This window comes from Schistocerca americana, chromosome 1 (genome assembly GCF_021461395.2).
Source record: "Schistocerca americana isolate TAMUIC-IGC-003095 chromosome 1, iqSchAmer2.1, whole genome shotgun sequence".
NCBI lineage: Eukaryota > Metazoa > Arthropoda > Insecta > Orthoptera > Acrididae > Schistocerca > Schistocerca americana.
Genome location: NC_060119.1, coordinates 408,670,149 through 408,740,736, shown reverse-complemented (window position 1 = coordinate 408,740,736; position 70,588 = coordinate 408,670,149). Strand labels below are relative to the sequence as shown.

The 70,588-nt window shown below is 42.8% G+C and overlaps 1 protein-coding gene across 1 annotated transcript; it reads left to right on the top strand.

The window, feature by feature from the left end:
• Nucleotides 1–39,135: 39,135 nt before the first annotated feature.
• On the top strand, nucleotides 39,136–52,877 carry LOC124602003 (hydroxysteroid dehydrogenase-like protein 2). Its single transcript, XM_047136289.1, has 2 exons — nucleotides 39,136–39,189; nucleotides 52,003–52,877. The coding sequence occupies exon 2, from the start codon at nucleotides 52,007–52,009 to the stop codon at nucleotides 52,400–52,402; it is 396 nt and encodes a 131-aa protein (XP_046992245.1). The 5' UTR covers nucleotides 39,136–39,189; nucleotides 52,003–52,006; the 3' UTR covers nucleotides 52,403–52,877.
• The last annotated feature ends 17,711 nt before the right edge of the window (nucleotides 52,878–70,588 follow it).

Below are 70,588 nucleotides of genomic sequence, written 5' to 3'. Positions count from 1 at the left end.
TTTTAGATTGTGATTTTCATTTTTAGTTTGAAATATTGTATCAGGCCTTTGGCCGTGTATTAATTCAGTTCTTTTTAAATTTTACATAAAGGCCTTCAGCTGCGTTAAATTAAAATTTAGAAGATTGATTTTATTTTAAAAAAGAAAAAAAATTCCTTAAAATTGGTTCTATCTGAAACTGTTTGTAATCCAGGCCCTAAGCCGTTAGTTGTTTGATGTGTTATGTGTGGCCTTCAGCTGAGGATTTACGTGAACCCTTTTTTAATAAGGCCTTCAGCCGTGTGTATTCTTGGTTGGAAAAGTCGTTTATTAATGTGCTTTAATTACATTTGTCTTTTAGGCGTGTAGTGTAGGCCTTCAGCTGCTAATTGTTTTCAACTGCATTTTTTTTAAATTACCTTCTATTTTTCATTGCTTTTGATTTACAAGCTAGGCTTTCAGTCATTCTTGTTTTTGGTGTTTTGGGCCTTCAGCACAGAAAGTATCTCAACTTCTTTAACTAGGCCTTCAGCTGTATTGTTTAATTGTGATCTTTTAAGGCAATGTGTAAATGAGTGGTTGTTAGAAAAATAAAGTTGTGTGCTTGATTGTGCAACTCACAGTAGCTGTTTACGGCCCCATCCACAATCATAACCTTATCCTGTGCGCTCTCTGAGTACCTACCAACCAGGTTTCAATATTTTTCAAAACTCCTCATTTTCCATGAAACTGGACGAGTCGATCATTACAGATAGTACTGCTTTATTGATGGAATATGTACACTATTTTGATGAAAACAATACATTAGGAGAAGGAATATTATTTGCGATAAATCTAATTGCGAACACAAAAAAGATCATCTATATTCAGTATTATGAAATCATACATTCCAAAATTTGATATTCTTTCGAATAATATTGTTGCATGCGCTACTGATAGATCACCATTAATGGTAGGTCGCTATCGTGGATTTGTTGCTTATCTGAAGGAAGAAGAGCTAAATGTTTTATGCAGTGCTTGATTTGTGACGATACGCGCCTATACGTCGTACCGATACCTCATGCGAGAAAAAAAGCGGTAAAATAACTTTTGAAGACGACAAAATAATTTAAAAAAAACAGGAAGGTCACAGTAACGGAAACTCCTTTTTTACAAATTAAGCACTGGTTTTATGTATTCACTGTCTGATGCACAGAAAACATCGCACAGGAAAACATCTAAGTACACATCATCATTCATCAAGTGGTTCAAGTGGCTCTGAGCACTATGGGACTTAACTGCTGAGGTCATCAGTCCCCTAGAACTTAGAACTACTTAAACCTACTTAACCTAAGGACATCACACACATCCATGCCCGAGGCAGGATTCGAACCTGCGACCGTAGCGGTCGCGCGGTTCCAGACTGTAGCGCCTAGAACCGCTCGGCCACCATCATTCATCATTAACTATAACAATTCGAGTCATAATCAAGACCAAATTCAATTCAAAAAGTGACATAATATTTCAAAAGCTTTGCTAGAATGGTAATGAAGATTTTAGTGTCTTACTTGGCTACCAAAGGATGCCATCTTTGGCTCGTTTTTTATCACTGTATGAAAGTCTCATCTAACTTTCTACAAATAATAATGAGACAAATCTATGTAACCAGTCAAAAACGGTAAAGATTAGCTTTTATTTGGCAGATGTTTATACAAGTTAGGTAGACAAATTATTTAAGCACTGGCGTTAGTTTGTCATCTGGAACAATATACAAGTTAATGTAGACAAATTATTTAAGCACTAACATTAGCTGTATATGGTTGCAGATGAAAAACTGTGAAAGAAATCAGTCACTGTAAAAACGTAACACATCAGGAAAACTACATCACTGGCAAAAAGGTGTGAATTCATAATTTATGTGTTTCTTCGAAAGTCTGTAACTACGATTTAATAACTAATATTTACATGTATACAAACAGTAAAGAACATTCTTTATGTTTAATTGCCATTAAATAAAAGCCCACTGATGATGCAACTGCAGTGAAACATGCGGCTGGTCCGGCCGGAGGTTCGAGTCCTCCCTTGGGCATGGGTGTGTGTGTGTGTTTGTCCTTAGGATAATTTAGGTTAAGTAGTGTGTAAGCTTAGGGACTGATGACCTTAGCAATTAAGTCCCATAAGATTTCACACACAATTGAACATTTTTTTTTAAAACATGTTTGGAATACAAAACAAAATTGTATTGTTAAAGCACACACGGACAAAAGAGCTTCAACCCCAAGATGATTGTTGCCATATTAAATTGACAAAACTGTCAAACATGCTGACGAAAGGGTTTGCTGAGCTGAGGGTGAACACAATAAAACATTTCGAAAATATTAAAAATTATGTTTGTCATTGCTGGTTGTAGCTTTCAACAAATTTTTGTTACCTTTAATTTTTTGGTGAAAGTCGTTGCAGATTGCAAGTTTGGAATTATAACGAATGCATAACTCTGCTTTTACCATATCGACACTCAATTTGTTTCTAGCGTCAGACCATAAATAACTCTTATGACTGTCGACTCTTTCCACACAAGCATTGCTGCAAGGAAACGCCAATATACTTTTGATAGTCATTTTAAGTTATGCATGTACGTTGATTTTGCATTCAATAAATAAATTAGTGATGTGAATAGAATTCGAAAATTACCAAACCAGTTATACTTCGGTACCGAACGCCGAATACGGGGTTAAAATATCGAACAATTCGGCAAAAAACCGCCAAGTGGCAAGCCACATCGCTAGTGACTCGGCCTATCATGTGTCTGGATTTCCTCGGATTTGTAATAGTTTTTAAGACGTCCTGGGGCATATATATATATATATATATATATATATATATATATATATATACGTTCATTTTATATTAAAAAAACCAGCGGCATGCGCGCTTCTTTACTGAGAACAATGAGTAGCCACCGACCGTACCATGTAGACACTCAATTCGTTTCTGGCGTCAGATCATAAACGATTCGTACGACTGACTACTCTTTCTACACAGTCATTGCTGCATGGAAACGCCAGTATCCTTTCGATATTCTTTTTTACGTTACGCTTTATGTTGATTTTTCAAATCAATAAATAAATTAGTGAGATGAATGGAGTTCGTACGAACTGATCGCATGCCTCGCGCCGCCAATATATCGTCGACAGGCGGTGTGTGTCCGGGAAAATAATCCGGTTTTACCCAAATGGGCAGGGTTCCGAAGTCCTTGTCCGGGGTCGACAATTTGAGTGATGACTGACCTAGTAGTGACAAGTGAGGGAGTTTCATTTCAAAACGGTTATTGTATCGTTCCGAATTACGGCATGAGATTTGCAAATTATCGGAAGTGAGGGTATTGCTTCTGTGCAAGTAGCAACAAACAGCCGAGGCTTACCAAAGACGTTACATTTTTCAAGATCACTGGAGTGATGAAATGACCGACAACATCCAAAAAAAGACGAAGAAGGTATTCCAAAAACTACAAGTTTGATTGAGAGCGAGATGCAAAATCAATGGCCAGGTTAACACGAATTAAAAAGACTGATTGTTGTCCGTACTGCAAAGAGTGTGATTCCGATGTCAACATAGGAATACCGGGTACAAACATCTTACAAATGCACGCAGAAAGGATTTAGTTCCACTTCGCAATGCTAAAGCCATTACTTTCCAACAGAATATGGTTAGGTCTTTCAAATCCAACAATATCCCATATAAAGAGAATTTGTTTTTCCTGCCGATGAGGCCAGTGTTATGATGGGAAACCGGCAGTATTTTGTCCACTCTAGTGAAAGAGGATGTTCATCAGCTACTTGTAATGTGTATATGTCATTCTTTCAGTTCGTGTTCCCCATACAGTTGTGCGAAATTCCCTCGAGCTCCAGAACACTTGGTGTGGGGTATTTGTAGTTACTTCACGCTAGTGCTAAATAGGTAGAAGAACTATCCATGCCACACCAGGTGGTTATTGCTCAATGTCCTTGTACCCCGTGTTTCGGAATAACATGGCGCTCTTGCCGTTTCTTCGTTGGTGCAGTTGCAGAAGATGATTGCTGACTTCTACAATAAACTCTCTTTGGAATTTCTTGAATTTGTTTTGCCTGTTTTCAACAATCTCGTCAAACGAATGTACAGTGAAGTTCTCAGATACTTACCTTAACCACGAAAACAGCTGCATCTTTTAAGACTAATACTGAATGCTGCGTAAACGTCACTCACTTAAGAAATTCAGAAATGGAGATGGTGGATTACAGAAATCCTATTGTCTTGTTACCTCTCAAACAAATGAATTTGACGCAAAAGAAAATACTTCACTGCTGTCAATAAGGCTAACAGAACATGCCTCAATTGTTTTGAAAGTCTGGAATTTTACACTGAATCTTTCAGGCAAATTATTCGTCGATTTGATTTTCAAGAAAAAGTAATGAAAGATATCGAGACGATATGACCTATAAAAATAAAGTCATTTAAATCTATTGTCCTTCTTGTGCCTTGGCAGGTTCTGAGCAACTTTGACTGACACAGAGTGGCGTCTGTCACGCAACAGTGATGTTTCGTTTGAGAGTATCGCGTAGGACTTGGAATACGGTTATAAATACGAAGGACGAAGGCTCTTTCGTCTTTTACGTGGTTTGTGTGGAGTGTTTTAAGCCTCTCTCATTCTACTGCCACATTGGAACGTGTTTTTTCACAGATTACCTGAAAGCTAAATTAAGAAACAAAGAGGCAACAAAAATGCTACGTGAGCTATTACATGAAGCTGTTATCGAATGGCAGTTGCTATTCATTTCCTATAACCAGTACAATGAGAAAACAAGCAAAGCTTGATAGAAATGAAGAAAGTGAAGAAGAGAAGGAGGACGAGAATTAATTCTAGCAGCATGACTCATCATAAGGGGAGGATAATACAGTTGAGTCAGATTCAGATTTACTAGTTTTCAAGCCACATTAGTTTACTGTCCCGTCATTCATTGTTTTACTTCTTTTCCCCTCCATTAATCAATTTTGCGGCACACACCCCTTGTGCCATTTATAGTTAGGCTCATAATTGCGAAAAACTTTCCATACAGAATGGCTGTGGACTATGTTTTTAGCTGCTCTGTGGTAGTCTGGATAATTATTAAGTAAAGACTAAACTGGTTAGTAAGAAACTAGAACTCTCGCGAGTATGCTCACACCCATTTGCCACCAAACACTCCTGACAAGCATGTATTATTGCGATCCAGGGAGCTGGGTCGTGTTACGAACAGAAGGCCGAGCGCGGATGTGGGTGAGTGTTGCCGTTCACGCCCAGAAGCGGTAATGACACAGTGATATCTGCAATAACATTTATTTATCATGCAGAGTACGAGTATACAGAGTCATTAGTGTCTTCAGAGCGGCAGTCGGCGGCCGGCCGCAGATGCGTGCACCATGAAGAAGTTCTGTTGCTCTGTTGCCTCGTCAATGAGACGTGACGTCATGTCAGTGCCATGTACTGGTGGCAGCGGGAGGACATAGGAGCGTGAAATTCCCCAGCGCAGTCCAGCTTCAACCTCAGAGCGCTTGAAGACAGCCCGTCGTTCGCTCAGATGGAAACTACTGACGGTGGTCCAGGATGTCTGTTATCGTGAAGACTAGACCTTGGTCATCCACCAGGAATGGACCACGAGTTGGCTAGAAAGCCGTGCAAAAGCGCCATGCCTGGACGGCATGGCGATGGAAGCCTGCAGATCATCCGTCATAGCCCGCAGCATAGGAGAGCTAGCCGCACACCAGTCTTCTCGTACATGATGACCTAGCAGACAGCAACGGGAGACCATGGCTGTAGTATGCATCAGTATGGCTGCGTCTCGGTGTTGAAGTCAGCACGCATGTAACTGGCTGCCGCCACTGATAAGCGTCTCAAGGTTCCACTGAAACTCAGGTTTTAACTACATGGACTGAATGGCAACACGACTGAATCTGTCTATGAGCTCAGAGAGTTTCGTTATTTAAAGGATCTAGCACGTGGTGGCACTGGGTATATGAGCGTATTCCCCCCCCCCACCCCCCCCCCCCCCCCACCCCTCATAGTAGACCCATCAGCGTTCTTGCCTCACTTTGGTAATTCAATAATTCTTCTTGATCACCGAGCTCGGTTCTTTCTGCCTATGTTTGATTTTGTAGAGGCTCTCACATGTTGAAGTTACGCAGTGTTACCTCACACTGCTTTATAATGTTGCATGGCACCGTTTCGTTTCTATCTGCCTTGATTTGAGGTTGTGTAACAACGCTCGCCTCTTGGCCTGACATCTGTTAGAGTGTAAGTAGGCTTCTTCATATTCCCATTGGCACGCTAGCCTACAGCTAACCGTCTCCTTTCTCAGCTCTGCTGGTAGAACTTGGGAAAAATTTAAGGATGTAGAATAAATTTTTTCTGTTGCACAACGGTGTATAAACACTGTTCACCCTAGTCCTAATGTAACAAAAGTCGCAGAGTTTAGGTGGCGCCATCTTATTCATGAGGAATGATATTTTCCTGGAAAATATCAACGTTTTTGCACAGTGGCACATTTATTATTTTAATAATTATTTTATCTTTTTTCTTCTTTAAATTCAAAACATTTCGCAAAACGGACTACTTACTTTGTCAGGAGCGCGAATACAAACTTTGTGCGAAAAGAACGAGAGTAAAGGCTATTTATTTATTTGATTCCATGTATAGGAGGCAGTGTAGTGAGGACTACCGCTACACGATCATGGAATGGTTCCATTCACAAGGAATCACCACACATGTGAAGAGATATATCCGACTGGGAGTCGAGGCGATAATTCCTGTTTCTTAGAACGCAGTCGGCCGCTGATGGATCCACAACCACACCTATTCTTGCACTTCCTTGTCCGAATGAAACCGACGCCCACTCGTGTCTTTCTTCAGGTCGCCAAAGATGTGAAAAACATGCAATGAAAGATCCGAGATGTATGGAGGATGTTGTAGCGTTTCCCAACCGAGTCACCGAAGTGAAGCCTTCATCCGATTGCCAGTGTGGAGGTGAGAATCATCGTACAACAGAATGATTCCGTCTGACAGCATTCCTGGGCTTTCTGATTTTGTAGTGTGGCACAGTCTCTGCAAAGCGTCTTCATAGCACTGCACATTCATTGTGGTTCAATGCTCGCCGAACTCGATGTGCGAGGGCCCCTGCAGTCGAAAAAGGCGGTCTTAGTGGCCTTATGAGAACTTGCACGAATGACTTTGGATATCTTTGGCCATGGAGCTGAGGGATATATCCACTGTTGGCTTTTCCGTTTGCTCTCGGCCTGTCGGAATGCTGTGGGACGGAATCATCCTGTAGAACCGTAACGCCCCCCACAACATTGCCAATTGGACGAGGAAGATTTGGTTGGGAACCACTGCAACACCCTTTATACAGTCCGTCTCACTCACCATGTGTTTTTCCCATATTTGGCGACCTGAAGAAAAACATGCGTGGAAGTCAATTTCAGTCGGACGAGGAAGAACCAGAGTGAGTGGAGTTGTTGATTCGTCAGCAGCTGAATGCGCGCTACGATACAGGAGTTCATCTTCTTGACTCCTAATTGGATAAATGTCTTCATGCATATGGTGATTACTTCTGAATGGAACCATTCCACATTGTAGTGGGTGTTCGGTTTTTATCTGACTGTCCCTCATATGTTCAGCAAAAAGTCACGAAAATATTTTACGGGAAGTGCGATGATTTCTGTACCTGTAAGTAGGGAGACAACGCCGACGTCATGCTGCATTGTTGCCAAATTTAACCAAGAAGGCGGATCCAAGATGACAGCCGTAGATGTGGCAACATCGCAGTGACATCAACATGGGAAGTTCAAATTTTGGTAGAAAAATAGGTTAACTGAGATACCTCAACTAATATAACACCCTCCCCTCCCCACCCCTCCCCCATCAGGAAAGTAGCGCAAAAAGAACTCAGTTTGGGCTGGGCTGCCAGATAGGATGGATGTATCTTTATTTTGTAACTTTGTTTATTTAAACAATTTGAGTTGTCATAGACAGTAGCTTCATCCAGTGTGTTCATCATTAGGTCTGGAGTCCAACTGACCTAGTTCTCTACACCAGCATCAGAGGGCGCCATCAGCCTTCCCCCTGCACCTCTCCCATGATGTAATCCAAGATGGCGGTCTGGGAGAAAAATGGCAGGAAAAGGACTCTGGCTGTGTCTAGCTGCTGAACTGGGAGGAGAGATGTAATTATTTACTGTCTTCAGTGGATGAGATGTTTGTGCTGGCGAAGGAGGAGTTTAACAGGTATTTTAGCTGTAACTATGCAGCTGAGGACTGTGTCGATAGCAATGATATTTGGTGAAGATGAATATGCTTCATCAAATAATGCAGATGCAGCAGGATGGGGCTAAGTTACACTTTGGAACTCATGCTGATAAATGCGTGTGCTGAAACTGTAGATCACTTAATAAAAGTGCATCCAGTCTTCTGCAGTGCAAGAGGCAGGGCATTCACTCCAGTGCATGTGCTACCTGCCCCCAGAGACCACGCACCGGGCTCCTGCCTCAAGAGTCTCTGCACCTGCTAGCAGAGAACATGTGGTAGCTGCACGAGCGGTCGCGTAGTTCCTGTCATGCTGGAAATACCCACAGCCTTCGTCCTTCCCATGTCCGGAGCGCGGACACCCTTTGTCCCTGAACACAACCGGCTTCAGGAGCTATTACATCTGGTGTTTAAGCAATTTGCGGAATATTGTCACATATATAACTTGAAGATGTCACAGGAACTAAATGTACCACTGCATGAGAGAGGGGGAGAGAGAGCTTTGCAGATGATGCGAGAATATTTAAACAATTATATATTTTATTCAAGGGAGTACCACCACCACCACACTTCAGTACCGAAAAAAAATGAAGAAACAACGGGACACACTTATGAAATCTCCCCTGAGCACTTTTGTGGGAAGTAGCCTTTTCTTTGAGCACGAGCTAAATGCAACTGAATGTGTTTCTAAATACACTTTCAAAGGATCAATGCACAGTAGTTTACCCCAAGCTTTCGATGTATAGCGCCACACTTGAACACAGGTTCTAAAAATATCGAATAACGTTTGTGAAAGCATCCCTGAGAGACTTCGCACGCTTTCGTGGGGCATACCCTTGACTTTAAGCAAGATCTGCTTCAGGATTTACTGAATACAACTGAATATCATATACTGCCACACTTGAACACTGACTCTAAAAAGATCGCGGCACATTTCTGAAACCACACCTGAGACACTTAGCCCACTTTTGTGGGCATCAGATCCCGAAAGCGATATCAGCTGCAATATCTGATTTTACACGCCAAAACAGTGTTTGGAATATCCCTGTAACTCTAAACTGGATGGTTACAACCTTTTTCGAGTTTTACCTGCTTATTTGAAGGCACTGCCAGAGACAGAAGGTTTCTGAATCCTGTAACTGCTATGGTGATCATCACTTTACTGAAACGGTGAGTGGGCTTAATTTATATTTGCTGCTGCTGAAGTCAGGGACATTATTTTTCTCATTTCTCGAAGCACACACTGGTGTCCAAGCACAGATGGGAAAATCAGAACAATTCCACAAACAGAATTCGAAGGACTGTCTTTTTTTGTCATCAGTCTTCGGACTGGTTCGATGCGGCCCACCACGAATTTCTCTCCTGTGCTAACCTCTTTATCTCAGTGTAGCACTTTCGACCTATGTCCTCAATTATTTGCTGCATATATTCCAATCTCTGTCTTCCTCTAGTACCATGGAAGTCATTCCGTCATGTCTTAACAGGTCATCCTGTCCCTTCTTCTTATCAGTGTTTTCCACATGTTCCTTTCCTCTCTGATTCTACGCAGAACCTCCTCATTCCTTACCTTATCAGTCCACCTAACTTTCAACATTCGTATGTAGCACCATATGTCAAATGCTTCGATTCTCTTCTGTTCCGGTTTACCACAGTCCATGTTTCAGTACCATACAATGCTGTACTCCAGACGTACATTCTCAGAAATGTCTTCCTCAATTTAAGACCGATATTTGATGTTAGTAGACTCCTCTTGGCCAGGAATGCTCTTTTTGCCATTGCTAGTCTGCTTTTGATATCCTCCTTGCTCTGTCCGTCATTGGTTATTTTACTAGACAGGTAGCAGAATTCCTTAACTTAATCTACTTAGTGACCATCCATCCTGATGTTAACTTTCTCTCTGTTCTCATTTCTGCTACATCTCATTACCTTCATCTTCCTTCGATTTACTCTCAATCCATACTCTGTACTCATTAGACTGTTCATTCCGTTCAGCACATCATGTAACTCTTTTTCACTTTCACTCAAGATAGCAGTGTCATCGACGAATCGTATCATTGAAATCAATTCACCTTGAATTTTAATTCTACTCCTGAACCTTTTTTTTTTATTTCCGTCATTGTTTCCTCGATGTACAGATCGAACAGTAGGGTGAAAGGCCACATCCTTGTCTTACACCCTTTTCAGTACGAACACTTCATTCTTGGTCGTCCACTCTTATTATTCCCTCTTGGCTGTTGTACATATTGTATATGACCCGTCTCTCTCTACAGCTTACCCCTACTTTTTTCAGAGTTTCGAATATCTTACATCATTTGACATTGTCAAACGCTTTTTTCCAGGTCAACAAATGCTATGCACGTATCTTACAGACGAGAAAGATGGTTGGAATTTTCCGTAGACTTTCGATGTCCTAAAGATGGTCTGAAGTCACAATGACTGATGAGGGACAGCATCGCGCCAGCCTTAACCAGAAGAGGATGGTCTGCTTAGAAGTGTCTCTGAATACTCAAACGTAGAAGACATCACAGACTCTCAGACGTCACTGAAACTTTCTGTAGATTCTTTGCCCGCTCTTGTTCGCACCAGTCAGTAGAGACTCCTGTGCCCCACACAACAGATGTCTTGTGACTCTGTGACATCATGGAACTTCTTGTGAATGGAGCATTCTGATTGGTCGTTAACTGAGTTTACCCGCCAAACTGCTGTTGCTGTTGTTGTGGGAGCACTGCTCGCCATTTTCTGCAGACAGATAAATTACGATAGTTTCAGCGGCAAAACTATTTTGTACAGATCGAAAAAAAAACACATACAGCAATCATATTGCACTGATAGTTAAACCCTGCAAAAGTGGTATACATATCATAAAATACAGAAACTATCGCCAAAGACACTTCCTCAATTAGACTGCTCTGCTACTGTTCAGGAAAGCTTGAATTTTTCAGTGTGAATCCGATCTCCAGCCGGGATATATCACCAATACCATACCAATGTAGTAAAAACAATTTCTATCCTGCACCATACAAAATCATCACTTCCGCATCCTGCATGTAGCTATCGACCATCGGCCACCAGACACTCGTGCATATACTGCGAAGACAAGCAGATCCCCCCACCACCACAAAAAAGCACATGCACCTTTCGTAGTCCTCACAGCACTAAATATTTCCCGCGAGGTCGGTCGATCATTCACTGCCCCTGATGTGCGATCAGAGCGGCCTCAGTGGACTGTGGTCACTCTCTGAACTGGTGTGCAAAGGCTGGGGTGATTCCCCTCAGCACAAAGGCGTTACTGTTTCTGGCGGCGACCTGCTTGCTAGGTTGCTGCCATGCTCTATACAGCAACCTCCATACACAGGGATTCCAAGAACATATATATTTTCACATGGTTCGCCAGAATATCACACCATTTACATGATAGGTTTCGATATCAAGCACACAGCAGTATTGCTTGCGTAGTAGTATCGCTTGCACAGTATAATTCTGAAGATAAACAGTGGAAATGATGTCTCTAGAAACCCGCAACTTTAGCGAGGTACAGCAAGGTGGAACGTGCTGTGAACTACTGAGCAACTAGAAACTTATCTCGTCTGCAAAGATCTTTACGTGAAAGTTCAAATATAGAGGAAACTGGTAATTTGATTCGTATTTTTTTAACGAATACCGATGATATAAAAGATTCCAAAACATTGTTCTACTTCACAAAGTCAACTAAGGTGTTTCTTATGTTTAGAGAACCAGCAAACGTATCTTCCACCTGTCTTTCACAATTTAGATGCATACAACACACATCACAATCGATGTACTCTGAATCAAATAATGACAAGGAATGTGTAGAAGCGGTCAACTGAACAATCTGCAAGGGAGACAGAGGGAATAATTGTCCGGCGAAAACACATGCCCATGTTGAATCTTCTCAAATTTGCGTGGGGAACACATGCGATCACGAAGACTACCCAACACATAACGAGGTTTAGTTCGCTATTCACTCGCCTAGAGGGAGACACGGTTAGGTCAGCTACATTCCTGTAGCTCAGCAAGCTTCTCCAGTTACTGTGTTATAGGTGAGGGAGGATTATGGTTGACTGAGAATGGTCACATACAGTAGATGCTGTGCTATGCGACGAATCAGTTTTAAAAGATGCAACGCTATACTGATGTCATAAAAAATGTACAGAATCCTATGACCAATACAGTGGCTTTTCAGATCTATCGTGTTACCCTTTCTGGTAGAAATGTCGTCCGCGATTTGGAATCAAGTCTTTCCATCCAACCACATATCTGCACTGGATCCTATGGAGATGTCTTTTAATGATTACAGCCACTAGTGAATCATATTCATGGCACTCTCGTATCTTGAAACCAGTCACCTTTTTCGACCCTATCTGCTAAAGCGAAACTCCAATCTGAATTTAGACAGTGCCTATGCATCTTGTAACTGTTCCTCAGTCTTTACACCTTTCTCCATGTGATCACTCCAATTTAAGTCGGAACTCAGTAAAAGTTAGAGAGCGCTTTATCTACCACCTTCTGCAATCCGTGTAGAGACAGGGCGAACTGAGTTAATGCGACAAGATCGTGTTTTGACCACTTGGTGAAAAATGGGAACATGTTGTCGTAGCTCCACCAAACGTGTACAATGCATAAGGTCAGTGCCAAATGGAACTTTCTCCTGCAACACGAGGTAGTAGTAGAAAAAGACAGTGAGAAGCTTTACAGGAACTTGGAGAAGGATGAGAATTTTGCTACTGCTTTGTGGTATGTCTCCAAACTACATACAAGTACTGCAGTCCAGAGGGGACCTGCATCTTTCAGGGAGCATTCACGCCTGTCATCCAAACATTCTTTGTATTATCCTTGTTTTGGACCATCCAACAGAGAATAAAAAACTACGAACTATAAAAACTACACTAACGAGGTCTGGTAGAGAACTCGATAAGATATTACCGTGTCCCTGTCTTCCTATATATACATCAAAAACAAATGCCGTCTGCATGCTGTCTTCTAGCATATGCTCCAACCCCATTAAATACACACGTGTTGATCCACTCAATGATCAAAGTCGCTTCTACAGATCAGTGTAATGTGTTATCGGCTGTACTGTAGGAGGACCATATCTCACAGATATGCTCCCTGCGTCCCTGTGTAATAAATTGCTTTTTTTGCTGTAATACGTTCAATCTTTGTACCCCGCCATACATTTTGTTTTCTTCCGCCACGACTCTGAGGTCTGTGTCAGGTTCTAAACTGACATTAACATGTTTTGATCCATTGGCTCTGACTGTAAGCTGGACATTGCACGGTGTAAATTATGGTACTGCTGCTCCCACAACACACACACACACCCACACACACACACACACACACACAACAAGAGACAGTCATAGCATATGGAAACTGGAAGGGTTGCGACGATGTGGAGCGTTTCCAAGAGCTGCCAGAAAGTGAATGACTACTTCTACTTTCAAACTCATGTTTCACAGTGGCGGGATAGCTGATGGCTCGGCGCTGCATTTCGAATGATTCCAGATTCCTCAAATTGCAGTCATGTACGCGATCACTGTTTTAGTGCTAACCATTCCCGGAAGGTGCTGCTCCTCCACCAAGACTCATCCTCCATCTCAAACAAGCGAAGTCAGGCAATTATTATGTGGTAATCAACAGTGCTCCAGTGGACGTATGGGATAGAAAAGACACCATCGATGTACTCTAACAAGCATCACAGTTGATAGTGTGATCAATTTCAGAAATTTCTCCAAGACAGCGTCCTACATATTTCTAGTACTTCAATCATTTACCATTACGACTGCCCATCTTTCCCAATGTGGATGGGAGTTACAGAGCATTCTCGCATTTTTAGGATAAAATTAGAGACTGAAAGAGATCTTCGCACTGTCTTTGACCAACCCTCCCTGCAACACTGTCACTGATTTAATCTGCAGCTGACCAGAAGTGACCACTACATTCCATGACTTGTGAAGGAGCACAGCGAGCCGAGTCCGTAACTGCTGTTCTGCACCGATCTTACTCACTGCACACATCCAAGAGCACGAAACTCTTCAGATGCGCATAAGTCGAGGAGGTTAGCACTCTTTATCGGTGTATTGTAGATACAAAAGTGTTGTGTTGATAGAGCAGATGGTTAAGAAGAGGAAGAAATGTATGGTTTTTATGCATTATGGAGCTCTGGACGGACGGAGTTTGAAGCATTTTACGTAAATCAAATGCGCTATCAATCCTTAAGTATCGTTCTAGTGTCTGGGGTCAGTACGGAGAAGGTATTGGCAAGACAGACACAAACACATGCATTTCTAAGGCTGCACGGTTCTGCACTTAAAACACACTACAATGTTAGAGCGGTGTGGTTTCCGACCTATTAGTCATGTGGAATGCAACTCTATTAATATTCCAATGTAAGAAATTTTTTTCCAGAGCATGACATACATTTTCCTTGCGAGTTTCTCTACGATAAACTATGGTGATAAACTGCAAAATGAAACAACTGCAGCCTTAAAGATGGTTCAAATGGCTCTATGCACTATGGGACTTAACATCTGAGGTCATCAGTCCCCTATACTTAGAACTACATAAACCTAACTAATCTAAGGACATCACACACATCCATTCCCGAGGCAGGATTCGAACCTGCGACCGTGGCAGCAGCGAGGTTCCGGACTGAAGCGCCTAGAACCGCTCGGTCACAGCGGCCGGCTATCCTTAAATACATAGAGTCTTTGTGATACATGCACAACAGAGCTTTCCACAGGTGTACAGAACCCACTGTTCACATCCGATCATGCTTCAGAAATTATATTATGCTCGCATCAGTCCTATAAAATGATTGTTGGGAAAGAGACATACGCATATATACCACAGAAGCTCTAACATGGCATTGGGATAGAATGTGTTACAAATGCGGAAGAAGTATCTAGCGACGGCATGAAGGAGTTGCAAATACTGGCTTCATACCACGTTCGTTAGCTGACTCACTATCTAAATTCGGTGATTTTATTAGGAACTTACACCACCGGCGACGTTATGTACTACGAAAAAGAAAAGTAGAAACATCTGAAGATTCCAATCACCATTCAGCCGCAAAAACATCATCAGATGTACAGGCAGAGCCTAGCACTTCGTCCAAAACTTCCACAATAAAGTAAATCGACTGATTGCTTTAACTGACAATTATTTGGAGACATTAGTGTCAGGAAATATTAGTGATGATATAAAACACAAGCTTCTCACAGCTCCAAGGAAATCTGAAAAAGGTTATATCATTCCTACTTCCGAGTACAACAAGAGGGGAAGTGTTGAACGCAGACAAGTGCAAGATAATCACTTTGAACAGTATCCATGGCTCGTGTTCTCACAAGTTAAAAAGGGACTTCTTTGCATTAACTGTTTAATTTTTTTGAATAATAAAATGGTTGGAGGAAAGAAATCCATTATCGCCAAGAAACTCGTGACTGAACCACTAACAAAGTTTACCAAACTTACTGGTAAAGATTGTAACCTTGTGACCCAATCTCAGGTCAAGTATCAAGTTGAAGTGTCAAGAGATGAAAAATTATTTTTGGCGATACGAGACAACAGCGAACTTGAGGTCATAAATCAATTGTCAAGACAGAGAATGGAACGCATTAGGGAAAACAGAGACCGTCTTGTACCTACAATAAAAACAATCATATTTCATGGAAAGCAAAATATTCCTCTGCGGGGGCATAGAGATATGGGAGTCTACTAGAAAACGAAACTGAAAGTGAAAGTATAGTGAGTAACGAGGGAAACTTCAGAGCTCTTCTACGATTTAGAACTGATCCTGGAGACTTGCAACTAAAACCACCTTGAGACCACTAAAGCGAACACCACTTACGTAAGTAAAACAACGTGTAACGAACTTATTTCATGCTGTGAAAGAGTGATGTTATAGAGAATACAGGAAGAAATCAAAGATTCTCGTTATTACAGCATAATCGTCGATGAGACTACGGACATAGCGCACATCGCCCAGCTAAATTTAGCTGCAAGATATGTTGATGGTGACAGCAAATTAACGAAAGATTTTTGGGTTTCTTTGACATCCATAAAGACAATGATTGTAGTGGAAACATTGACGATGAACCTCAAGAGAGTCAAGATGAAGAGCGTAGCTCTACTGGTGAAGTATTTGGTACTACGATTCTAAGGAGAATGGAAAGCCTTTCTCTGTCACTGGAGAACTGTGTGGGTATAGGCTGTGATGGTTGCTCAGTTAATATGTCAGAATTGAAAGTAGCTGTCGCTACAATAAAAACTCACCGTGTCGAAGTCATCAGCACAACCTCGGTGTCTCTCACAGTTGCAAAGTTACAAGTGTGAGAAACTCACGTGGTACTATTAAAGAAATAGTATCGTTCTTTTACGTCCGCCCTCGTGGTCTCGCGGTAGCGTTCTCGCCTTCCCGAGCACGGGGTCCCGGGTTCGATTCCTGGCGGGGTCAGGGATTTTTCCTGCCTCGAGATGACTGGGTGTTGTTGTGTTGTCTTCATCATCATCATTCATCCCCATTACGGTCGGAGGAAGGCAACGGCAAACCACCTCCATTAGGACCTTGCCTAGGAAGGCGGTGCGGGTCTCCTGCATCGTTCCCCTACGCTCTGTAAAGAAGCATGGGACTTCATTTCATTTCATCGTTCTTTACAGCGTCTAGTAATCGGTTCGCAACATTGAAGAGTCACCTAAAACACTCGCTGCAGTCACACTGTCAAACGAGATAGGTCGAGTGACATGATGCTGACATTCAGTTCGCAGCTGATCTCGGAAGTTTCCAAAGTTCGTAAAGAAATACAGTGTTGGAGGTATAGAACAACGCCAACAGCTTTCTCTAATTGCGAATTTATTATCACACTGTTTACACAGAATGACATTATGAGCATTACATATCCAGTCAGCAAAATCTTACAGGACCCTAGCTTGGACGCCGCGATGGCAAAAGCAAAATTATATTCGACGCTCCAGGTGTACGACGGCATGAGAGCTAATACTGATAGCCACTTTGCTCGTATTTTTGAAGAGGCGAAGGCAGTTGTGGAAGATCTAGACGTGGAGATGAGTGTTCCTCGTCTTACAGGTAGACAAAGACATAGGGAAAACTGCGATAATAATGATGATGCTATTACATATTGGAAAAGAACTGTTTTTATTCCAACACTGGATCATGCTAGGGCTGACGTGAGAGAACGTTTTGCTGAAGAAAATATTTATCATTTAAAATTCAACATACTTTTGCCCTCACAACTACTGACGGTAATGAATAAAACTTGGAAATTTGTGGTAAGGACTATGGGACCAAACTGCTGAGGTCATCGGTCCCTCGGCTTACAGTAACTTACTCTAAGGACAACATATACCCGTGCCCGAGGGAGGAATCGAACCTCTGACGGGGGGAAGGGGGGAGGGGGGGGGGGGAGCCGCGCGAACCGTGACAAGACGCCTTAAACCGCACGGCCTCCCAGGGCGGCGACGGTAATAATCTGGCACATAAATTGGATCAGTGTTTAACTGAACTACCGTTTGTTGAAGAAGAATCACTCTTTGTGATTAAAAGGAGACTAATGGGAGAGATTCTTCAATACAAGCAAACGAGCATAAACGTCCTTTAATGATCGTTATTCTGTTATGCAAGCGTTGTCTGTTTGTCCTAGATTTGACAATCCTACTTTGCACACGCTGTACAAAATATTTTCTTGTCTGCCTGCATCTACTGATACAGTTGAGAGAAGTTTTTCAACATTGCGGCGTACAAAGACATGGAGGAGACAATGAAGGAGGCTCGACCTTATGGCTTAGCCCTGTTGAACACTTACCCTGACATTGATTGTCCTGTTGACAATGTAATTAACCAATTTGCCCGGAAGAATAGGCGCATAGTATTCATAATTTAAGGAAGAGAACCACGACTGTAATTTTTTTATAGCATAGGATGGCAGTGTCTTGTAATTGTGTATAATCAGTTTAAATAAAACTTTCTTAAACTTTGCATGCGACTTGATTACCTTTTATTGCGGTAAACGTAAAGGTAGCTCAAGATATCTTGAGTGCTCCCTCCTTGACGTTTTTCTGTATCCGCTACTGGTGAATACGAGGTACATATAATTTACATAGGGCAAGAAGGGACCTGTTTTAGATGTATTGAGAGTGGACACCTCTGTACAAATTGCCCATGTCGTTCAAAAATGGCTCTGAGCACTATGGGACTTAACATCGGAGGTCATCAGTCCCCTAGAACTTAGAACTACTTAAATCTAACTAACCTAAGGACATCACACACATCCATGCCCGAGGCAGGATTCGAACCTGCGACCGTAGCGGTCGCGCGGTTCCAGACTGAAGCGCCTAGAACCGCTCGGCCACACCGGCCAGCCCGTTGACTCGGCCTTGGACTGATAACGGTCATTTTTAAGTAATCAGCTGCATAGTTTTGGTAATCGATAGATGCGGGCCTACACCTTTCTTACCTTGACTATGAACGGTATTAGTTCCGAGCTTAGACTTGCGGCGTTGCGACAATTTATTTACGATTCAGGTGCCGGCGAGATATTTTTGCAAGAAGTGTTACTGAAAATTTTTCTGTACCGGCTTTTCTACTTTCTTTAATGTGGCTCCTAAACTATCTACTGGTACAGCGTTATTTTGCAGAAGGGAAATAACAGTGACTGTTTTCGAAGTTCTTGATAACGGCCGAGGACTGGGCTGCAGTTTTTGTGACCTTATTTTGACTGTTCTTTATGTCCCTTCAGAAGTTGGTCGTGCCACAGATAGTGCACGTTTTCATAAGGAAGATATAGTTTATTTATTTCGTAGAACTTCGCAGAAATTTCTGTTAAGCGGAGATTTTAATTTGCTTTTCGTCCTCGAGATCAGATCCCTAATTTTGGTTTCAGTATGGAAGTAGACGATTTGGTGCGTTCTTCGAAAATACGAGATGTGTGGATTTGTCAATATCCTACTCTCGTCAGGTGACGCATTTTACAGCTACTTTCTGCAGCCGACTCGACCGCTTTTATCTTTCTGACACTTTATACCGACAGCTGTTAGCGATAGGCGTGATACCCGCTTGTTTCACTGATCACTGTGCCATAGCTGTAACTGCATCGACTCCCGTGGATGTTGAACACATCCCTCTTATGGATCCTTCCCTCGAGATTATCGTTCGAGAGGTTGGGCCCGTTGCTTGCGTTTGGAGGACCGTTATCCATCTTTTATGGAATGGTGGTCGGGGCATGCCAAACCATTCCTCCGGGAAGCGTTAAAACGTTACGGCGCTGAGACGGCGAGAAATCTCCGTCGGACCCAGGAATTTTATTATTCCGTCTTGCGTCAACTTTGACGGTGCCAGACAAGCTCCCTTAAGGATTATGAATGTCCATCATGTTAGTCGAAAGCAGTTAGAGAGGCAATAACTGGAAGGACTCAAGGTACGATCAAAATCCCACTCCTTCCTACAGGATGAACTGACCTCTTTACATCACCTTATCCGGTTGCAGACGCGTCGCAAACGATCATGTATCACGCCCCTTACTCACACCGATGGTCACATCATGACATCCCAATGTGACATTTCCGCAGCGATCTATAATTACTTTACCGGACTTTGTGATGAACCTGCTGCTGATGCGATTGTCCCTGATGGGTTTACTCCTCTCCTCGATTGCGTGGTTACTCTCGTATTAAATGACGACTTTTTAAGTGACTTTACTTGCAGTGATATCGACATATTGTTGATTCGCCATCTTAAAAACTTCTGGACTCGACGCTATTCCTACGGAACTTTATATACATTTTTGGTCTCTTATATGTGATAACATTACAGCACTGGTAAATAAGGTGATCCGGGGTGTCTGATTCCTGACCCCTTTGAGATTGGTAAAATCGTTCTAATTCCGAAGACGTCCAGACGTTGATCAATTCTGTCCGATCACGCAACTTAATTTCGATTACAAAACTGTCAACTTAATTTCGATTACAAATCTGTCGCCCGGGAGGTAAATAGCCGTTTGTCGATACTGCTAGAGAAAATTCTTGCTATCCACTAGTGATGTTGTATCGTAGCAAATTATTACGAGTTGTCACTTTGCACTGAAAATGTAGCTTGCCGTGGAACCGGAAGGAGAGGAGATATTGGTTCTCACGCTCGCACAGCTCACGTCGGCTACTGGGCCGGGCGAACCGTTTACTTGCTTAACGCGGCGTGCAATACGTTACACATACACTCTATGAATCTGAAGAAGTACTGTTAAATATTAACCAATCTTCTTCATACTTAGTGTACCACATTCTATGAATAACAGAACCATATTGCTGAAATTTCAAATCAATAACTTCACTACCTTCGCAGATATAAATTTTTACCTAAAACACATAATAAACGTGCTGGCATTGTGAAACCAGTTTGGGAACTGTAATGTATTCATCTATAGAATCAATTGAAACTATAACCAAGAGGACAGGTTCATATAAGCTAATTTTCTGGGTATTCTTCAGTTCCGTTGCCGCGGATTTCTGACGTAATTAACAGTACAATGAAAAATTACTATTTCATTGTGTTTTCGTTGTGTGTTTTGGAGAGACTGTGATCATGAATGGAGGACACAAGTAAAGTGAAACTGTGATATTTTATAAAAACTATGTATATATAAGCATGAGAAAGTTGTGTAATATGTGAATATGTGACGTATGCCGGCCGAAGTGGCCGTGTGGTTAAAGGCGCTGCAGTCTGGAACCGCAAGACCGCTACGGTCGCAGGTTCGAATCCTGCCTCGGGCATGGATGTTTGTGATGTCCTTAGGTTAGTTAGGTTTAACTAGTTCTAAGTTCTAGGGGACTAATGACCTCAGCAGTTGAGTCCCATAGTGCTCAGAGCCATTTGAACCATTTTGACGTATGTCCGAGTGAGTTAGATTTTGTAAAGGGCAGCCAGAAGGGGCATTGAGTATTAAATGTATTAGTAATTTATTTTGTGGAAAGGAATAGCATTTTGTTTTCATTAAATTTTATCTAGTTTCGGAATTACGAAATTTCTAGTCTAAATTACGTGTGGTAATTTGATTGACTGACATTAGTAATAACGCCAGTATAAAAGTGCTCGAGATAATCTGATTGGCTGCTTAACATACTAGCCAATAGGAATTCAGCATTTCCCACGCGTTTTCCTTTAAGACAATAAAACAGCTCCTTAGCTCCTTTAAGACAACAAAACAGCTCACAGGAAAGTTTAGACATTTTTAACACGAGTCATGAAAGAATCCGAACGCCCGCTAGTTTAACCTACTTTCAGCTATTGCCGATTGATTGGAGTTCTGTGGGCTTTGTGTGGTAGGTATTTATCTGACCCTTCATCTACGCTGCTTTTATCGGCTAAACCAGTATCTACCATCGTGGAGTGAAGGGGCAGACAACTGAAACCTATCTAGGTAGGAGGACTAATTGTTTAAAGGATAGCGAGGGAGCAACCCTCCCAACTGCACTGTGTGCTTGTTCGCTCGATTGGATTCTGTAGTCGAATGCCGCGACGTTGTCTCGGTTGCTGCAGCGATTTCTGTCTCTTGAGCCTTGCTTTTTATTGATTTTAATAAGGTATTTGATCGGGTCAGTCACGGTTTCTTGATGCAGATTCCCAAAGCAACCGGTTTCAATCATACTGCGTTTCAGGTATTATCCAGTATTTTTAGTGGTATTCAAGTATTTGTGGTAGTGAATGGACGGGGCTTACTGCACGGGAGCCCCCCTCTCCAAGTCGCTTTTTGTCTTGTACTTAGAACCCCTGCTTCGCTGTATTGCTGTTCAGTGGCTGGAAGATATTAGAAGAAAGTTTCTCGGTACAAGCGTATGCAGATGATGTTACGGTGTTGCTACGTCATGTCGATGAAATTATGTTGCTCCTATTGCTCCCTCTCTGGGCCCCGCATTAATGAACGGAAATGTATCCTAGTACCACTGAAGTGTTTTCAACACGTTATCTTTCCTTGGGCAAAATCGCCACAAATCGTTGAGAATTCCTTAGGTCGCCACGCGATGAAAATGGCTGCACTGAAATGGCGGGAGGTGACGAATCGAATTCAAGCGGCAATTCGTTAACAGACACCCCTCCTTCAGTCTTCTTCACAAAGTGCGAATCTCAGAATCCTACATTTTCAGCAAAGTGTACTATGTTGCATAAATATTCCTGCCGTCACGATGACGGCGAGCAAATTGATGCAGATGTCCGGTTGTTTCTTTTGGAAAAAATCATATTTTTCGACTTTAGGTATGAAGTGGTTGCAAGTACCCGTCCGCTTGGAAGGTTGAGACTCCCCAAAACATAAAAAAAATAAAAATTAAAAAGAATAAAATAAACAAAGTGAAATAAAAAACCACCCTATTACTATGTTCATGTGAGGGACAAGTACACTGACAGGCGGGTGGAGGCCTCGGGTTTCGACCTCTGCCCATCTTGTTTCCATCCTGCCTGAAGCTAACTGTTCAAATGGTTCAAATGGCTCTGAGCACTATGGGACTTAATTGCTGAGGTCATCAGTCCCCTAGAACTTAGAACTACTTAAACCTAACTAACCTAAGGACATCACACACATCCATGCCCGAGGCAGGATTCGAACCTGCGACCGTAGCGGTCGCGCGGTTCCAGACTGGCCAGACTGCAGCGCCTAGACCCGCTCGGCCACTCCGGTCGGCAAGCTAACTGTATCCGTTCACTACTGTAGATAAAAAAAGTAGAAAAAATAGTAGGGCGATAGTTTGCGATACAGAAAAAGGAGGTCAAGGCGACTGCTCACGTCATGTGGAAGATCCGGGTTCGAGTCCCGGCCTGGCACAAATTTTCATTGTCACTAATGCATAAAAGTTTAGCCATATTTGCGAATATGAATCTCGTATCTCCGAAATTTCGTAGGTGGCGTTCGGTTTTACCCTATGTATATTTTTACGATAGTGGTCAAAGCGTTCTACAGCGACCGCTACAAGAATAGCTCTGGTTTTTGCACCTCATTGGCGACTTATTCAAATTTTGTTTTAATCATGGAGTTAGCTATCTCAAAATTTATTCAAAATTTGTTTTAACTATGGGGTTAGTTCCCTCAAAATTTTTGAGACACTGTCGTTTCTAGCGATAACCTGCAAAAAGGTAACATGATTTCGATGCAAATCCTACTCAGGATTCATAAACGCTTTCAAAGATTGACGTACTGCCATTTTATAGTATTGAATATGGTACGCTCTGCTAGGAGTAGCTGAAAAAAGGATTTTCATGTAGAAGTAGGAGACCTACCGAGATCCATTACAGACCTCAGCGTGTATAAGACTGGCGGAAGGAACTGCTTTGAGTTTAAAAGAACTTCCACGGCACTGGTCTAAACTGTTGTAAGGAAGCTACAGAAAACGTAAATCACCATTAAGGCAGGGAGAATTAAAACTATGTCGAAAGGATAGAGTCTTAAAATTTTCTTCTTTTAGTTCTCCGAATGAAACAGCCTGTCTTGATACCATCACCTTCGTCAAAAGTGTCGTCTTCTCTGTCACAATTTTCAATTTTTCATTGTGTATGCGGAGTACATACACTATTGCAGAAGTTTGTATCCTGCCGTTTATTCTCCTCTGACCACGCTGGGACTTCCTAGGTGTTTTCTCACACGAAACAAATGGTTCAAATGGCTCTGAGCACTATGGGACTCAACTGTTGTGGTCATCAGTCCCCTAGAACTTAGAACTACTTAAACCTAACTAACCTAAGGACATCACATACACCCATGCCCGAGGCAGGATTCGAACCTGCGACCGTAGCAACAGCGCGGCTCCGGACTGGAGCGCCTAGAACTCACACGAAACAGATGCTATCGGCCACCTTACGTATTCACGCTCTGCTGCTGGCCTTTCGAGATGTGGTCTGATTCCTGTCGACGGCATTAAAATAAGTAGCAAGGTGCAGAAACGAAAACGCAATGAGATGCCTAACCAGATAATTAATTTTCACCTGCTTTCTACTCTGTGGCTTGTGCCTTTGTAGATTAGACCATTTAAAAACAAACTGTATTCAGAATGATGCAGCAGATTCGGATGGAGCTATTCCGACGACATTTATTTCTTTAAACATGCCTTAAATTTTATGCGGAAAGCAGGTAGCCTCTGATAACAGAGTGTATTATAGTTACTCTTTAAGAACTTAGTATATGCCGCAGGTTTAACAAAGAACACGACCATGACTAGTCTGTACTGAAATATCTCTTCCTTTTCAACTCTAACGCTCGAAACATAAGAATGGTGCAAGACACATAATGAATCCCGATACTACCGCATATGTTAACTCTTCTGAGGGCGTTTCCAAATATAAAATTATAGTGTTCTGAATCCTGAATTCGTGCCAGCACACACTGATTTCGCAACTTTTGGTAAAGTCGGTGGTCATTTAATGTTACACATTATATCGATATAGTACCATACCGAAGTGGAAATTACGTCATTTTGCTCGGATAAGTACTGGATATAAATGCAAGTTTTAGAGGTTCAAAACATTTCTAGATGCTGATGTGGACTTTGACCATAATTTATTCGTTAGGAGATACAGTCTGCAGCTGAACGACTTTCTAAAAGAGAAAAATTTAATTGAAATATTGTTGAGGGCTTCAGAAAGGCCTTAGGCAACGAGTAATTGAAACTGAGGAAAAGAATACAATAGAAGAGGTATGGGTAGCTTTAAAAGAGGAAACAGTTAAGGAAGCAGAGGTAAAAATAAATGAAAAGGATATCCTCAGAAGAAATTGTCGGATAATACACGAATATTAAATTCGATTGACGAAAAGGGAAAATATAATATGCAGCAAACAAATGGGCAAAACTGAGTACGGGCTCTTAAAAAATGAGATAGAGCTGAAGGGCAAAGTGCTAAAATTGCAATAGCTGGAGGTGAAATGATGCTGTAAAAGTATGCTTAACTGTAGGAAAGAGAGATGAACACGAAGGAACACTACAGAAACATTAGACGAAAAGAGAATCATCTGTACGAACATCAAAAGCTAAGATGGCATCATAATTACTAAGACCCTTAGGAGAACTATCCGCGACAAAACTGTTCCAGCTGGTATGTAGGATTTCAGAGTATTTTCAAGAATATTACCTTAAAAATCAGAAAATGTACCTTGCATTTTAATTTCCAACGTTATCTTAAAATAAGTTCTCTCACGTTTGTATGCAGTGCTTCAAGTGATTTCCTCTTTGTTGTAGGCACTGCTGGAAATCTGCGGCTTAATCTAAATCAAATTTGTCGCAATTTCGTTTGAATCTCTTCTATGCAGTCAACACGCCGCCCTTACAACTTCGATTACATATTCGGCAACAGGAATAAATTACTAAGAGTTAGATCATTCGAATAGGATGGATGGTGAATAGTTGACATGTCTGTTGTAAGAAATCCGCCACAAGACGAAAATGTGTGCAGGAACATTATCATGATGCAGCAAACAGTCTTTGTTTTCCCATATCTCAGGCCGTTCGCGTCTAACATCTTCTCTCAATCTCCTCAGATCATCTCAGTAGCACTTATCTGTAACTGTTTGATCATATGGAAGAAATTCCTTATGCGATACTCCATGAAAGTAAAAAAAATCATTGGCACTTACTTCATATTACTGCAAACCTGGGGCATTCTCTTGAGTCACGGAGAGGATGATGTCTTCCACTGCAAAGATTTCTGTTCCTTTCTTTTGGGAGTCATAACTATACAACCATGATTTATCGGCCGTTTTAGCTCTGCACAGGAAATATGAATCATCTAAAACTCTTGTTTCAGAAATATCACGAGTTGTCTGTCTACGGTCTTTGTGGATTATTTCACTCACTTTCATGATTGTTACTGGAGTTGCGTATGAGGACGATCGACCCCACTGTCTGTCATCCTCCACTGGCTACTGATCATCTTTAAATTGCCTAAACCACTCAAATGTTCTTGCTTGGCTCAAAGATTGCTCACCAAAAGTCTCCCTCTGGTTAGGGCCATACGAGCAGAGTATTTCCGCAATGGAAGACACACTGCTGTGGGACCAAGAACCAATAGCCCATGCGACAAGCTGTGGAACGATAAGTGGAAGCAAAATACCGTGTCATATTTTGTGCCCCTAATAATTGTTTTATGTAAATGAAACAAAGCTACAGCTATCTCTATAGTTAGGTTCTCAGTAAAGTTTTTGCTTTTTGCATAAAAAATTAAAGACCGCTATTTTTGTATTCACTTATGTTCTTCGCTAAGCAATCTTTACCATTCGATATTTGATAAACTTTACCATAAAAAAACTGATTCTTTCACATCTTCTAGTCTCACAATATTATGGAAATGGAAGAGGATGTAGATGAAGATGAAATGGGAGATGCGATACTGCGTGAAGAGTTTGACAGAGCACTGAAAGACCTGAGTCGAAACAAGGCCCCCGGAGTAGATAACATTCCATTGGAACTACTGACGGCCTTGGGAGAGCCAGTCCTGACAAAACTCTACTATCTGGTGAGCAAGATGTACGAAAAAGGCGAAATACCCTCAGACTTCAAGAAGAATATAATAATTCCAATCCCAAAGAAAGCAGGTGTTGACAGATGTGAAAATTACCGAACAATCAGTTTAATAAGCCACAGCTGCAAAATACTAACACGAATTCTTTACAGACGAATGGAAAAACTAGTAGAAGCCGACCTCGGGGAAGATCAGTTTGGATTTCGTAGAAATACTGGAACACGTGAGGCAATACTGACCTTACGTCTTATCTTAGAAGAAAGATTAAGGAAAGGCAAACCTACGTTTCTAGCATTTGTAGACTTATAGAAAGCTTTTGACAATGTTGACTGGAATACTCTCTTTCAAATTCTAAAGGTGGCAGGGGTAAAATACAGGGAGCGAAAGGCTATTTACAATTTGTACAGAAACCAGATAGCAGTTATAAGAGTCGAGGGGCATGAAAGGGAAGCAGTGGTTGGGAAGGGAGGGTTGTAGCCTCTCCCCGATGTTACTCAATCTGTATATTGAGCAAGCAGTAAAGGAAACAAAAGAAAAATTCGGAGTAGGTATTAAAATCCATGGAGAAGAAATAAAAACTTTGAGGTTCGCCGATGACATTGTGATTCTGTCAGAGACAGCAAAGGACTGGGAAGAGCAGTTGAATGGAATGGACAGTGTCTTGAGAGGAGTATATAAGATGAACATCAACAAAAGCAAAACGAGGATAATGGAATGTAGTAGAATTAAGTCAGTTGATGCTGAGGGAATTAGATTAGGAAATGAGACACTTAAAGTAGTAAAGGAGTTTTGCTATTTGGGGAGCAAAATAACTGATGATGATCGAAGTAGAGAGGATATAAAATGTAGACTGGCAATGGCAAGGAAAGTGTTTCTGAAGAAGAGAAATTTGTTAACATCAAGTATAGATTTAAGTGTCAGGAAGTCTTTTCTGAAAGTATTTGTATGGAGTGTAGCCATGTATGGAAGTGAAACATGGACGATAAATAGTTTGGACAAGAAGAGAATAGAAGCTTTCGAAATGTGGTGCTACAGAAGAATGCTGAAGATTAGATGGGTAGATCACATAACTAATGAGAAAGTATTGAATAGGATTGGGGAGAAGAGAAGTTTGTGGCACAACTTGACCAGAAGAAGGGATCGGTTGGTAGGACGTGTTCTGAGGCATCAAGGGATCACCAATTTAGTATTGGAGGGCAGCGTGGAGGGTAAAAATCGTAGAGGGAGGCCAAGAGATGAGTACACTAAGCAGATTCAGAAGGATGTAGGTTGCAGCAGGTACTGGGAGATGAAGAACCTTGCACAGGATAGAGTAGCATGGAGAGCTGCATCAAACCAGTCTCAGGACTGAAGACCACAACAACAACAGTTTCACATTGCAGCTCGGTAATGAAGTGGCTCTTTTTTTCGCTATTATTCACTGTTACCGGGATACTTCGAAATTAGTTAAAGCATTGCACACATTTTAAAGAGTTTACTGTGAAAAATATAGTCACTGACCAGTTTATATTTGGTGCATTTTAAGACATGAATTGCTGTGTATGAGATGTAGTAAACATTTTTAAATTGCTTTTAAAGCTGTAATAAGAGGTCATACATAAAATACACTGCCTGACAAAAATGAAGCATTCGTGAGGGTGGAGGAAACGATAGGAAGCTTCACGGGCTAAGAGCGCTTATGTTGTTATTTCAGCGACTAGATCTACATCTACATCTACATGACTACTCTGCAATTCACAGTTAAGTGCTTGGCAGAGGGTTCGTCGAACCACAATCATACTATCTCTCTACCATTCCACTCCCGAACAGCGCGCGGGAAAAACGAACACCTAAACCTTTCTGTTCGAGCTCTGATTTCTCTTATTTTATTTTGATGATCATTCCTACCTATGTAGGTTGGGCTCAACAAAATACTTTCGCATTCGGAAGAGAAAGTTGGTGACTGAAATTTCGTAAGTAGATCTCGCCGCGACGAAAAACGTCTTTGCTTTAATGACTTTCATCCCAATTCGCGTATCATATCTGCCACACTCTCTCCCCTACTACGTGATAATACAAAACGAGCTGCCCTTTTTTGCACCCTTTCGATGTCCTCCGTCAATCCCACCTGGTAAGGATCCCACACCGCGCAGCAATATTCTAACAGAGGACAAACGAGTGTAGTGTAAGCTGTCTCTTTAGTGGACTTGTTGCATCGTCTAAGTGTCCTGCCTATGAAACGCAACCTTTGGCTCGCCTTCCCCACAATATTATCTATGTGGTCTTTCCAACTGAAGTTGTTCGTAATTTTAACACCCAGGTACTTAGTTGAGTTGACAGCCTTGAGAATTGTACTATTTATCGAGTAATCGAATTCCAACGGATTTCTTTTGGAACTCATGTGGATCACCTCACACTTTTCGTTATTTAGCGTCAACTGCCACCTGCCACACCATACGGCAATCTTTTCTAAATCGCTTTGCAACTGATACTGGTCTTCGGATGACCTTACTAGACGGTAAATTACAGCATCATCTGCAAACAACCTAAGAGAACTGCTCAGATTGTCACCCAGGTAATTTATATAGATCAGGAACAGCATAGGTCCCAGGACGCTTCCCTGGGGAACACCTGACATCACTTCAGTTTTACTCGATGATTTGCCGTCTATTACTACGAACTGCGACCTTCCTGACAGGAAATCACGAATCCAGTCGCACAACTGAGACGATACCCCATAGGCCCGCAGCTTGATTAGAAGTCGCATGTGAGGAACGGTTTCAAAAGCTTTCCGGAAATCTAGAAATACGGAATCAACTTGAGATCCCCTGTCGATAGCGGTCATTACTTCGTGCGAATAAAGAGCTAGCTGCGTTGCACAAGAACATGTTTTCTGAAACCATGCTGATTACGTATCAATAGATCGTTCCCTTCGAGGTGATTCATAATGTTTGAATACAGTATATGCTCCAAAACCCTACTGCAAACCGACGTCAATGATATAGGTCTGTAGTTAGATGGATTACTCCTACTACCCTTCTTAAACACTGGTGCGACCTGCGCAATTTTCCAATCTGTAGGTACAGATCTATCGATGAGCGAGCGGTTGTATATGATTACTAAGTAGGGAGCTATTGTATATGCGTAATCTGAAAGGAACCTAATTGGTATACAATCTGGACCTGAAGACTTGCCCGTATCAAGCGATTTGAGTTGCTTCGCAACCCTTAAGGTATCTACTTCTAAGAAACTCATGCTAGCAGCTGTTCGTGTATCAAATTCTGGAATATTCCATTCTTCTTCCCTGGTGAAGGAATTTCGGAAAACTGCGTTCAATAACTCCGCTTTAGCGGCACAGTCGTTGGTAACATTACCATCGGCACTGCGCAGCGAAGGTATTGATTGCGTCTTGCCGCTTGTGTACTTTTCATACGACCAGAATTTCTTCGGATTTTCTACCAAATTTCGAGACAATGTTTCGTTGTGGAACATATTAAAGGCATCTCGCATTGGAGTACGTGCCAAATTTCGCGCGTCTGTAAATTTTAGCCAATCTTCGGGATATCACGTTCTTCTGGACTTCGCATGCTTTTTCCGTTGCCTCTGCAACAGCGTTCGGACCTGTTTTGTGTACTATGGGGGATCAGTTCCATCTCTTACCAATTTATCAGGTATGAATCTCTCAATTGCTGTTGCTACCATATCTTTGAATTTGAGCCACATCTCGTCTACATTTGCATAGTCAGTTCGGAAGGAATGGAGATTGTCTCTTAGGAAGGCTTCTAGTGACACTTAAAATTATTTTGCGTTTGTTTCTGGTGGATTTGGAAGAAACGGTATTGAGCCTAGCTACAACGACCTTGTGATCACTAATCCCTGTATCAGACATGATGCTCTCTATCAGCTCGGGATTGTTTGTGGCTAAGAGGTCAAGTGTGTTTTCGCAACCATTTACAATTCGCGTGGGTGCGTGGACTAACTGCTCGAAATAATTTTCGGAGAAAGCATTTAGGACAATCTCGGAAGATGTTTTCTGCCTACCACCGGTTTTGAACAAGTATTTTTGCCAACATATGGAGGGAAGGTTGAAGTCCCCACCAACTATAACCGTATGAGTGGGGTATTTATTTGTTACGAGACTCAAATCGAGTCAAATTTTACAAAGAGTTTAGCAGTATGAGCCCACTTATCAGTATGACGTTGCATCCCTTCTGGCCTGGAAGCACCCTCTGATTTGGTTACAAGGATGTCACAAAGCCATTGTATCATCTCATGAGGAAGTTGGCGCACAATTATTGTAACTGACTGTGATACTTGCACTGGTCCCACATATGTTCTATCACGGACTGATCTGGGAATCTTGCTGACAAGAGGAGTACCTCAGCCTCATGTAGAAAGTTCATAGAGACTCAAGTCATGTATGGACGAGCATTGGGCTGTTGAAAAATGGCACCACGATACTGTTACGTGACAGGTAACATATGGGGATCCAGGATGTCCGTGATGAACATTTATGCTGTCAATGTTCCCTGACTTACTACCAGTCGTGATCTGAAGTCATTCTCGATGGTTCTCCATACCAAGACGCCAGGAGTAACACCACTGTGTCGCTCCAAAACATTAGAAGAACGGTACCTCTCCCCAGATCGCTGTCATACTTGCCACCGATGGTCATACAGGGTTGCAGAGACCACGATTGATCGCCGGAAACAATGCGCTGTCATTAATTCGCATTCCATGCTTCCCATGCACAGCACCACTTCAAACGCAGCTCAAAATCAAATGGCTCCAAGCACTATGGGACTTAACATCTGAGGTCATCAGTCTCCTAGACTTAGAACTAACAAACCTAACTAACCTAAGGACATCACACACATCCATGCCCGAGGCAGGATTCGAACCTTCGACTGTAGCAGCCGCGTTGTTCCGGACTGAAGCGCCTAGAACCGCTCGGCCACAGCAGCCGGCTTCAAACGCAGCCATGTGTGTTGTAGTGTTAACAACAGCTATAAATCGGCCATAATTTCATTGTCCAACTGCTGCTGGTCTCAGTCCAATGACACGGGATGACAAAGAACGTTGCAAGAGTTCATTACTTGTTCTCGGGTGATAGGCGAAGATGTGAAGGGGCAACACTGTGATTGGTGCACAACATGGCGATCCTGTCTTCTAGTGGTCAGAGGTGCTCGACCGCAACCTGCCTTCTCTCAGGTTCTCATGCTGTCTAGCATCGGGCCATTATCACATCCGAATGCCCGCAACTACGAATATTGCACGACTCGATCAGCCAGCCATATGGAACTCCACAAAGAGATTCATTTCAATCTCTGTCAGATGCTGATAACGATGTCTCACACGAGGACCCGGCATCTCCACGTCCTTCACTATGACCACATAGTATCTGACGCTGTGAAGTCTCTTATATATTTAATAGGCCTGGTAACAGCACTAAACACGAGCAACACTAATTTCCATCTGTCACAGAGGACTGTTACTTTAATCATTTACATATCTACCGATGCTGCATCCTTATGCGAAGTTACACTGAAATCCGACCACTTCTTCTTGGCCCTTCATTATTTTGTCAGGCAGTGTGTATTGGCAACTGGTTGCTAGGGGCCAAGACACGTCACATCCGAGGCTATGGCCGCGCGCAGTTTGGAGTTATGACTCGTATTTCTTTTTTATATTTTGTTTATGAAGTCAGCTGCAGTCACACTTTATGTTAACATTGCATAAAAATTTTTTAATGTTTTTCTTAGTTTTAAAGCTAGAGGGACAACCGCAGAGGACATGGCAGAGTTAGCTCTGTACTGTAACTTGTATTCTGTATAATTATGCACGTGAGAGATGGTCTTCAACATGAAAATACATTTACTGTGAAAGAATTTGAGTCTGGCAGAAACTGTGATGAAAGGAGAAGAAATGTGTCAGCAATAAGTAACAGAGATGCTAAATTTTTCTAATTGAGGCTGGTCAGTTGCGTTGGAACAACAGCAAACAAATGGAATGGTACGTAAAGCAGAATTTCAGGGATCGGATGTATTTCTCTCTACACATACATTTTTGTTAATTTGATTTTTCTATCTTGATTGTTATTTTCCGTAGCTGTTCCTATCAATTCGTCTGAAATACTGATGATTGTTTGGGCGCAATATTCAGATTCTCCGAAATTTTGGGAGCGCCTCATATGAGACAGGTGAAATACCATTTGCCTTCAAGAAGGATGTAATAATGCATGGAATTAAAAATAAAACTTAAAATACACTGATTCAAATAAACTACATCCTTCTAAGTTTATGATAGCGGCTATGACAGTTATTAAAAGCAAGCAAATTTATTGTCGTTACTTTGTTTTTCCAGTAGTTTGCTGCGAACCATTTTTTAAGATATTCGTTATGGTTGCAGCTCTTGTTGCTATTGCAACTTTACCCGCTTCCCCAGGCGGATTCGGTTTCTTCAAGAACCAAAAGTCTGTCGACAAGTCTTCTGAACTTTGGGGGAAGTTCTGTCAGTTCCGAACGCAGGCTTACCAGATACAGCTGAATCATGAGACCACAAACTTGTCTATACACCAACCAGTGTGTCTACAATTTCGAGTCTTGGAGTCCGTGTATACGAAGCTGGTACGCGAACATTTTCACAATCAATTGGAAATGTGATTGTATGACCTTGTACTTCTTTGCCTGTTGAAGATGTGCCGAGAAACATTTAATGAACTTACAAATTGTTTATTTTCTTCATTACTGGCCAGGTGTTTCGTCGTGCAGATGTTTTGCAACTGCCTTTCAGCCAACAACAGAAGGACGAGCGGGCGCTCCTTCGCGGGGTGCTACTTAACTCGGTAGTCATGCAAGACAGAGGTTTACATAACGCGAAAATGTGCCACGGCGCGTCTTGCGCTGGCTGCTGGCAGATACTGCAAGCGACAGCTTTTGCAATTATCAGAGGCACTCGTATCTCCAGGGAACGTGCGTTGTGCTGCTTCCTATGAAAATATGACAACGGTACTAGGACAGAGGAGATTACACGAAGCGTGAATAATCAAATTAAATGACAAAAGGTCGTTGAGAAATTATTACGAAAACGATAAAATTGTTTTTTATAATTGGTAATTAGTGACAGGAATTCCTTAGTCATAGGGCAGATAAGATGCTTATAAATCGCAATACATTTATGGCGTTTTATGTCTCCTTAGGAGGGACTACAAACGTGCTAATCCATTTCAATAAAGTACTCGTAAAATAATCATTTGTATTGCTTCAGCAGCCTGTTCATTATCACGTCATTTTGTAATAACCCATTTATATGCAAATGACCGACTGTTACTGCATTTTGTGAAACTATAGAAACTGCTGCAGCATTCTCTTAGAAATGTTTGCTAGACAGTTTCTTGTCAGATTTCACGACTGGACGAGAACAGCCTCATTCACGATATTTTAAGAAAGGCAGATCTCCTCTTGCTGGTGCACTGAACGTCGTTTTCCATTGACGAACGGAAGGAAAGTAGTGTCGGGCGTGACTCCCTGATCTAATTTCCGCAGCAGACCGGAAATGCCAAAAGTGAAATAAGAAAGTCCGCTACTCATATCTTGTAACAAGTCAGAAACGATATTAAAATCATTGCACTTTCGTTGTCCATTGCGTAGATGTTAGATTTGAAGAAGGAAGTGACAACACCTTCAGATGACCTTTGTGTTGACAATTATTAAAAGCACCGTGGCGAAGAATGTGCGGGTTTACACTGAACTCGTATAATGCAATAAATTACCTTCAGCGTTTTCCATTAGCATTTATGTTCAATAAAAAGTGTGCAGCGAAGTTACAAACACAGAAATTACTCGTTGGCAATCTCTTCCTCTACAAATACACTACAACAAAAAAGCGGAGAGGAAGAGAGAGAGACAGAGAGAGAGAGAGAGAGAGAGAGAGAGAGAGGGGGGGGGGGGGGAGAGAGAGAGAGGCGGATGGGTAGGTGCTGAAGAGGAAGGGGAGGAGGTGCAGACAACATGGAAAAGGCGAAATGCTTAGTCTATTCCTACGATATTATTATACAATTTATTTCCAATTAATGGGTGAGTCATCACTAAGTGTAAAATATTTCTGGTTTTTATCAACATAATGTATTATCGGGGACAGTTTCTTGCTAAAGCACAGCAAAAACTAGGAAAACGTTCTGAATGGTTGGCAGAGAGAGATTGGTAGACCGAATTCATAGCCTCTTATTGAACCGGTGTACGTTTTTCGAAGCTTGTAGTGATAGGAGGACTTCCAGCTTCCTATTCGAACATTATTTTTCGACCTGCAACACTTGCTGCTTGAAGGAAGTATATTTCTCCGCTATAGCGTTTTACAACCAAATCAAATCGAGATTTTGAATGACTAGGCGCTGATTAAGATCGGGAGAAACCGCTCCTCTTAAATACGATACAAACATCATGACTGTCTTACCATATATGTTCCGTACGGAGAATAGAGGGGTAGCCGGTCCATCGTCTTACTTCTACCGACAAGAGCAAATTTGTGTCCTTATTCAAGGGCACACAGTGAGTAATGTGGATAAAAGAAGTCAAACATCCACGTAAGCTTTATATTATTTAAATAATATGCTTTATTGATGAAATTTTCTCGGGTTATAAGCCAACTCACGGCATAGCTAAACACCATGGCCGCGCGGAATTAGCCGAGCGGTCTGAGGTGCTGTAGTCATGGACTGTGCGGCTGGTCCCGGCGGAGGTTCGACTCCTCCCTCGGGCATGGATGTGTGTTTGTCCTTAGGATAATTCAGGTTAAGTAGTGTGTAAACTTAGGGACTGATGACCTTAGCAGTTAAGTCCCATAAGATTTCACACACATTTGAACATTTTTTAAACACCATGCAGAGCTACTAAAATCTCTCGTGGGTCAGTGTACTCACCACATCAAGTACTAGACCGAGTTTGTGAAAGTGCTTCAGGAGATATGTCTGGACAAAGGTGACCTCCTAGACAGCTTCAATGTCACGTCTCTATTCGCACGGGTACCACTGGAAGATTCTACGTCATTACCAGACAGTCACTTCGATAGCAACACTGCTATTTTCTCTCACGACTCGGCTTTACCGGAGAACCTTTCACCAACGAAATTCACCTTCACTTCTATATAAGATGCTTTATTCACCTTTAATGGCCAACCTCAATCTAATGGTGATTTTCAGCTGTATTTAGCAACATAACTGCACTTCTGGCAGAATACGCAAACAGCATACATTTCATCATATAGACATGTAAATACTAAGTTTTTACTGTGTTGCTTTGTTGTTTCTCTTTTGGGTTACTCACGGCTGTAAGCACTAGGGGTGTGACTTCCTCTGTAGGTATTTCTTCTCGTTCATACACTCATATTTGTCCGTCATTATATTACTTGCATTGCGTACACTTGAAAATGATAAGTTGAACTGGCTAACAGTGCTGGATACTGCATCTTATTCAAATAATATACAACTCCAGTGGAATCATTTATAGTTTTCACTGAATGACCTTGACAGTGGCGAGATGTAATCACAGTCAAATGATGTTATCACTTCACAAGTGAAGAAAAGAAGGAAGAGAAGTTAGCGGTCCGAAGTCTAGTCGGTCTCGAGGTTATTGTAGACTGTACACTAGATAGATGGAAAAGGATGTGGAAAAGAAGCATCCATAGCGTGTAGAAGCAGGCATGGGAAATCTAAACCATGATGAGCAGGTGGAGATTTGAATCTTCTTCATCCGAAATCGGTCAGTCCCATCACTTACTTCCGGAAATTGGTCAGTCCATCTTAGTCCAGGGGTACTACCACTGCTACTGTTTATTTGTTGATGCTCCTCCTCGAATAATGGAAAAAATGGAGTTTCGTTATATGCGTCTGTGGAGTAGGTTTCAGTTTGGAAGTGGTCATAGGATAACGATTCATAAAAAAAATTAGGAGTGATATTTAAAGACAGCTAGGTAATGAAGTTTGTAACAACGTGGCACACTTTTCCAGTAGTACCTGTGTTACACATAGGGAAACAATAAGCAGGCTTGGTTGTCTTCAGTCGCCTAAAATATACGCTGAATGATAACTGCCTCGCGTGCTACACCTAGTAAGTGTTTTATTGGCCGTTACTTCACAGCACACTAAATAAATCTTAGTTTCATTACTCACATTGAACTGTCCTAGTCTATCCAGGCATTTCTGGCTCCAGTAATGTATGTGCATAATCCAAGTCCGTCCAAGAATTTCTGGGTTTGGTAATGTATGTGCATAACAATCACGTTAAAAATAATTATAATTGTAGTATGTGCAGTCTACTGGCGCATATCGTCATATAGTTTCTATAGTTCAGAAGAAAACATCAAACCTGACATCTCCTTTTGTTTGTTCATGGATGACAGTGGTGGGGGAGATCGAAGACGCAAATTGTGCTGAACGCACTTGCCGCCGGCATGTTTGGAATTATCCTGGATTTGATTGAGCACATTATTTGTGCCAGCCGCATGGACAATCGAATTCTCCACTTCGTAATGCAGTGTCTTAACCAATGCGAGGTTACATCACCTTTGACAGCTCTAGACATGGAGAAGTAAGCTAACTATTGTTTAGTGCATTTCAAATGTTTTAATTGACCGTAATTATTCGTCGTCATCTCTTACTTACCTTTGGGACGACGTTAAATATACTGACAGAAATGGAAAGTGTTATTCCATCAAGGAGATTTGAGGAGATATTCGTCACTTAACGGTATGAAAAGATTAAACTTTTATTTATTATGGAACTGGTACCCATCATCATCCCCATGGGTACGAATACAGCCTTGTGTTCGTTGGTGCCATGGAGGCAAACAGCCTCCAAATATTACCTCGAGGAATTTCTGGCTTTGCCTGGAATACATCCTATTCACTTCATGAAGATTGCTCACTGGAGGCTGGTATGAGAGATTACGTCTTCCTGTCGCTTCCCAGACATGTTCTATGGTTGACACGTAAGGGATCAGACAGGCCTGTTAAGGACCCATACTTTTCTCATTTGTGGTGTGAACCGCTGGTATCATGATCATGAAGAGTCTGACAACATGGTTTATTGTTACTGACACTATTATAGAGCATTCCTTTAACAATCTCCAAACCAGTCCTGTTGTCGTATCCAATAGCTTCCCACACCGATTCCAAGAGTTGGAGAGGTATAGGTCTCGAGAATCGCTACTTCCCGTCCATTAGATGGTCTGCGGACACGTGGGAATTAATCTGACCACCAAAAAGAGAAAAGAGACTCATCTCTCTTCACCGTAGAATCACTCAATTTCCCAGTTCGCTCTAACTGTGCCAGGATTCTGCAGTAAATGACGCATCGAGACTACAGATTTCCAATTATCTGTTCTTTACCATACTTGATGAGACTCTCCTTGTAGCGTCTGCCTGGATTCCAGCTATTATCATCTGTGTATTTTTCTCAGCCAATTGAAACACCCTGCGATTTTTTTCATGGTGTAGTCGTTCTGGGAGGACCTGCGTCTACTCTTCTCGCCAAGGTGTTATTCTTGATGAATATCGTCACCAATCATTCTACAGTCATTGCAGTACAGCTAACTGTCTGTGTGGACTGTTGGTTTGATGCTCTCATGTCCCCCACGCCAATGACTCGACCTTTCACAGGGTCCTGTAGATAGCGATAGGCAGTGCGTGCACATCCTCTGGGCTTGCTATGCTCTGATCCCCCACTTAAAAAGTTCCAGAAACGTTAGACACACCCTATAACCATCATGCGCATATCCCATTCTTCATCTGTAAAAGCGGTTTTTTTCTGTACTGAAAATATATTAGCATAAGGACGAAATTTTAATCAACGTAGCTCAAATACTGGAGTACCTATTTGACTGCGTGGGGTCAAGGTATTAATTGTGTAACACTTCCTATTTCCGTCAGAGTAAGTCATGTAATCCGCTAAGAGAAGCATCTTACAAACTTAAAGACTTCGTTCGAAAGCCCCACCACTTCCTCTTCATCAACTGCAGCAGATAACCGTGATTCCTATTCGAGACGCTCTAGCGGATTGCGGAAGCAACCGACTTTATAGCCCGCCGTTCGAAGTGGAGGCAGTGCAGACGTGAAAGGGAACAAGCGACGTAGTCGCAGCCGCGGCGTGATTTGTATGTGGCTGAAGAGACGGTGTGGTCGGTCGCGAGGTCCGGAGGAGCGGTGGTGCAGCCAGCAAGGGGTGTCGCGGGCCACGGCGGGCGGCGGGAGAGAAAGTGAAGCGCCAGCCGGCAGCCGGCAGCCGGAGAGGCGCTTTTTCCCGGGATCGGGGTCAGCGGCGCCGTGCTTTATAAGAGCCGCGGCCGGCGCGCCCGCGCACTCAGCTCGAGTACTCCCTCACTCGCCGCGCCTCTGGCTGCTCCGTCGGCGCAGACACCAAGCAGGTGAGCTTGCCGGACGGCGGCCGCCGCCCACTCTCTGCGTCTAACTAGCTTACCACAGTGGGAGCTGTCACTCTCAGTGCTACTGCAGATTCAGTCCTTTACACGGCGAAGCGATAAGGATGGAAAAACATTTCCATTTTGTCTTGGTAGATGTTTCGCATCAACTGGTGTTACAGTTCAATGTTTGTTTGTATATAAGTAAGTTATACATTTAAAACTGCAATTATAGTAATAATATGACTAGTTCAATCAACTTTTCAAATGTTTCATCGTAGTAGTTGTCACCTGTAGCTTCGATACTGTATGAGTTATTGATAAGGTCGTTTGTACGTATAATACAGATTTGATCCACCTGTGACTTAGTTGTATTCTTGTTGTTGAAGACGAATGTCCTAAATCAGTTCAAAAAATTTCTGCCGTACAAGTCTTCCAGACAGCTCCGAATTTATGATTTCATATGTGTAATGTTTCTTGAACAGAGACTATAAAATGAATATCAAGTTTAGATTACTAAAGCGTCGTAAAATTTACGACTGCACTTGGTATCAATTCGCAGTTCCCTCCAATCTGGTTTGTCAGTATAGGCTCTAAAACAAGACATTTTATACTTATTTTGTATGTGACCTGCGACTGGCGACCTTAGCATTGTAATTAACTGGCACAAATTATTACTTCCTTTGAATAAAATACGCAGTAGTAAAATTTACGATGGTTTAGTAACAATGTAACACTTTATCCCTTTTATTCTGGGGTTAACGAAACTAAAACAAGGGTAATGCAGTGTAATCGAGTGAAATCGAGGGATGCGGAAAGGACTAGGTAAGGAAATGAGACACTAAAGGTAGTAGATGAGTAAGGTTATTTGGGCAGCATAATAAATTACGACAGCTGACGTTGAAGCGGTATTAATTGCAAAGTGGCTGTAAGAAGAAAAGCGAATCTGGTAAAGAAGAATAAGTTAACATCAAATACAAATTTAAATGTCCGAAAGCCGTTTCCGAAGATATTTGCCTGGAGTGTAGCCACGCAAAGAAGTGAAACGTGGACGATAAACAATTCCAATAAGAGAAGAATAGGATCTTTTGAAACGTGGTGCTACAGAAGAATGCCGACGATTATATGGTAAATCGGATTACTCCTGAGTGGTTATGAATTGAACTGTGGTAAAAATAACTTCAGTAAGTAGGTTTAAATGGATGTAGGTTGCAATACTGAGGGGGTGGTAAGAGGTTCGCACAGAATAGACTAGCGGGCAGAGCTGCATCAAACCGGTCTTAGAACTGAAAACGACGACGAGGACAAGATGTTTCCCTATCTGATGGCAAATGACGCTTTTCCTCGCTTGTCCCTGGACTGAAAATACTACTGTCTTGCACAATATTTCACTGACTGATGAAGCTGTCTTCATCAGCTGTTGTGAGCGACTGTTATACATGCGCACTGTCTACAGTCCGAGCAGACTGTGAGCAGTGTTGGCAACTGTATTCCTTTACAGTATGATGTGTGGAATAATACTAGAACAGTCTAGGTAACTTACAGGAAAAGTAGACTCACCCAACCAAAATGAGCAAGCGAATCAGCTGTCAATGGATACAATCTGGAGTAGATTCGTACTGTTTGAGAAAACAGCACCCTCGGTCAAGCTTGTATTTCGATTAATAAATGTCAATGAAACTTCACGTGCACTATTCACATTTTTACACAGAAATGTGTGCCTGAATCTTTTTTCGCACAATTTTTTTTGCAAAGATAGGTTCAGAAAAAATTGATGCCAAATAAATTTTATTGAATGTAGTATGAGATTGCAGTTGCCAGCATTCAGAGAAGCATTTAGGAAATCCTGGTACCCGCGCAGGGATGATAAAAACGAAGTACATGCGCTGACCACAACACTCATTATTGAAGAAAGCATTCGATACAAAAGTAATTGGGGATCAGCCTAGTGGATGTCTACCAGCTCGGTATGGACGTGGTTCAACAGAGTATTTCATATATCTAAAATGATGTAAAGAAACCATGTGGGCTTTCGAGGATACGTACGCCTATTATGGATGAAAAAAAGGAGGCAATATTATAAGTTTCCAGCCGCAAGTTTAATTTGGTTCTTCGGACTTCCCTTCGTTACAGACGAATGTGTTCAAATCAGCACATGTGTCCGCAGAAGAACTCTTCGCTTTTCTTTCATTTAATGTGAAATATCAAGAAGCAATGAGGCGAAATACTCCCTTTTATTAGACATTAACTACAGTTTGACGCGTAGTATGAAAACTGCTGGACGAAAGCGTTTTATTGCGGTAATCCTCGTATAATGTCTTAATTGAGAAGCACGTTCGTCGTCTGGCGTACTTTCGTTTCCTCACAGGGGCAATAGCCAAAGCTAAAGTAAGTAATCCGGAGCCCCCCTCTCCACCCCCCCCCCCCAAAAAAAGAATCATAGCATTACTGTAAACGACACACGTCTAAGCACTGCTGGAAAGTAATGGACAAACGGGATAATAGTTATAGTTTTACGTTCCGTCGACGACGAGCGGAAGTTTGGGTTGGTCAACAAGGTGTAATGAACTCTACGGTTTTTTTTAGAAAGGAATCGTCCCGGTATTCGTCTCAAACGATTAAGGTAGCCCACGAAAAATCTACAGCATGACTCGTGGACAGAAACTGGAACCCCGCTTGCCTCGAATGCGAGTCCAGTGGCTTAATTGCTCCACATCTTCGCTCGTTGCGTCTTCTGGAAAGGGAGACGAAGGAAGGCAGAAGTTTATCCCCTTTCAACATCAAGATAGTATATTTGGCAGGAATTGACTGTGGGTTTCTTGAAGGAATGATCACGACTTTCACATGAAATGACTTAAGAAAATCAGAAATCAGGATTGATGGATGGTAACTTGCACCTCGTTGTTCTCCAATACAAAGCCAATTCGTCAACTTCCTCTTTTTCTATGACGATTAAATAATTTAAACCCCATCAATCCTCCATAGTAGGTCAGTTTGTTTCGCCAAGGGTACAATATCTGGTAGGTACTTACTAAAATGTTGTTTCAGAGGTTCTTGATATATTTTCGTAATATGTGACTATGCAGTTATCACCTGCATGCAGCCTTAAGTTTCTGTGATTACCTATTTGGATTGTAAGGGTATAAAACGAAACGATTCGCTGCCCTCCCATTACTTTCACTCAAACATATAACAATGTATTATGTATGAGACCTACATTTATGGAAGTGAAACTTGAACCATTATGGTAGCACACATAGAGGCTAGCCCAAGCGCTACAGCATAGCTGGTCGCCGAGTCAGCACATAATATAATGCGTCAGTGTGTGCTTCCTGGGTAGCAGAATTTTTTCACTCCATCTACTTCGTCGTCATCAATTTCGATGTTACATTTATCGTTAATTTTATTTCTGATACCCTTCATTGCTTTCGCCTCTCTTCGGTTTAGCTTCAATCCATATCCTGTACACATCGAACTGTTCATTCCAACCCCCGGTCCTATAAGTTTTCTGCACTTTCACCGGGGATAGTGATGCGATCAACGAATCTTATCATTAGATGAGTAAGAGAAACAAAGGCCTCTACGCTATCGGTCAACTGAAAGTCTTATGAAGTGATTTAATCTTTTTCATCAAATCTGCAATGACAATTCTTGACTAACTTGCAGCCTTTTCTGAGAATGTCACTCTTCTTCATTAAATTTTATGGTTCAAATGGCTCTGAGCACTATGGGACTCAACTGCTGAGGTCATTAGTCCCCTAGAACTTAGAACTAGTTAAACCTAACTAACCTAAGGACATCACAAACATCCATGCCCGAGGCAGGATTCGAACCTGCGACCGTAGCGGTCTTGCGGTTCCAGACTGCATTAAATTATATGTTAATTATGTTGTTTCGAAATACGAAAGAAATCTATAAACGATTAAATTGAGTCAACAGTCTCTTAGAGAATATTTGACTAAAAGAAGGTCGACACATGCTCAACATCGACTTTTCTTCCCCCTTTCTTTTCCCTCTTCTTTCTTCCAGGTTATATTATCTTTTTATTGAAGTCACTATATCTGACCACATATTCTTTTTTCTCTTTATGGTTTGATTACTATAGTTTCCTAGAAAACGAATAATGATTGAGCACAGGACACAGCAATGACAATATTTTCAAATACATCCAAATACCGTTACATGAGATTTCAAAGTGCCAGGTTTCAGATGCTATGAGTCGACGAACAGTATCTTCTATTGATTACCCGCGGTACTGTGTAGCGAGAGAGAGAGAGAGAGAGAGAGAGAGAGAGAGAGAGAGAGAGAAAGAGAGAGAGAAATCAGTATTGAGCGAACAGAAATAATCCCTTTCTTCACCGCTGGTATAGCTCAAACATAGAGTTACACTCTACCAAAAGTATAGTTCGGTCATACTGCTTCAATACGTAAATGACATAGTAAATGATAGGAATGCCGGTAGTATTGACAGCATTGGTAAGGAAATACGTATAAATGAAAGCGTGAGAAAGAACCTGCGCGCCTACGACTTCTCTTTGTTCTTCCTTCGCTCATTTGTTTATTTGTTTGCTTTGCACATGATTAGAACTGCACATCGGTCAGTGCTAGCCCACTGTGTATTCTACATCCTCATAAAATATAAATTGCAATATATAAGTACTAAAAATTAGTTTGTCGCGTAAATTCTGTACTTTTATGTAATCAAAGCAATTACCTTTGATGCAACTACAGTTCATCTGCACAAATATAAAAACCTATAAAATTATTGTTGTTTTTTGTACTCAACTGAACGTTTATCATCATGATCAAAGGCAAGAGTTTCCTGTATTTTTGACAAGTTCAAAATGGTTCAAATGGCTCTGAGCACTATGGGACTTAACTGCTATAGTCATCAGTCCCCTAGAACTTAGAACTACTTAAACCTGTCTAACCTAAGAACATCACACACATCCATGCCCGAGGCAGGATTCGGACCTGCGACCGTAGCGGTCGCGCGACTCCGGACTGTAGCGCCTAGAACCGCTCGGCCACTCCGGCCGGCCTTTGATAAGTGCGAGAGTTGTTCATGAATACTGGAAATATGTTTTACATAAGCTCGACAAAGCATTGAAGCTATTTTCGATATATTTTTGTTTCGCGGTTTTTAATTTTGTATCTTTTTCCGAGAAAATTGCATTTTCTAATGATATATGATAAATCTGTATTTTTTCTTACTTTTACTACATCCCACTGTTTGACGTCACAAATCCATAATTTTCGAATAAAACCTGAATTAAATACAAATTCTGCTATACATAATGTTTATTTTTACGTTACATACAGGAGGATAACTACGCAGAACAATACTGTTCTGTAGGTTACGCAGCTCTTCATATATCCTCTCTTAGTTACTAGACGGTTCGCCGTTTCCGGCTTCTGGGGAAATGTAGCAAGACACTGACCGCATACGCACACAAAAGGATCAAAATTAGGTAACGTCACATCGGATGTGCAATACACCTAACGAACAGGTAAGGCGGTTTCTGATCTTAACTGACCATAGGCACTAGGAAAACTACCGCAGTCTACGCTCACTTTTGGCAGCCTACGGCAATTTTACAACTCTGTTGAAACACCATATAGGCGAGTGGTCCAGGCACCCCATAATTCATAAAGATATGTAATTGATTTTGCTTTGATAATCTCTTTTCCAGGAGTGTAGTACTAACAGATTGAACAGTTCTATGTTTACCACTAACTGAATCGTCATTAATATCTTCTCGGTGTCTTTCCGCGCATTGGCTCGGTGTGCATTGCTGAATCCTAACAGTAGTAGTATCAACCAGCACCCGAAGTGGAATTAAAAGATTAGGTGTATGTTCAGGAAAAGCTTACAACAGATGTTGTTTGAGCTCACTGTTATGTCAGACCTTAATGTTACATTGAACATCATTGTCACTGGGTACTGTATTTTACGTGGGCGTACCGCCAACATAATCCATACACAGGGACATCTTAAGTTTCCTAGTTTATTTATTTCATAGAAAAGTGTCTCTGATTCGACAGAATTTATGGAATTACAATCGGAGTCACTGCAAAATTATTCTCTCTCGCTTAGCCTACTGTCTGTAATCGGAGATGACAGACCACGCAATCAATAAAGTTCCAAAACAATGCCAGATCGTAGCCATATGCTGTTGCGTTTGCAGGGGCGTACCGCCAAAAGTCGCACAGACATACAGCGTACGGCTTGGTAAGACCAAGAACTTCGCACTTAGAATGCTGACTTGTGAAGGCGGATTAGACACGGTTCACGCCAGTCTCAGGCATGAGTGTAGGTTTTAAAGTGACCTCATTGTGTGTGCCAAGTCGTGTGGTTGGGCGGCCACCCCTCATTACAGATGTTCGACGTCGTAGGCTGGGCAGACCAGTGTGTCTGAACGTACAGTGCACCGAACACTCCTAACGATGGGCCTCCGCAGCCGACGACTCACGCATTTGCCACTGTTAACACCACTACATCGGCAACTACGACTGAAATTGGCAGACTGAAATGGGCACTTGACCATCGGCATTAGACGATGGCGCAGTGGCAGAGCGTTGCATGGTCTGATGAATACCGATAACTTCTTCATCATGCCGATGGGAGGCAGTGAATCCGTCGTCTTCCGGGAGAACAGCTCCTTGATACCTGTACTGCGGAGCGGAGACAAGCAGGTGGCGGCTGCATTAAGCATCCATGGGTGCGGTGGAGTTCGTGCAAGGCACCACGACGGCCAGGGAGTATAGTATACTGGTTGCGGGCAACTTACGCCCCCTAATGACGATCATGTTTCCCGACAGCAGTGGCATTTTTCAACAAGATAATGCGCCACGTCACAAGGCAAGGAGTGTGATGGAGTGGTTAGAGGAACACAGTGACAAATTCCAGTTGGTCTGCTGTCCCCACAACTCGCCAGATCTGAACCAGATCGAACACATCTGGGATGTGATTGAGCGTGGCGTCAGCGTTCATCGGCCCACTCGCCGGAGTTTGTGGAAATAAGGTGGCTTGTGCGTGTAGATGTGGTGCCAACTCCCGCCAGCGACCTACCAAGGCCTCATTGCTTCCATGCCACGACGCTGTTATCCGTGCGAAATGTGGACATACCGTCTATTAGGTAGGTGCTTATAATTTCTCGTTGATCAGTGTAATGGCTCCGTTATTTAATGAAAGATGACGTCATTACTATAAGAACTTACGAAAGAAAAAAGGCTCCATTAGTAATCTATATCTCGCAACATTCAAACCCTTAAAAACATTAGCGTATGTGTAAATAAATGAAGAGTTTTCTCATTTTAGGCATGTCGCAAGCGAGGTGACACTAGTATTACCGGCATTACCATTCATATCCCCACTACGTATCCTTGCCTTTTCCGATTCATCCCTCATCTCTTTCGTGGTCGCACAACGACTGTTTCACCCAGGTTAATATTCGAGAGCGAACTTCAGCGGATGACGGACTTGAGTCTCATATTTAAGAGAAAACACAGTGACGAAGAATGGACATTTTTGAAAACTCACTAAAAGACAATTTAACTAGAAAACTTCTATTGCTATCGTATCGGCCGTTGAAATTATTGTCGCTGACGATAACGTTCCTCTGCTACTACGGGCTTTCATTCGACTGGCGTGCGTGTTTGTGTTGCAATGCACATGTTCAGCAGGAAGTAAAAACCTGAGACAGAATGGGCGGTGCATCTGGAAGTGATTATGCAACGGTAATTATACTGCCCACTCCCTGCAGCGCTACTTTCACTGCAGCTGAGTTCTGCGAAGCAGCACGCAACCAGCCGGTAAGAGGTGGCCAGGTCCTGACGCTTGTTTCATTGATTATCACCACATTTCTGCAATAACAAAGTCTTTAATCATGGTCGACTGAGTAATAAATTTCTTTCATTGTCAACAAATAACCGTCTATGGTACATAATGAAACATGCGTCTTCCAAACATTCCACGGTGAGAAAAAGTCAGTATTTGCACATTTCAGTAGTATGCAATACATTGAAAGGATTTTTATAAAGTATTTATTTATTTAAACTGAACCGCTCAGTTGCATCGAGCCATCTCTTACATCGGACCGGGGTTTCACACACACAGTATCTTATTATGTATCTAATAAATAACAATTTTGATATGACAAATAGTGTTAAAATTATTTGGGAGTCCTTAATAATAATGTAAGTAAATAATGCCGACTATGAATTAATACAGTTAATACTGGCAGCACTTCCAATACCGCCGCTGCGGCTTCCACTAATAGTGATAATAGTAATAATAATAGTAATAACTGTAGAGATGTTTTGGATTTAACTCAGGACACTCGCGCACAGTTTGATGATCTACAACTATTCAGCGCCACGTCTCTTGCATTTTTCAGACTAATGTAGGCGATAAAACTACGAGCATGTTATCACAGCATGTGAGCTTTCACGGCACGGTATGTTAGGCTACCGAACTACGCAATTGTTATCTCAGTTAACGCCACCTCATGACAAGAGGTCAGCAATGTCGAATACGGTGGGCGTCTATAATAATTCAAATCTTTTAAGATCTTTTCTTCACTGAAGTTTTAGAAAAAACCCTTGTGAACAAAAATTACAAGTTGAATAATGACTTTTGTGCAACTCGTATTGTTTCTCAGGTATAAGAGGTACATCCTTGTCAGCATCAGCACAGTGCAACTATTACTAACAAAGTGTCAACAGAGCTTATAATCCTTTTCGCGCGTTTTGCTGGAGAGCTAATGTGTACCCTTAACCTAACAAGGGACGAATGTTTTCCGCAAGACCAGTTGAAGCTACTAGTGACAGTACAACCCCGCAATGTACGCGTTTAAATGAACATTGCTGGCTGAGAGCGATCGTTTGATCGCCACAATGGGAAGGATTTCTTCCTTCGTCGTATTAGCAGTCTACCTTTACGAAATATGAGTTTTCCTTCAGGTATATTTATTTAGTGTGGATGCCCATGTTGAATGCAAACACTGCTGTTTTTACGTTGTTAATAAGAGGAAGAGAAAACGTATTTCCCTTGAATATCACCAAGGAGCTCACGACCTTACTATTTCCATCCGACTAGTGAATTATCATCAGGAACACCACAGGCCTGCACTACAAGACACAATGCGGAGAGGCAGTAGATTCAAGCCTTGTTAAGAGTGCAGTACAGTCTTCAGGAACTATACGCCTTCACATCTTCTTCCCTTGTGGTCAAAACGACTCCGACGAAAGTTGCTCCCATCAGTGTAGACTAGCGAGAATCAGCAATTGAGACCTGTATTTCTTTGCATGTTTGTGCACTCACTTCACACTGAGTTCCTAGAGAACAAGTACCAGAAGGTAATTTGGCTTTACTCCCCCGTCACAGGCGAAAGAAGTGGAGGGGATTTCAAATCCCGGTTTTTAAAACCAGATTTAGATTTCTAATTGGAAGTAGCAGTACCAGAAGGAGAATAAAAACATCATCAACAACAGCAACAACAACAACAAGTAGAAAGGAGAGGAGGAAGAAAAGTGGCGGTTTGGCGTGTCGAGGTCATTTGATGGGGCGCTAATCCGGTTGCGAGGAAGGTGGCGTCGGCTGTGAAAACTATCCCACAATTTCCCTGAAATGTTTTAGGGGAACCACGGCAAAGCTAAACCCGAATACTCCGCTTCTTTCAGAAACGAGTCTAGTGTATTGATTATTGACTTCTTCCAACGTTTTCAATAGTTTCAGGTGAAACGTGGAATGGCATCTAAAGATCCAATGGCTGCCTTTTCACTGTGTACTCATGACTGAATGTGATTTTTGATGACGAATAAAGACTTTATTACTACTCCAGAGCAATACACCGTCATACGTTTTAGCAGAAACCAATCTGGGTGCGCCTAACTCGGACGTTGAGCTCTCCCACGCATGCATTTTTGTTGACGTTCGCCTCTGCCATCAATAGGGATTTTCTTCAATTAGTCAACCCGCGATATGCTTTCATCACAGAGGCGTGAAAACAGTTAAGGTGCTTCCCAATTTCTTTAGAAATAGTGAGCACATTTGCATAAGTCTCGGTGATTATCTCAATTTACAGTTAAGATAAATCCTTACTCTCGCATGATATAAGATGACAAAATGTATTTAACCTGTCAGTACCCTTGTAGACCTACTCTGGAAGTGCTCAACATGTGACATATGAGGAGGTGGACATAATAACGAGACTCAGCAATGCGGAAGTTTGCCAGCATATCTTTGCAAAGGTGGAGTTCAAACTATGTCACGTGGAAACTAGACCGATCAGTGAGCAAAGCGTGGACCGCTATATTATGAAACTAAGATGTTGAAAATCGATATGTTCGTCCAGAGTAAATCTGGGCGAAATCGGTGATCACGCTAGGCACGTCCTCGTTGTAAGATCGACTGTTAAAATTTCGCAAATTTAAGAAAACGTTTCCCATTTTTATCACGGTAAATATTCATGATAGGCTATTCAATGGCATTTCTGTGATTTAGATACCAGTACATATCAGTTACGGCGTTAAACGCGGGGAATACTTTTCTTAAGTTCGGAAACTTTGACAGTGCGATTTAATACGCAGCGAGTTCCCGGAAGAAGGCTCCAGCAAAAAAGCTGTATCAGTAGATTCTTGCAAAAATTATGCAGTACCAGAACCCACCAGCTCTTAACTTTACCGACAATGATCGCCAAAGCCTGTACTCTTATGTTTTTATTAAACTGCTTCCTAAGCACCAAGAGCCATACGCGTGATAGTGTGACAGCACATTCAGCGAGTTCTGCTGTTGCCCATGTTGTACACAGGAATGACAAAAGTCCTGGGATACCTCTTAATAGCGTGTCAGATCTCCTTTTGCCCGTCTCAGTGCAGCAGCACGGCATGGAATGGACTAAAAAAAGTCGTCAGAAGTTCCCTGCAAAAATGCTCAGCCATACTGCCTCTATGCCGACCATAATTGCGAAAGTATTGTCGGTGCAGGATTTTGTGCACGAACTTTCTCGATTATGTTGCAAAATTTTCGATGGGTGGCCAAATCATTCTCTCGAACCGTCCAGAATGCTCTTTAAACAAAACGCGAACAGTTGTGGCCCAGTGACTTGGCGCATTGTCATCCAAAACAATTCCATCGTTGCTTGCGATCAAGAAGTTCATGAATGGCTGCGGATGGTCCCCAAGTAGCAGAAGATAATCATTTTCAGTCAATGATAGATTCAGTTGGACCAGCGCGCCCAGTCCATTCCATGTAAACATAGTCTACACCATGTGATTTCGTAGACTTTCCCAGCCTAATAACTTTGATATTCTTCACGAGTTTGCAGCCGGAGCATGTCTTCGTCTGGACGACGACATGATCCGGCTGCAAACCCGTGAAGAATATCATAGTCTACACCATTATGGAGCCACCGCCAGCTTGCAGAGTGCCTCTTTAACAACTTGGATCCATGGCTACGTGGGGTTTGCGCCACACTCGGACTCAACCAGCTGAAGTCGGGACCCTCTGACCGGGCCACGGTTCTGCAGTCGTCTAGAGGCCAACCGATAAGATCACTAGTTCAGGAAAGGCGCCAGAGGCGATGTCGTGCTGCTAGCAAAGGCACTCGCATCGATCGCCCGGTGACATGGTCCATTAACGTCACATTTCGCCGCACTGTCCTAACGGATACGTTCGTAGTACGTCGCACATGAAGTTCGGCGGTTATTTCACGGAGTGTTGCTTGTCTGTTAGCAGTAACAACTCTGGGCAAACCCCGCTGATCTCGGCCGTTAAGTGAAGACCATCGGCCACTGCGTTGTCTGTGGTGAGAGGTAATGCCTGAAATTTGGTATTCTCGGCAAACTCTTGACACTGTGAACCACGAAATACTGAATTCCCTAACGATTTTCGAAATGAAATGGTCTCTGCGTCTGGCTGAAACTATCATTCCGCGTTCAAAGTCTGTTAATTCCTGTCGTGCAGCCATAATCATGGTTGGCTCAAATGGCTCTGAGCACTATGGCACTTAACTTCTGAGGTCATCAGCCCCTAGAACTTAGAACTACTTAAACCTAAGTAACCTAAGGACATCACACACATCCATGCCCGAGGCAGGATTCGAACCTGCGACCGTAGCGATCGCGCGGTTCCAGACTGTAGCACCTAGAACCGCTCGACACCCCGGCCGGCCCCATAATCATGTCGGAAACCTTTTCACATGAATCGTCTGGGAACAAATGACAAATCCGCCAATGTACTGCCCTTTATACCTCCTGTACGCGATACTACCATCATCTGTATACGTGCATATCGCTACCCCACGACCTTTGTCACCTCAGTGTACACTACATCTACATCTACATTTATACTCCGCAAGCCACCCGACGGTGTGTGGCGGAGAGCACTTTACGTGCCACTGTCATTACCTCCCTTTCCGGTTCCGTTCACGTATGGTTCGCGGGAAGAGCGACTGCCGGAAAGCCTCCGTGCGCGCTCGAATCTCTCTAATTTTACACTCGTGCTCTCCTCGGGAGGTATAAGTAGGGGGAAGCAATATATTCGATACCGCACCCAAAAACGCACCCTCTCGAAACCTGGACAGCAAGCTACACCGCGATGCAGAGCCGCTCTCTTGCAGAGTCTGCCGCTGGAGTTGGCTAAACATCTCCGTAACGCTATCACGCTTACCAAATAACCCTGTGACGAAACGCGCCGCTCTTCTTTGGATCTTCTCTATCTCCTCCGTCAACCCGACTCTGTTCATTAGTTGCACGAGTATCTTAGAAGCCGCAGTAATGCGACTGGTTCGTATAGAAACGTGTTGTTATTTGCAGAACGATGAAGGCGACGTTAGCTCTGGCGCTGTTGCTGGCCGCCGCCGCGTGCGGCTCGCCGCAGCACCCGCCGCAGCAGTACCGCCAGCCGTCGCCGCAGCAACAGCCGCAGCAGCAGCCCCAGCAACAGCAGCAGCTGCAGGGGGCCCCCGACGGGTCGAGTGCGCAGGGCAGGGAAGGCTCCGTATTTACCAACGAGGCCATCCGCCAGGCACAGGACACCTACCTCATCCCGAAGGACGCCACTATACAGAAAGTACAAGAAGGTATCGAGCTGGCAGCCTACGAGCACATCCCCGGCGATCAACGCATCAACCTCTTCGAGATCCTGGGAGCACACGTGCCCCCAGAGGTAGTCAATAACTTGCAGGCGCAGGTCGATCAAATTGGCAAGCAATAAGCTTCTTCGTCAGAGAACATACTGTTCTTAATTTATTAGTACTTCGGTATCTCACCAGACTGTCGAGAGAAAATGCATAAAGGACCCTGCACGTTTTCACCAAAAAACATTGTATGCTGTGAGTGGACACGAAGACGTTGTGTGAATCTCCTTAGAATCGAGAACTACTCTTCAACCATACACCACGATTTCATTTACCCTAAAATGAATCTCACTGCTGATTTACAGGACTCACTCCCCTTTGTCATATCTCCAGGTATCCCCTTTCAAAATCCGTACACAGGCGACAAATACGACTGAAACAATGTCTGTAGAAATTCAAAGAAAAACATAATTTGTCAGTCTTCCAGTATTTTACAAGCATCTGAATACAAAATCACCGGGGAAATTTTTAGCAGAAGCTAGTTCATAAGCACAATTCTCTGTTTCAAAATGCACATCTCGGCGAAGAGTTCATCGTCATTTAAAAAATATGTACTGCGTTTTTATAATTTGAAATACATTTTTATACAAAAATATAGTGTCTGCCGAATTGTATTTTCCACTTGAACTCCTCACCTCCAGTAAACGGCCTTCGGGATGACGAGTAGCCAGAAAGAGAAAGTGAGACCTCAACTGGCTGCCCGGCGGGTTTCCTGGCCGTGTGAAAGTGAAAGTGAAGGGTCCGAAGGTCACAGCCCAGCCGTCGGATGCTGCGCACTCCCACCAGTCGAGCACAAACGCAGTATGTGGGACACGAGCAGACGGATATTCATCTCAGCTGCTACACACATACACTAGGAGTTGTTCGAATTGTGAACTGACGACAAAGAAACTCGGCGCTTGTAATAAACGCAGCGTCTAAGTATTTCGCCGCTCGACGACTCAGATGTGCACCAGCTCATCAAGAGCATGTTTCAAGCAAATAAAAGAGCAGCATACGTCAGGATGCATCTAGTACTTGGTAAACACCTCCACTTGATCTCGATTCACTGTCATCAGTTCTTTAAAAGCGACGGAACCCAAAGGGAAATTATGAGCGTCTTCCAAAACACATGATGCCTCATTAATTTTTTTACGAGAACACCGGCACATCATCTTAGTCTAATTATTGGAACTAAATTAATCACTCGGTCGACATCACCGACAAACCGCCTCAGATTTTACGTATAATGTGGAAAATGTCTCAACATACTTGACTTATGAAATTTCGCTGATTAAAAGTATATGGTATAACCTCACTCATCAGCTCACTTATACGTACTCCTGAGAGGTAAGCGAAATACAGAAACGGAATATAACAACATAGCAAATAATCCATTATAATCCATCATTCATCATCAGTCCATCATAAAAGCATTCTACGTTTACATTTATACTCAACAAGGCACCCTGCGGCGTATGGCGGAGGATACTTTTTGTGCCACTGTCACTTTCCCCCTTTTCTGTTCCATTCTCGTGTGGTTCGCTGGAAGAATGATTGGTGCTAAGCCTCTGTGTGGGCTCGAATCTTTATTATTCTATATTGAGGGTCTTTTCGTGAGATACATGTAGGAGGAGGCAACGTATTTGTTGGCTGTTCGAGGAACGTGCGCTCTAGGAAATTTAACAGTAAACCTCGTCGTGATTCACAACCCCTCTCTTGCAGCGCCTGCCCCTGGAGTTGGCTGAGTATTTCCGTCGCGCTTTCACGCTTACTAAATGAAGCGGTAACGAAACGTGGTGTTCTTCTTTGGATCTTCTATATTTCCACTATCAGTCCTATCAGACATGTATCCCATACTGACGGCCAACATTCAAGTATTGTTCGAACGAGTGTTTTGCAAGTGACTTCCTATGTTGGCGCACTACATTTGCTGACGATTCTTCCGATGAATCTGTCTGGGATGTGCCTTACTTGCGATTAATTTTATGTTGCTCCATTTCAAATCGCTCTGTACGCATACTTCTAGATATTTCACGGGAGTACCTGTCCCCTATCATTGTTCTGCATTTGTGTAATCATACAATAATGGGTCTTTCTGCCTATGTATTCACAAAACATCTCTGTTCCTTACGTTGACGGGCAGTTGCCGCTCCCTGCACCAAGTGCCGATACTCTGCAGGTCTTCTTGAAGTTCGTTACAATTTTCTAGCGCCGTGACTTCTCTGTATACAACACCATCATCCGTGAAAAGACTCATCGGATTTCCGACGTTATCTACTAGGTCATTTATTCACTCTGTTAAAAAAAAAAAAAAAAATCGTGCTACAGTCCTCCCAGGGGCAAGGCCGAGGTTATTTTTATATCTGAAGATTTCTCTCTTTCCAGAACGATATGGTGTGTTCTGTTTACTAGAAACTTTTCAATCCATTCACACAGCTGCTATCATATTCCGCACGCTCGTATTTTGTTCACTAGACGGTAGTGCGAAACAGTACCGGAAGTTAAGGAACACAAGATCTACCTGGGCGCCTGTGTCTACTGCTTTCTGGGTCTCGTGGACGAACAGAGCGAACTGGGTTTCGTTGTAAAATGTAAACTTTCACAGCCGGAAAAGTCACAGTTAATAAAATGTTCCGGATTATTACGCCGTGGTCGAATCGATTTCACTTTAAAACCCAGCGTTTCGTCCCCATGTGCAGAGAACTTTTCAAGGGGGATCGTAGCTACCTTGAATGCCCGATTCATGCCCTCACTCTCTACTGACTGCAGCAAAATTCCGCTTCCCCGCGGCGTGTGAGCCGTAATGTAAATCGGACATACAATGTAGCTTCGATCCCCCTTGAAAACAGCCTCCGCAGTTGGGGACGAAATGAACTTTAAGGTAAAATCCATTTGACCACGGCATAATAGCCCGGAACATTTTGGCTTCACACGATCGTTGATTCCGGAATCCATGTTGGTTCCTACGGAGATTTTTCGGCCTCCATAAGTGTCATAATACGTGCGCGAAAGACATATTCAGGTCTGTCTTTCGTGCGTCTGTTCGATGATTCTTTTTAAAAGCAGGAATGATCTGTCTTTTTTCCAATCGTCGGGAACACATCGCTCCTCAAAGACCCACAATACACTGCTCCTAGAAGAGGGGCAATTTCTTCTGCGTACTCTGTGTAGAATCGTACTAGTATCCCGTCACGTCCGGTGGTTTTAAAGTCGTCCCTGGATTACGGTTTGGAGTGAAAATGTTACAGAAACTTGGGAATGACATCGTAAGATACCTGTATTTCTCCAGAATGTAATTTTTTTGGTATCAAACTGTAATTCTTAGCATGACACATTATTGAACGTATTAACAACTGTCAAGGGTGGTAAGCATTTACCGGGTCCAATGACAGTGTCTTGAACCCAACATCCCGAATCTCTAGCGAATTTGCTGGCTTTTCCAGTGGAATATTTACCTGCACTTCATTATGCATAGATTATGAGGGTATGAAATGCAGTATGAGCCATTACCTGTTCATTATAAGCACCTGTCCGCTGTTCAAGAAGAAATACCCTGTAAGTTGCAGATGAAGTGCAAATTGGGACTGGAAAAGGTAAGGGCAGGAAGCCGATACTGATCTTTCAAAGGAACGATCTCGGCATTCTCCTTATTAAAAAAAGTAAAAAACTATGGAATAACTAAACCTGGCTGCCCAGAGGAAGATTTGAAATCGGCATGTTTCTTCTAATTTGCTGTTCTTTTGTGCGATCGTACAGCTCGATTCTGCATATGAAACAACAGGTTCCACGTAAGTCCATGAAGAATGTATGCATGTTCAATTTCGTTCCGACGATTAATGGAATGACATTCGTCATCCACGTATTTGAACAATGAAAGACGAACTGCAGAGGCTGAAAATTATGTAATGTAAGATTACTGAATTCCGTCCAAAAGCCCTTCAAGCACATTGTTATCGAACGACCGCTGTGTCCTTCTCTACTAAAGGCGTCTTGGATGCAGTACGGAGGGACGTGGGGTCAGCACACTGCTCTCCCGTCCGTTGCAGTTTTCGTGACCCGGAGCCGCTACTACTCGGTAAGTATCCTCTCAATTGGCACTACGAGGACGAGTGGACCCCGCTTCAGTCGTCCCAACAAGGAGAAATCCCTGGAAGTACCGGGAATCGAACCCGGGTCAGTCGTGCTGGCCACTCAGCTACGGAGGCGGAATCTCATGAAGACGAGGAAAATACCTTAACAGAAGCACGACAGAAACAGTTTGTCGAATGTCATTATGTGGGTTTGGCGTTATTGATTCATCCAGTTTCGCTCAGACAACATGGAGTGCTTCAATAGTTGCCGATGATCTCGACAGCAAAAATTAAAAATACTAGTACAGATTTCTTTGTTCACTGTCAGCGTATCAGTTGGGTACAATATGACTGTTTGCATATCTCTATATGTTTAATTTTGAAAATCTAAGAGGAGATCCATTTTTAGATATAACAGTTTCGGTTATGAAAAACAAAGTGGCGACAATACGTATAAATAGGCTTTGGAAGAAATGGGAGAGGGCGGGGGGGGGGGGGGGGGGGGTGGGGGTGGCACAGAGCGAGACGACAATCTTAGCATCCGAAACAGCTGCGTACGCAAAGAAAGTAATGTTCTCTGTGTTTCGATTATCAGATAAAGAGTCATCGACAAGAAGAGACAAAAATTCATATGGTCTTGACAATTAGTGGGAGTTAGTTTGCCTCGTTGAGCTGTTTCGCTTGTTTCACTTCATGTTAGGCGTTCAAAGGAACTCTCTCTAATAGAGTTCTGTAAAACAGAAAACTTTCGGTCATGAAATGCAGCATTAAAAGCCAACTGGTTATCTTTTCGTTTATGAACCGCAGAAGGTTTGTAGACAGAGCATACTGAAGTAGATAAAATGCTGGCATGAGATATGTATATAATAGCGTTCAACATGGAACTGATTACAATTTATACAGAACATTACACAAATAACATTGTATGTAGTCTAAAGAAAGAGCGTAAATTTATTTGTCATGAATGAACAGTTCACTGATAGTGTCATAATTTTACCGGTAATACCAATAATGTCCCTTACGATAACTCACAGAGGAATATTTTTCCATCTATATCGAATAACAACGAGACACTAACCAGCCGATCGGGAGGAGAAGTCTTTCGAAATATTTAAGGCACTTCTTGTTTATCTCTTAGTAAAATATTCATTGTATAATGCAGTTTCGATCCAACGAGAGTACTGTAATAGCTGTTATTTAATATTCGATGAAAAAGTTCCCACGCATTTTGGAAATATAAACTGTTTGGTACTACGACAGTATTGAGATATTGTGAAAGGAGAAATTACGTAAAAAACGAAATACAGCTGAGGATCCGTTCATCATAGCGGTAGATTACTTCTATTTACACTCAAGAAACCCAATTCACCTAGCAGCGTTACTCCATGTGAGCCACTCATACTCTTCTATTATTCGTGATGAGATTAGAAATGGCTCTGAGCACTATGGGACTTAACATCTGTGGTCATCAGTCCCCTAGAACTTAGAACTACTTAAACCTAACTAACCTAAGGACATCACACACATCCATGCCCGAGGCAGGATTCGAACCTGCGACCGTAGCAGTCCCGCGGTTCCGGACTGAGCGCCTTGAGCCGCTAGACCACCGCGGCCGGCGATGAGATTAGAGAAAGTTATCAGTTTGTTAATAGCTTGCATCTCTACCGGTAAACGTCCGATTCTTTAAAGAATCGAATTCCCATGTAGAAACCAGTTTCAAACGTCTGAGTACTTTACAAATGAGTTAAAGTGCCATATATATGACGTTCAGCACGTAAGCGAGAAAAAGTTTAGAAATGGTTCAAAATTGCGGTTAAAGTATGTTGGAAGTAATTAAGCGATCTCATTATCAGTTATTGGACGAGTATAGTGTGGATAATTTGAGCTTTGTTTTAAACAAAAGCTAATTTTTCACGCATCAAACTGTTTATGATGTTATATCTGCTGAGCTATGTGTCGTACAATGAAATAATGATGCTGGCACGTTCAGACATATATGTGGATACTATCTGCCAAATATGCTGCGAAGAGAGTTAATAGTAAAGAAATAATAATCTAAAGAGTCATGCTCGATGCTGAAGTTTTTCTGCATAAACAGCGAAACTGTAGTAAGCGAAAAACTTTCTTCCTTTCATCATTTTGCGTGGGGAGCGGTGTCGGGGAGAAAACATTTCTAAAAAGTTTTAAATTATGAGTAAAGTTTGTTGGAAATCTCTAAGTGCTCTCATTCGCCAATACTAGATGAATAATTCTGGACAATTTGCGCACCGTGATTTACGTTACCTCCAGACATAATACACATTTCCTAACCGTAATACCTGACTGGTCGTGTTAAACCTTTAACATAATATTACAGCTCTTAATGTGTAGATTATAACAGTATTTACGTAATTTCGAATTTCTCAATTTGGTCAGCAGCTGTATGAAATATTGAAAATCAAACTTTTGATTCCCTTAACTAGCCGCCTGCAGCTGGGACCACGTGACTGTGCCCAGGATTAGTCACTTAGTAATATAGTGACAGAATTTAAAAATAACTTTGGATGTGTACACGTCAACATTGCTTATCGGGCGACGAAAGAACACTGCAATTTTAAGAGTCATCACCACGTGATGCTAATGACATGATGTTTAGAAAGTCAGACGATGCTTGCTGTAACGATAATTTTCGCTTTTAATATCAAGACCTCGTGATGAGCTCGTACAGTAACAGACTTCTTTAAAGAAGTATCCTTACAATGTAACATTGTGTAGGAAGAGAAACGTAAAATTTGAACAAAATCGCTAATTTACGTTGCTTTCTAATTTTTTGTAGTATGTATACAAAGGAAATAAACTATTCAGTTGGTGTTTTTGTCTCGATACCCATATTTATTTTTCTAGAGCTCTACGTTTCGTTAACAGGGAGATCACTTCACACAATGAGATTGCTGCATTGTAGTATATCTTCTGGAGGAAGGGGTACGCTGGTAGTAATTGCACGGCTGAGTGCAAAGTAAACATTGCTGAGCTGTAGACTCCGTTAACGTTCGGCAGAGGACGAGCTGTGCTAAAATCTCCCGATCGAGCATAGCCCTGGCGGCGACGCAAGGCGTCTGACACACCGCTGGCCAACGCAGGTCCCTCAGGCTCATGGCACGCGCCACTTTCTCGGCAGCCGCCTAACCTTTCCCTGGCACGTAGCACACGCAACTTACCAGTCGCTGCACTTTCTCCAACTACGTCAGGAACATCGCGGCAGCTCTACTCTCACAGTGACACGCCGATAGACTTCTAAACTGGGCAAGCAGCTGTCTCACTTTTTGATCGCTGACAGTGTAGCAGCGCTTTTAGTGCAGTCTTACTTAGACAGTTGTCTGCCACAACTAATTGTCTTTGTTACCGTCGTGGTCATCGTCGACGACGTGAATGGAGGTCGAAGCAACGGGCAGCTGTCACATTCTTGTGTATTTTTCACACCGAATATTGCACCCACCTAGCGACAGCAAAGGCGAGAAGTAAATGGTGGTGGCGTAAAGCGCCTGATCACCAGTCTTGGCGACAGTGTCCTGGTTTTAATTCGAAAACCCTCCTTATTGTCTCATGAAGAGAGGGCATGTGACACTATCGGTAATGAACCGCCCGTCACACAGGGGCGTTGAGCTCGGCGGCCCCCTTGGTGCTTGTATGCCCGCATTGTGTTTATCCTCTCCCTTCTCTCATCATCTCCAACTCTAATATGACACCACAAAGCGACTAACCCACTGAAGTCACTTACACTTACCAGGTACAGTAAACACACACAGCTCTCACACGTCACGAAGGAAAGATGCCTGCGCAAGCAAATGATAGGAAAAACCTTTCCAAAGAAGCGGCTGAAGCTGCCCTTCGGGATCTCCCAGCCAATCATGTCCCAACTTTACTTTTTATTAACAGCGTGTTTATCTGTCTGTCTATCTCTCTCTCTTAATATCCTAGCGCTTTCGAAAACTTCCGATTAAAATGACCTCAAAATAGCATATAACGCTACTCCATGCGTGTTATTATTTTTGCTTTTTATTTTGTACATTAGCTGGCTCATCCAACACTAATTCTATCATCTTCAAAATTTCTATTCTAAACAAGCAAAGCCAATACTATGTTTTGTTTTCCTCTTTCCGTTTGGTCGATGTTGCGAGTTCTAGACAATCCAACTGGCCAGAGAAATTCGACTCTTCAACCGAAAGTCGTGAGCTGTTAGCAGATTGTCTTGTTATACATGTATATATATGCGAGGGTTTGAACTTAAATAGTGGCAACTATTTATTCACAACCGATACAAAAGGGTTACATGTTTGCACCTGTTCAAATAATTTACGGGTTTGCTGCCGAGTGACGTCGTCGACCACCGCCGATATTTCGGCAGGAGCACACCCTGCCATTCTCAAGGCAAACTGCAAGGAGGAAGCAATGTGCAAGGGAGTTTAATACATCGGTTCACAGAGGAGAAACAAGGAAGGTACCACACAACAAGTAACCGCAAGGTCAGCACACAACCAAAGATAACCAACATCAGAAATATCGATAGTGACTATTGATCAGCATGTGAGGTAGCCCTAATTCTGTCCCTCTGTTTTTTGATGAGAGACAGAGCCGGACTCCAAGCAGCATTTAGACAAAATCCACCATCTCTGTTTATAAGTTTGCTCGATAGTTTGATTTCAACAGCTTCCTTAATGACACTATCCCAATAGTCGGACGTGCAAGGCAGAATCTCCGTGTTGTTGTATTCCATAGGATGACCGGTGTCAAGGCAATGTTCTGCAGTAGCGGATTTGCTCGGCTGCTGTAAACGTGTGTGACGCTTATGTTCAATACACCAGTCTTCCACAGTCCTGACTGTCTGACCAATATATGTCTATCGTATTCCTTGCAGCTGTGACATGTCGTGGCACAGTTTGTGATTCAAGATATTGTTTCTACAATAAGAACAACGATATATGGTAACAAATTATTTAGTTAATTGACTTCATGGTTCAATATACAGTCTTCTTTATATATACATTTTTATGCAAATTTTCCATGAAAGTCTTACTAGATGTAAATTCTCCTTTTTTCAGATGATATTGCACTTTTTTACAGTGTCTGCTGCGAAAGAAATATATACACTGAAGCGCCAAAGAATCTGTTATAGGTGTGCGTATTCAAATACGTAAATAGGCTGAGTCTTCGTTGGTCCCATTCTTGCAAGATCTTTCCCCGGCCGCAGCGATGTCGGAGATTTGTTGTTTTACTGAATTCCTGGTATTCACGGTACACTCCTGAAATGGTCGTACGGGAAAATGCTCACTTCATCGCTACCTCGGAGATGCTGTGTCCCATCGGTCTTCCGGTGACTACACAACCACATTCAAACTCAGTTAAATCTTGATAACCTGCCACTGAAGCAGCAGTAACCAATCTAACAACTGCGGCAGACACTTGTTGTCTTATAAACGCGTTGCCGACCGCAGGACCGTATTATGCCTGTTTGCAAATCTCTGAATACGCATGCCTGTACCAATTTCTTCGGCACTTCAGTGTATGTCTGTATGTAAGTATAAGTATAGAACTTTTTGAAGACTATGTAAATTTATTTTAATACTTAGTCTATATTCGGAGAATGTCTAGCAACTCCACTGACATCACTGACATACACACACTTTCGACACGTTACCAAGTCTGACAACAGCTCAAGAAAACGGGTCACGAGGATGAAGAGTATTCTCTAAATGGTGATTATTTATTAAAATTAATTTACAGTGGGCTTTGAAAAAGTTACAGACTGGACTGAAAAGCCACGCAACTCGCTATTAGGCCATAAATACAAGTTGCACTGACCAAAAGAATATACGAATAGCGCACTTTTTGGTCGCAATAACATAACAAGGACAGTGCCCTTTGTCCAGTTTTCATTTGACAGAGCTCATATATTTTCTCATGCAGGAGGTGGTATAAATAGCCATATAAGAGTGTTGGTTGCGCTGGACAAATTTTGTATATTTTTCACTTGAAGTGTGGTCTATAACATCAAACCTTTTTCAGACATCATTCTTCCTCTAATGGAGGATATTCGCAACTGTATACACTATATCACTTAATTTTCGTCTTACACTCTCCACTGGCTCACAAAACCATGTGATCCCGACAACTGATCATTTCGCCCTGTCTGGATATTTTACAACAGAATGATCATTCAGTCAGCTTCTGTATGAAGTTACGGCTAGCCTCACTCCAGCATGCTTCAGAACAGAGAACCAGCCACCGTTCGCGGACTCGTGATACTCGTGGAAGGAAGCTGGTTAGCACTGATGTAACAGTGGTGCCTTGATTTATAGTGTTTCCAACCTCCAACATTATATGCGTACTTGCTCCGTTTCTGATCTTTAGTCTCCTAGTGTTTTCATTGTTTTCGCCGGAAATTGCATTGCTCATCAGTTTATAAAAACGTTCTCAAAATCACACATAATTCCAATCATTTTTCTGTATTTATTTAAACATAATTCTTCAACCAGCGTGACTAGTCAAATTTAATGGTTTTGCCGAAAACTGTATTGCTCATCAGTTTATAAAAGTCTTTCTCAAAATCGTGTATCATGGTCGATCGTTTTTTTGTATTTGTATAAATATAATTCTTCATCTAGGATGCCTGTTCACATTTGGTGGTATGAGTGATTTTAATTTGTTCTGTTTCAAATCACGCGCTATTTGAACATGCCAGATCTACCTCTAAAACACAGCTTTCATCAGAATCGTCTGTTTCATTTGAGAGAACCAGTCTGCCAGTTCCATTACCCGTTAGTCATCGAAAACCTGCAGCAGGAAGTTGATACACTCCTGGAAATGGAAAAAAGAACACATTGACACCGGTGTGTCAGACCCACCATACTTGCTCCGGACACTGCGAGAGGGCTGTACAAGCAATGATCACACGCACGGCACAGCGGACACACCAGGAACCGCGGTGTTGGCCGTCGAATGGCGCTAGCTGCGCAGCATTTGTGCACCGCCGCCGTCAGTGTCAGCCAGTTTGCCGTGGCATACGGAGCTCCATCGCAGTCTTTAACACTGGTAGCATGCCGCGACAGCGTGGACGTGAACCGTATGTGCAGTTGACGGACTTTGAGCGAGGGCGTATAGTGGGCATGCGGGAGGCCGGGTGGACGTACCGCCGAATTGCTCAACACGTGGGGCGTGAGGTCTCCACAGTACATCGATGTTGTCGCCAGTGGTCGGCGGAAGGTGCACGTGCCCGTCGACCTGGGACCGGACCGCAGCGACGCACGGATGCACGCCAAGACCGTAGGATCCTACGCAGTGCCGTAGGGGACCGCACCGCCACTTCCCAGCAAATTAGGGACACTGTTACTCCTGGGGTATCGGCGAGGACCATTCGCAACCGTCTCCATGAAGCTAGGCTACGGTCCCGCACACCGTTAGGCCGTCTTCCGCTCACGCCCCAACATCGTGCAGCCCGCCTCCAGTGGTGTCGCGACAGGCGTGAATGGAGGGACGAATGGAGACGTGTCGTCTTCAGCGATGAGAGTCGCTTCTGCCTTGGTGCCAATGATGGTCGTATGCGTGTTTGGCGCCGTGCAGGTGAGTGCCACAATCAGGACTGCATACGACCGAGGCACACAGGGCCAACACCCGGCATCATGGTGTGGGGAGCGATCTCCTACACTGGCCGTACACCACTGGTGATCGTCGAGGAGACACTGAATAGTGCACGGTACATCCAAACCGTCATCGAACCCATCGTTCTACCATTCCTAGACCGGCAAGGGAACTTGCTGTTCCAACAGGACAATGCACGTCCGCATGTATCCCGTGCCACCCAACGTGCTCTAGAAGGTGTAAGTCAACTACCCTGGCCAGCAAGATCTCCGGATCTGTCCCCCATTGAGCATGTTTGGGACTGGATGAAGCGTCGTCTCACGCGGTCTGCACGTCCAGCACGAACGCTGGTCCAACTGAGGCGCCAGGTGGAAATGGCATGGCAAGCCGTTCCACAGGACTACATCCAGCATCTCTACGATCGTTTCCATGGGAGAATAGCAGCCTGCATTGCTGCGAAAGGTGGATATACACTGTACTAGTGCCGACATTGTGCATGCTCTGTTGCCTGTGTCTATGTGCCTGTGGTTCTGTCAGTGTGATCATGTGATGTATCTGACCCCAGGAATGTGTCAATAAAGTTTCCCCTTCCTGGGACAATGAATTCACGGTGTTCTTATTTCAATTTCCAGGAGTGTATTTCATGATGATCCAGTATGAATAATTCTCGTCTAGATATATGATTTAACTTGCAACGACAAAATTTTTATTGGGAATTTCACGCATTCATGGGGTAATTGTTTTGGTATGCCTATAGACTCGTCGGCAAAGTCCCACACGAACCTCACGCTCATAAAATAACAGCATGTCTACATCGGTCAAAAGTCTGAGTTCAATACATCTGCTAATGAGCTTGGTGTCCCACACTAACCCAGGTGCGGAGTAATAAAATACGGATCCAGCTTATATGTCGGCTTGCACACACTTCAAAACTGTTCAAACGTGTCCATATATAGCCCTACATACTCCCATAATCTAGAGCTTTCGCTGACTTTCTCCATCGAAACTAGATATTCATATGGCAGGCCCCTTTCTTCTTCAACAGCTGAAACTTAGAATCATCCTGACATGGGGGTAGGGTGAGATACATATTCTTCTCACAAATGATCTCACTAAGTTCCCAAAGTGATGCAAAAATTGTAATGAGTCCACAGAGTGTAGCATTAGAATCTTTGTGGTTCTCTTCGAAAATTAAATATATTTTTCTGTGCCCTCAGCTAGGACAAGAACCTGGTCATTTCACAAATAAAAACAAACCAATTGCTCAGAAAGAAAATGAACACCATATCTGCTTAAATTGTGGAAAAAACGGTATGTGATGTGGCAGCTGATATCTCAGTTTGCATGATACCTCTGTATTCTTCAGTAAACTTACTGTTGATGCGAGATGGAAAGCCCACTGGCCTCGACCACTTCCCTTCTCTCTGGAGATACTTTGGGAACCCGCGCTCCTACCTCAGGGTACTTCACAATGCTCTGTTCTCTCGCCAGTGCTGACCCAGATTCGCTAATGTCCAGCAGGGACATCCTTGTGGGCTTTGCACCTCGAGGAGTCTCGTAATACTTTTGTCGGAGACTTGGCTCAGATCAAATATCCCCAGAAGTGCAGTAAATCTCAGACATAAGAGATGTAACAGATGGGGGGGGTGGAGTAGGGGCGTACATATGCTCTGATTTATCACCTACTGTGCTACACACAAGAAACAGCAATGAAGACAAATAAGTGGAAAATGTGTTCACAGAGATAAAATTGCTTAACAGAAAGTGTCCGATACATTTTCTCTATAAACCTACTAATGTAGGTGGGTTTTCCTACTTTAAAGCTGCTCTTTGAAGACTTGAATCGACATAGCCATTCCAGTGCGAAATTTAAGCGGATATGTTCTTCTTCAAACATGTGGCTACTTCAGCTTGCCCCTACCCATCATATGAAAAGCAGTCACAATCTCACAGATACGAGAGCAATTCGGTCCTCTGAAATATCTGCACCTGGCATGTTTTTTCCATGGCATTATTTTCATGACATATTCAATTGAATGTTCCAGAAAGAAACCGCTGCTGACTACATAGCGAGTCTTCAAACTCATAGTTTTGGGGACGTCTTCTATTCCCTTCTCGGACGTAAACGAAAACTCGACAGATTTACTAACGAGCGTACTCAACTATAGGTCAAGTAAGTTCCTCTAAAGACCGGGAAGGAAGAAGGAAACCTGCACTTTGGCTAACTGAAGAAATCAGACAGCTCGTGGACCCCAGAGGCTCTGCATATCTAGCATAGGAACTGCGACCCACTCCTGGAAACTATGTTGCTTACAAACAGAAGCGGAACAGAGTCAGTTAAACTACGAGAAATGTAAAACTCAGGCAAGCCCATACATTAACCGACAACAGAAATAGATCAGCTATCCTATAGAAAAACTTGCATCGTCTTGGTATACGCAAAGTAAAAGCTACAGTCGATCCAGCTATCAGCTGAACCGGTATTTCACATTACCTACGATCATAACTGAGTCACAAACGAAACACAGACTCATTGACTATTTCATGCGGATAAATGACTGCAGCCACGAAAAATTCTCTTTAAAGCCTGTTACTTGCAGCAGCGTCAAAAAAACCATTTTGCATATCAGAGCAGCATCTATTGGACACATCACAGCTCAAATGATGAAGCTTATTACTGACTCATTACTTCCCCTATGACAGATATCTGCCCGCATCTCGTGGTCGTGCGGTAGTGTTCTGGCTTCCCACGCCCGGGTACCCGGGTTCGATTCCCGGCGGGGTCAGGGATTTTCTCTGCCTCGTGATGGCTGGGTGTTGTGTGCTGTCCTTAGGTTAGTTAGGTTTAAATAGTTCTAAGTTCTAGGGGACTGATGACCATCGATGTTAAGTCCCATAGTGCTCAGAGCCATTTGAACCATTTTTTGACAGATATCTAAAACTACTCCTTAACGACACGTTTTTTCCCAGAGGCATGGAAACAGCGTCTAGTTCAGCCACTACCTAAAAAGAACGTTGGCACAGTCCCCAATGAGTACCGACCTATTTGCATTCCCCATGCACTGTCCAAGGCCTTGTAATATATAGCCAACAAACAACCTGCTAGATCAATACCAATCAGATTTCCGTAAACATCGCAGCACCACTTCTGCTTAATAGAGTAACTGAACACCTGGACTTGCCATGGATGCGTAAGAAGCGACTGTTACGTGCTCATACTTCAGCGAAGCCTTTGACACTGTCGACTGTTTACTTGACAAACTTAGCAGCCTACATTTCTCACCAAGTACAGGACACTGGTTTCTCTCAATACCAGACATCTCGCCAGCAATGCGTCATGTTATGCACCGTAAAGCCACAATGGAGGCAGTAGTATAAAGTGTCCCTCAGGGCTTCGGTATTAGGATCTCGCAGCGCGAAGTAGCCGCGCGTTTAGAGCCTCCATGTCGCGGATTCCGCAGCCCCTCCCGCCGGAGGTTCGATTCCTCCCTCGGGCATCGGAGTGTGTGTCGTTCTTAGCATAAGTTATTACGTTAGATTCAGTAGTGTGTAAGTCTACGGAACGATGACCTCAGCAGTTTGGTCCCATAGGTATTCACACACATTTGAACATTTTATTAGGTTCCATACGCTTTTCATTGTATGCGAATGATATGTCATCGGTTTTGTCCTGCTGCAGATACCACTTGTAAGCTGATGACCTCCAGTTGTATCTAAGTGCAGAACTAATAATCCTGAATACAGCTATCGTGAATCTCAATACCAACCTATGGGCACTATCAAAATGCGTGCTGGATATAGGTTAAAAGCTCAACCGATCCAAAACCAAACCAGTACTGGCTGATGATTCAAGGCTCATCAGCCCGAATTATCGGGAATCCCTACCATAATTAAGTCCTAAACGGGACAAATATCAACTTCTCTCCTTCAGCAAGGAGTCTAGGAGTAATAATAGATGATAATCTAAATTGGACTGACCATGTAATTGCAAAGTGCAAGAAAACATCAGCATCTGCCCAAGAACTATAAAAGTGTAAAAACCTTTCCTAATTGACCTGAGAATGAAACTTGAACAAACACTTATGGTTCTAACTATTGACTACAGCGATGTTACCCTGCAAGGCCTTTCTCAGGAAAGTTTATGGCGTAGAGATGGATCGTTCGTGAACTAACGGGTCCAAAGGAACGGTTCACCAAGATGAACGGAATGAGCGAGGAACGAATTCTAAGAAACGGTCTTTCACCACTTCGGTCGCGGCTTTCTACTTACAGTTCCCGGGAACGGGGGAGAGTCGGTCTCGTTCCCTCCACGGCACGTCGGCCGGTCTCGTTCCAGCCTCGATCCCGCAACCGTCTCTGGCTCGGTCTCCGTCTCCCTCGGCCGACTCGTCCTTCTTCGCGCGGCCACTCGTCTTACTTCCACTGCCGACTGCTCCTAGTTAGTTTCGTATCGAGTTGTTGTTCGTTTAGTTCCCTTCTCACGCCCATTCTAGCTCAGTTTCAAAACTTTTTTTAACTCTGGACTTCTGGTTCTTTTCATATTCTATTCAGCGTCCACGACCGATAATTAAAATGTGTTTTATAATTACTTAAATTACGTAAAAGTTACGTTGCATGTAATACATAGATCTTTTCAGTTAACAAAAGGGCACATCAACTTACTTTACTATTTCGACCAACAGCAGAAGACATACATATAAAAAGACAAGTTTTTTTGTTATTACACATGCAAAGGAAGTCGGAACAGAATACACGAGTGGCCTTTTTCGTCTTTTTTTGATCCAAGGTAAAATAGCATGTTCATTGTTATGGAAGGCAGATCGACTGACAACCGAATGAAGCCCGCGCTCAATAATCGAGCGTCTGGTCTCATGTTTCGTAAAGAGAATATGATAACTTCTACAACATTATTTCAATGGTACAGGGTGGCGCATGAAAAATCGGCCCCGAGTACTAGACTGCTCACTGTCGCACACCAATCATCATAGATTGTTTCGAAGTTGTTGTTTGCATTAGCTTATTTGTTATTTCTTTACTGCCTAATTATTACAAGTTTATATATCTGCTCGTAGCGGTCAACAAATCGTAAGTAGTTGGCGAGCAGTGTGTACTCGGGAGCGGTTTTTCGTGCTCCACCTTATATTATTTCGCTGCGATCATCCACGTAACGCTACAATTGGCTAAACGAGAGTTTCGCAGAGTCACGAAAATTACATCTACAAGTGTGTGAGAATTCTGTTATGAATAAAAACTCTGTACTCCAGGTGGGAGGCAAGTGCCCCTTTTGGGGCCTTCAACCTTCAGTCACCTACGCTAATAATTTTAAGTTTTTCATACGAATCGTATACCATACACAAATGAACGGTGAACGAGTAAAAATGAACGGTTCCCAAAAAAGAGCGATCACCAGTGAACTAGTTCCCAAGAATGAGCGAGTTTGTTCATTTCTATCATGGCGCCTAGAACAAGTTATGAATGCTTGTGTTCGTTATACATTATGTGATCAAAAGTATCCGGACACCTCCAGAAACATAAGTTTTTCATATTAGGTGCAATGTGCTGCCAACTACTGCCAGGTACTCCATATCAGCGACCTCAGTAGTCATTTGACTTCGTGAGAGAGCAGAATGGGGCGCTTCGCGGAACTCACGGACTTCGAACGTGGTCAGATGACGGGTGCCACATGCGTCATACGTCTGTACGCGAGATTTCCACACACCTAAATATCTCTACGTCCAGTGTTTCCGATGTGATAGTGAAGTGGAAACGTGAAGGGACACGACAGCACAAAAGCGTACAGGCCGACCTCGTCTGTTGACTGACAGAGATCGCCGACAGTTGAAGACGGTCGTAATGTGTAATTGGCAGACATCTATCCAGACCATCATACAGGAATTCCAAAGTGCAGCAGGATCCACTGCAAGTACTACGACAGTTAGGCGGGAAGTGAGAAAACTTGGATTTCACGGTCGAGCGGCTGCTCATAAGCAACACATCACATCGATAAATGCCAAACGATGCCTCGCTTGGTGTAAGGAGCGTAAACATTGACGACTGAGCAGTGGAAAAAAGTTGTGTGGAGTGACGAATCACGGTACACAATGTGGCGATCCGATGGCAGGGTGTGGGTATAGCGAATGTCTGGTGATCGTCATCTGCCAGAGTGTGTAGTGCCAACAGTGAAATTCGGAGGCGGTGGTGCTATGGTGTGGTAGCGTTTTTCACGGAGAAGCATGCACCGCTTGTTTTGCGTGGCACTATCACAGCACAGGCCTACATTGATGTTTAAGCACCTTCTTGCTTGCCACTGTTGAAGAGCAATTCGGGTATGGCGATTGCATCTTTCAATACGATCGAGCACCTGTTCATAAAGCACGGCCTATGGCGTAGTGGTTACACGACAATAACATCCCTGTAATGGAATGGCCTGTACTGAGTCCTGACCTGAATCCTATAGAACACCTTCGGGATGTTTGGGAATGCCATCTTCGTGCCAGGCCTCACCGACCGACGTCGATACCTCTCCTCAGTGCAGCACTCCGTGAAGAATGGGCTGCCTTTCCCCAAGAAACCTTCCAGCACTTGAGCCTGCGAGAG

What these genes read in the sequence shown, in the direction of transcription:
- LOC124602003 (XM_047136289.1), top strand. Translation starts at nt 52,007, where the DNA reads ATGAAGGCGACGTTAGCTCTGGCGCTGTTGCTGGCCGCCGCCGCGTGC.